This window comes from Trachypithecus francoisi, unplaced genomic scaffold (genome assembly GCF_009764315.1).
Source record: "Trachypithecus francoisi isolate TF-2019V2 unplaced genomic scaffold, Tfra_2.0 Lachesis_group0, whole genome shotgun sequence".
Classification (NCBI taxonomy): Eukaryota; Metazoa; Chordata; class Mammalia; order Primates; family Cercopithecidae; genus Trachypithecus; species Trachypithecus francoisi.
In genome coordinates, this window is record NW_022681453.1 from 148,161,639 (window position 1) to 148,233,727 (window position 72,089).

General features: G+C 36.7%; 1 long non-coding RNA gene across 1 annotated transcript; it reads right to left on the reverse strand.

The window, feature by feature from the left end:
* Positions 1 to 33,646: 33,646 nt before the first annotated feature.
* LOC117077520 lies at positions 33,647 to 50,065 on the reverse strand. The gene is made up of 4 exons (XR_004434792.1): positions 50,055 to 50,065; positions 44,404 to 44,409; positions 42,820 to 42,825; positions 33,647 to 33,746 (listed from the first exon to the last, which is right to left on the reverse strand). It is a non-coding gene; the product is annotated as an uncharacterized LOC117077520 (long non-coding RNA).
* Between the last annotated feature and the right edge of the window lie 22,024 nt (positions 50,066 to 72,089).

Sequence of the window (72,089 nt, forward strand, 5' to 3'; positions counted from 1 at the left end):
TCGAGAAATCCTTGACATCCATTAGATGTTGAAAAAACTGCTGTATAGAATGGAGGCTCCTTTTGAGGTATTTACAATTATGCTTTATATCTTTCTAGTCATGTTTCCATTTGTTAGAAATTTGTTAACTTTCATGAAATTTCTCTTCTTCCTGGGTGAGGTTTCCTGCAGTATCTATTCAATTTACAACAAAGAAGTTAGAGGATCTTGGTTTGCACTGGGGCCACATTTGAAGCCCTTATTACCAACTTTGAAAATAAAATGTTTGCAAATTTTACTTAAAAACTAGGAAAACAGCTACAGAATAAATTTGAAAATAAGAGAAAAATTAATAAATATCAAAGGTGAAGTAAGAATGAAAAAGATAGAAGGAAATAAAATCAACACATATTTTTGTAAAGGTTCATGACATATATAATATTTTGGCAAATATGTGAAGAAAATGTGAGAAAAGAAAATCAAAATCACAAATATTAGCAATGAAAAAGAAGACACAGCCATGAATATGGAAATCAGTAAAATTATAAAGGCATGTTTTATGAACTACTATAAAATAAAAATCTGTAAGAAATCTGTAAGATAAATACAGATTTATCTGTAAGAGGTCAGGTAAATTTACTTTTTAAACTTTCTAGTAAAATATGAAAGACCCAGACTGAACTCTGTAAGAGTAAGACATTTGAATATCATACTATAAAAAAATAAGGAATATATACTTCCTGATGCTTTTTCAGTGTTTTTTTCTCCTGCAAGTCATATTATATTCATTTTTTTGATACTGATTCCTCCTAATAGGATAGCATCTTCCATCCTTTCTCTTAAGTAACCACAATATTTTTTAGCTGTAATTCTTGCTTCCTGTTCCTTCTTGAACCAATTCACTTACTGATGCTATCGAGGAAAATTTTGGAAGCTTTTCTATGAGTTATAAACCTAGAATGTCCTAAGTGCAAATATAGTTATCATCTTTAACTTATGCATAATTTAAAAATAAATTCTATGCTATCTGAAAAATACAGAATTCTCAGGCTATCGTATTAAGCTTTTATTTCTTATTTTCAGCTTACTTGACACAAATACTCTATATAATTTTCTAAAACAAAGTAGTAAATTCCATTTTAAAAGTATAAACTTTCATTTTGTAATGAGATAGTAGCAGTTTATGAATCTAATGTGCCTATTATATATTTCATCATCAAATAAATAATTGACATTTTAGTCTCTGATAAATGGAATATAAACAATTATGCCCCAATCTACTCTAAAAAATACCCTCCTTCATTTTGGTTTCTTTAATGCATATTTATTGTTTTTTGCTATTAAATTTATCTAACATTCAAATTTTACATATTGACTCATTCTTTCTAATGATTCCTTCATTGGAAAATAACTCTTGAATTCCACGCAAAATGTTTCAGTTCAATGACCATTCATTATTCTTTTCTTGTTCTAAACACATATCTAACAGTATAAAGAAAATGGAATCTCAGCAAGCTTTTAAAAATAGGAAATTTAAAATTTTTAATGTTTTTGAAAATATTGTGATAGTGCTTATTTTTTCAAAAACACGAGTTTTCAAAAACTTTGTGAATGCTTTCATGATATAGTAATTGTCCCACATTTCTATCTCAGTAATTGATATTTTATTTTACCTTAATTCAATTCAACTTACATTCTTCTTGTCCCTGATATGCCTTACCCCTCCTTCCTGGTTAACCATCCCTAACCATGTTCCCCTCAATACAACTCTGTTCTTTGAATTTTCATTCACAAAGCAGCTTTAGTGTAGGTCCCTGTTTATTTTGTCTCTCTCAGCCTCTATTTTTCTCTCTCCGTTTCTCTGTCTCTCTCCCCATCTCCCTCTTCATGCCCCCAATCTCTCTTTCTGTTTTATGTTTTTCATCTGCAACTGCTCATTTGTGTTTACCTGAAGTTTTGAGAGGTAAGTTTTGGACACATCTGGGATATATTGGTTGTTCTTAATTCTTGCCTTAATAACTCTATCCAGACTTTCTTTTATTAACTAACTCTGGTTAAATTTGAAAGTAACTGCAGTCAGAATTACAGACTGCCTCTTTATCAGGTACCAAGCCTAAGCTTTTCACCTTTTTGTCTGGCCCGTGTTCTTTCCTTATTTCTCATGAGTCTCCAGGTTGTCGATTGCTTGGCTTGACCCTATGACTATCTCCAAGGGACATTTTAAAATTTTCAGTAGTTAGAGGGGTACACATGGTTTTGATTACATGGATTTGTTCTTTAGTGGTGAATTTTGAGATTTCAGAGCACCTGTCCCCCAAGCAGTGTTCACTGTCCCCAATATGGAGTCTTCTATCTCTCACCACTATCCCAACCTGCCCTGCGCCGGGTCCCCACAGTCTATTATATTGCTGTGTATGTTCTTGTTTCCATATAGCTTAGCTCCCACTTATAAGTGAGAACATACAGCATTCAATTTTCCATTCCAAAATTATTTCACTTAGAATAATGGCCTCCAGCTACATGCAAGTTGCTGCAAAATACATTACTTCATTCCTACTTTTGGCTGAGTAGTATTCCATGCTGTATATAGACCAACTTTTCTTTATCCACTCGTTGGTCTATGGGCACTTACATTGGTTCCAATTGGGAATTGTGCTGTTACAAACATGTGTGTGTATGTGTATGTGTCTTTTTCATATAATGACTTATTTTCCTTTGAGTAGATATCCAGTAGTGGGGTTGCTGGATTGAACGGCGGAGCTACTTTCAGTTCTTTAAGGAATCTCCATACTCTAACCTGCTTTCCATAGAGGTTGTACTAATTTACATTCCCACCAACCATGTAAAAGTGTTTCCTTTTCACCACAATCTTTGGACTTTTAAATTTATTCAAAGATTTTTGAAGAAAAAAATTGTTTTCATTATTTTAGACTTTAGCTCATCTTTAATATTAGCCTCCTTAATTCCTGCTTGCTTATCTGTTTTCTGACCCTTTATATGCCTCATTTAGTACTTTCAGTACTAAAAAATACACAAACTATTGATCTAACAACTCTGTGTTCCAGCTCAGGCTCTGTCCCACTGATTTTAAGAATTATTCACTTAGCTTTCTGAGCCACACTTGTCATCAGTAAATGGGGATAATTACATCCGTGTCACACACATTTGGGGAAACTTACTTGGAAAGCATATGTGAATCACTTCGCATAATGACTGGTTAACAAAAAGTATTCAATAATTGTTACAGCCTTTTCTCCCTTATATGCAGTCTTCTCAATTTTCGTCTTTTTAACGGTACATTTCTACCTATTGCAGTCAGTCTGTGACTTTGTATTACACAATTGGGAATATATTGTTTGATGTATATTGGGTATAGGAGAAATGAATTATGGCATCAAACATTCCTTGACCTTTCTACCTGTAGTAACCAGTGAACTCTGACAGATGCTAATGGAATTTGCCTGCCTTGGAAAATTTAATAAAGGCTCAAAGTTATTTCATGTTGATGTGATCAGTCATGCCAAAAGAAATGCTATTTTGGTAAATTCTCCTAATGGCCAAAGGAAGTTTGCATACTATTAGATTAAATATATCTTGCCTAGCCATATTTCAAGGACATATTTAAGATAGGGAAGTTTTTCCTCTTTTGGAAAACTCTTTCAATTTATTATTGTCTATTAATAATAATGTAGTGACACAAGAAATGCAAAAACATATAAGGGAAAAATTAAATGTAAATGAAAGATTGCTTGTATTTGAAATACAGCTTGGAAATTGGACACATTTTGACTCCTATATGGTAAATAAGCTAATTTTTTCATAAAATATTCATGCATTATCATCATCCTCTTACAGTATATAACAAACATGACTTCATACATATGAGAGCTCCCTCTCACCTAGCTATCAAGTATAGTCAGAATGTTCTCAGAGAACAAAAATCCCTAGGTCCAAGAATACCTGTTAATGCTGAAACTTTCCACTGATTAGCTTAGGTCCCTGTCCTTTAGAAGCCTGGTCTTCTGACACTCTCCTACACCTTGTTATCTAGAGTTAGGATGCTCATTTTAGACAAGCTGCACCTCAACCTCACTAACTGTCAGAGCCCCTTAGCTCCAAGGCCTTTTATTGCAGCAGCAGGAAGGAGCACCTAGCCTACAGCAAGTCATCACCTGCATCTCCAGATTGAAGATGGATGGCACCGTGGGAAACACACTGCTGCGAGGAAACCAGGCAACTGCTTCTGATGAGGAATCAGCTGGGCGGTCACAGAGCCCTCGGCAAGCTGGCTGTGTACGTGCTTAGAAAAAGTTGCTGTTGATGTTTTTCTTGTCTTGACTACAATTTATTTCTTCTGATTCTTTTGGAGAATGGTTTATTAAGTCACCAATGTTTAGAAGGCACGTGGCCCATGAAATAATTCAAACTTAATTTTATAAGTTATTTATTTATTTCTAAAAGAAAATAAGGCACAAAATATCATCCTATGGAAATGCTTTTTTTTTTTTTTTTTTTTTTTTTTTTTTTTTGGTCAAAAGGAGGGCAAAAACTGCATGAAAAGAATTGTTGCAATCTGCAAACAATCCTCCAGGCTGATGTTTCCTGCAAGTAAGGTAACAGTCTCAGTTTTATAATGAGTGTACTTTACCATTCAGGCATGTATTTTATCTAGTTCTTGCTCCACAAGATGTAATTTTCAAATTTTATAAACTTAGGTTAACTACATTTGTAGAAATGAATACAATATGGAACCTGCATATATTGCCATTATTTTAAATTTATATTGAGTTACAATGACTACATATTTAGGTACAAATAGAAAGTGATCAAATGGCACAGTATTTATTTCTATAATCTCAAAAAGTTTAACTTTTTTCCTGAATATATGCAGAGTTAAACACAGTGAAACTCCTGTAAAATAATGTTTCCCTATGCCACGGGTTCACTTACATTAGGAATCAATAGTGTGATGTACTGCAAATAGCAAAGGCTTTCAGAATTAAACACCTTGTAGTGTGGAACTGAAGTATAAATATACAGGTTATGTACTCCTGTGGAAGTTACTTGTCCTCTTTGAACCTTAATTTTCTTATCTCTCAAAAGTAAGAAACAGAATGAACTCTATGATCCAATATTACTTATGCAAATTAAAAACACATGAATACAATACAGTACTATATATTAACAAAAGCAATACATATCTAAGGTGATGGATGAAACATATTAAAATAAATGCTATGTAGAGAGAAAAGGGAATATGGATCAAACATGAAGTAAAATGAAATTGGATGCTTTTCTCATACCAGTTATGAGAGTGCGCTTTAAAAACAAGTATATCATTATCTCACCTGGCTGCACCAGTGCTAAAAAAAATTAACATTTCCACAGTTGTTGGGATGATTAGAAATCACGTGTGAAATCCACTGAGCATGGTATTTGCCATACAGTGTAAATTAAACAAATATTATATTTCTCACTGCTGAATATTCTTAAAGTTATTGTATTTTACAATACAACTTTGAGTTTTGTGATGTACTAAAAGCTATTTATTTTTGGAAAAGTCTTTTATACAATTTATTTGAAATTAAAATCAAACTATTGATTTATTGAAAAGCATCAGGCCACCTCAAATATATAAATGTTGGCAAAATATGACTAAAACATTTATCCTTATTTATCTATTGTTAAAGTTGATGTATACCTTCAAATTGGTAATTGGTATCAATTTTAATTAACATTTTTGGAAAAATTCAGCTAGTGCAATTTTGTGTGTAACTGACACCAGTCTAACTGAAAATAAAGTCTTTTTACCCAACTTTCAAATTTCTAGAAAAAAAATGGGCAAAAGGATACATAAATAGAGAAAAGCTTCAATACTGCAGATTCATGGAAAGTACCATTATGTATAAAAGTGCACTAATTTTTCCAACTTGCAATTGTGTTGTGCAGTGGGAGAATAAAACTTTCTATTGCATTGAAATCTTTTGTTCTCCACCATCCTCTTCTTTCCTGGCTGATAGATATCTGAACTGATAGTGCAAATTTATATTAAGTATAAAATATTCAGGTCTTTCTTCCTGAACTAAATGAAATAATTGGGCAGAAATCCAATTTCCTAATAGAACTTCTGATTGTAAGCCAAAATTCAGAAAACAGCTGCTATCCTCTAAGAATGAGAAAATAAGAAGATAAACAAACAACTTCTATCACTAGATTTTTTAAAAAGGTACTATAATTTTAAAAGAAGAGGTATCAGATTAACTATTTCCCTTGAAAAAATTAACTGAAGAAACATACAGAAAAATTATTTTAAAATGGATAGAAAAAATATTTTAGAAAATTTGTAAATTATTTTACCAAATTAGACAATGTGCATTTATGAACCTAGGATAAGCTAAGATTGGTAAATAATATTTGAAAACAAATAAGGACAAAGAGAGAAAAATGGTAGTTGTTAAATTAATAACTAATAGAGGCAGTACATGCCAATTGGATATTTCAGAAACCTGGTTAAATTATATGCAGATAGACCAGAAAAATGTTCCAGACTTCAGATAAAAGTGATGAGGAATAAATGAGACACAGAAAACACGATAATTCTCACCAATGTTGTTAAAGGAATTACAGAGAGATGGAACAGAAGAGATACATTTGAACAAAAGAACCATAGAATGTTTCTCTTAAAAAACAACAAATATCTTATTTTGAAAGTTCAGAATGTATCTTTTGTCTAAAGGTACCTTCCTGAAAAAAACTCTATTAGACAGAAATTTTACATTTTTGTGAAATTGGAAGCAGTTTGAGTGAAAAAATGGGTAACCACAGAGCTCAAATGTAAGGTTTTCCTCAGACCTGTTTGCAAAACTATACAGGTATTAAAAAAACGCTATCTTCAGAGATCTAATTTTAAAATTTTGTGATCCCCCCAGAATGTTCTCAAAAAGTTATCATTAATGTAAAAATAAAAACACACACTCTCTTTTTCTATACATCTGTCATTTCTTAAGAAGTTATACCTATGAACAAAAATTATATGCTCACTTGGAAATAGTTTATAAAGTAAGAAATAAGATATTGTTTTGTAGCTTCTCCCTAACAGTACAAATTTGAACTTATTATCATTATTGTTATTTTATGTGTATGTGGTAAGAACACTTAATGTGAGAACTTACCAGTTTGATGTACACAATACAGAACTGTCAGCTAAAGGCACTACGCTGCACAGCAGATCTCCAGGATGAATTTATCTTACACTACTGAAATTTTGTACCATTTGACTGTCACCTCATCATTCCGCCTCCTGCTAGCTCCTGAAAATCACCTTTCTACTCTGCTTCCATGAGTTTGACTATTTTAGATTCTACACATCAGTCGTATCATGCAGTATTTATTTGTTTTTCTCTGTCTTATTTCACTTAGCATAATGACATTTATTTTGAGCTTATCTGTATGAGAATGTAGTCCTTTGAGTTCCAGGATGTATTTGAGTGCAGGAGGTAGGTAATGCCTCTTATATTTTAATCTTGAGCAGATCTGGGCAATTGCTTTATTGTCTCTTGTTTTTCGCGAAATCTATAAAAATCACATATCAGTTCCCACAATTTAGCAAATGTCCCTAGGGCAATAGTCCTCCAGTGTTATGATTAAGTTTTTGGATTTCTACTTTCATGAAGATTTTACTTGATATTTATCTACCATTTGTTGGCTTCATGAGGCTTTTATATGAAGTTTTTATCTTCAAATGTATTTTATGCAATACATTTAAGAAATAATTTTTAGTGGGAAGTTTTTCATAGATACTTGGCTCTCAATATTACTGATTATATGTAAATACATATGTGTGTATGTATATGTATACATGATAATTTACATATTATATAAATATTATATATTAAATGATAATATGAGATGATAAGATCATCTGGGTCCTATCAATATCATAATCTGAATACTATTATAAATGGTAAGTTTAACAATGCAACGAAACTCAGGGTGGGCTGCTCACTGCTGAAAAGCCAGACTGGGTAGAAAAAGGTTGGTGAGAGGAAAAGCATGTTAAGCGCTGACAACCCTAGAGGATGGCAGACTAATGTCACGAAGACCATCTCAAGTTTCTCAGCCTGGCAGAGGGTATTTAAAAGTGCAGGAGGCTTGAGAATCTATGTGTAGGAGTTAGATACACACAGTTCAGCATGTCTTGTTCCAATGATTATCTTGAGTAATAGGCCATCTAGTGTCTGGCTGGTGTCATCTAAACTGTATAGGATTGAAGATTAACTGCTCAGCATTTTTTCCAAGGGGGACTTTTCACAACTTTGGTTTTATCTTGAGGTAAGTTCCTGGAATTCCTAAGCAAGCACACAGTTAGGCATTGTAAAAGACAGAATGGCTATTTGGTTCCAAAATGAAGTGACTGTTTTGGTTACAAATTCCCCACTATTAATTTTTTATTCTGTTTCTTTGGAAAAAGCGATGTCAACTATACTCTGGCTACTTCCTGCTGGTATTGATTGAGGATTTTGGAATGAAAAAGCTTGGCATAATGGAGCATATAACTTTTAGTCCCCCTTTTGAGGAGTGGAGGGATTAAGGACAATTGTTGGTTTTTGAAATTTGTTTATGTTTTCTGAATACAGATCATGACTAGTTTGAACCAGTGGTAGATTTCAAGGCTAAGTAGTATAGTTAACCCCAATTTTATTATTCCTGTTAGTAGAAATTTGATTCCAGAAGGTACCCAGGACTAGAAAATCATTCCTCTGCTTCCTGAAGTAGAGGGCATAATGATATAAGATTTACTGAAACTTTGTGGCTTGTTATCTAATCTGGTCAATGGTGGTTTCTACTTGTGAGGAAACGTTGATATAAGAACACAACTAGGAATTAATTGCTACACAAATGCCTCCTTGCTCAGCTAAAGTAGAATACAAAGCTATTATATTATCTAGAATCACTCTTGCTAAAGTGATATTTGCTCTTCTGGAAGCAAGCTGGTATTCTCATTAGCTATTACAATAAGGGCTTTTGAAAGGTTTCTTAATACATGTAGGTACTCCCTACCATGTAAGTAAAGAGAATCTAAAGAAATATTCATCCTTGTCTGTGGTTCTTCCAGATAAATCATGAACAACTCCAGTGAAAAGCTATAATGAGCTAGTCCAGAGTTTTGTATCATTTGCAGGTTGTAAGGTTAATGGAATTACGAGGGAACCTAACAAGCATTGACCTACTCGGATGTCATTCCATAAACAATGAAATGCCTAAGACTAGCCTTTTTTGCCTGCAAACAAATACATACTCCTCAGGGGCCCATTCCATTTTATGGGAAAATCTTCTACTAATTAGTAAAGCAGTTTTTCTTAGCCATGTTAGGTTAGCATTACCTTCTTTTCGTACGCTGTCTGATTACATACAGGCAAAACTGCATTCACAGAAGCTGTCAGGTAGTTATAATTAGGAAAGTGTGACACCATAATAGGATGTATGGGGATGGCCAAACACGGGGCCTGCCAGTTCTCAGAGGGCCAGCTAATTCTCATAAGCCAAATTTATAATCCTCACTCAGTATACAACTTGAGAAGCTTGATTTGAATCCCTCAATTGACAGGGAGGGAACTTGTTAAAGTCATACACTGTAAGTACAAAAGGGTCTCCGTGATCTTGTGTGGATTGGTGCCAGACCCAGCCTTCTGTCTTACTGATTGATGCAGCTGTAGCTTGGGTAATTCATGGCAAAACATTATTTTGCCATGCAGTTATGGGTGGGATATTGAATAATAGTAGAAAAAGTGTAAATGGTGCTACTTATCTGCTCTTATAACTAAACGTTTTAGGTCTTCTAAAGGTTCACAATTCCAGGTGCCCCCTGGAGCTGGGTCCTCTGCAGTATTTGTTTCTTTTCCTGGCAAGGGCTGTTTTTACAAGGGTGTGATGAATCCACAGCTTGACACCAGCAAATTTTAGAGAATTACGAGTGATTAATAATTTGTCATAAGGCCCCAGTTCTTTCTAGGTGCCAATCTGGTCCTTGGTTGTTGCAGGTTTTTAGTAGCACTTTTTCACTCACATGGAAGGGATGTAGAGGGACATCAGCAGGATACGTTTGCCTGGAAAGAGCGAGGTGATGTATAATTGTTAATACTTGTTCTAAATGTTGTGTGTATTGTTTATTTTTTTACTCATTTCTTTAATCTAAGGGTGGGATTCCTGGTGGGGAAGTTTGGAAAGATCTCCCATATACAACTTCAAAAGGGCTCAACCTAATCCCATTTCAGGGTGCTACTCTGATCTGAGGTATCCCACTTTAAATGTGTTTCTTGGCAGAGTTTTTCCAAGGTCGTTTTAAGCATGTGATTCATCTTTTCTGTATTCCCTGCTGATTGTGGTCTTCATAATGAGTGTTAGCTTCCGATCAATCTGTAATGTTTCACTTCCATTTATACAATCTCAGAAACAAAAGAAGATTCTTTATCGCTCTGTATAGAGCAGAGGGCCCAAAACAAGGGATTATTTTCTTTAGCAGAGCTTTGGCGACTTCAGTGGCTTTTTTTGGATCTAGTTGGATAAGCTTCAACCCATCTGGAAAAGTTAGCTACAAATACTAATAGGAATTTATAATTTCTAGCTTTTCTAGGCATCTGAGTGAAGTCAACTTTCCAGTCCTCAAACGGTCACATTCTCTTTCTTGGGAGGATGTCAACTGGTCTTTGGGTTATTTTTGTTACAGATCTAACAGCTTTGAGTAATATTTTCAATGGTTTTCTGTAGGTGGGGCCCTTTAAGATAGGCCCTTTATCAAATGTTTAAGGACTGGACACACTTTTTAAACCTCAAGGAGTAATATCCTTCTGTGAGCATTACTTTTTCATAGAACATCAGAATCAGTATTAGTGAAACCCTGTTCTTGTGCTTTTTTTGTCTTGCTTAGTATAATGGAGTTTAAACTCAGATAAGTCAAATAAGATATTAGAACCCCCATAATCTTGGCCCCCTTAGCAGCTTGTTTGGCTACCTTATTGGTGAGCTGATTCTTTTTAGTTATTTGGGAGTTGTTCTCCTGAAGTTCGGGGCAATGCATAACAACACCCTCATTTGGAAGTGCTACTACCTATAACAGATTGAGAATTTCTTTCAAGTATTTGGTGTTTTTATTATTGGAAGTAAATAGCTCTCTCTCTCTCTTTCTCTCTCTCTCTCCAAATAGCTCTGTGTGCACAAACTATCATAAAGGCATATTTGGAATCTGCATAGATGTTAGTTTTCTTGTCTTTTTAGAGTTCTAATGCCTGTGTGAGGAAGATCAGCACAGCCTTCTGGGCTGAGGTGAGATAGGAAGGACATGGGCTTCTATTACTTCATTTACAGTCACTACAGCGTACTGAGTTCAATGCTGTCCATTTCCCATAAAACTGCTGCAATCCTTAAGTATTTTCCAGTCCAGTTGTAATAAGAGTTGGTCTATCAGGCCAAGTCTGCTTGAATAAACGGAGTCAAGGATCTCTACATAATTATGTTCAATCCCTGTATCACTCTCCGATGTTGGGAGTAGAGTGCCCAGTTTAAGTATTACAGTGGTTTGTAACTTGACATTAGGATTATATAATAATATGCCTTGGTACTTGCCCATGTGCCCCCCTGTGAGCCAATAGTCTCCGTTTTGTTTGAACAAAGTCAGTACTTGATGTTGCATGAAAATAGTTATGGATTGTCCCACAGTGAGTTTTTCAGCTTTTAAAATGTCACAGGTGGCTGCCACTTGTTGGAGGCATGGAGAATCATTCTTTTGTAGTGTGTTCTAGTTGCTTGTTGAAATAGGCTGTGGCCTAGGGGATACTTCTGAGCATCTGAACAAGCATTGCCAGCCCTATGCCCTGTTCTCCACGTACATACAGTTTTAAAGGTTTCTAAGAGTTCAGGAGGACCAAAACCAGATCCATCATCAAATTTCTTTGATTGTGTCAAAAGTGTGTTCACATTTAGTTGTCCAAAGGAGGAGTTCAATATTGGACCTCTTCAAAGTCTCATAGAGCAATTTTCCATTAGTTGAAATTTGGAATCCAAATTCAACAATAGCTTGCCATCACTAGGAAATGCTGTAGCAGTCTCCTGTTTCCTGGTCTCTTCAAGAACATAATAATATTTTTCACATCAGCCATTAGTCTTTGAGTTCCTTGTTTTAATTGGAAGCCAAGGTAAGTCACTTGTTCTTTGCAAATTTGAGCCTTTTGTAGGGACACTTCATATCCACAGTGTGCTAAATAATTTAATACTTAGATGGTGTTTGTCAGATACTTATCATAACTTGTACTAGCTATTAACAGTTCATGAAGCATTGTAATAAAATTTTGTTAACCAATTGCAAATGTCTTAAATCTTTGGATAGGATTTCACTGAAAATGGTCAGAGAATTTTTAAATCCTTGTGACAAAAACAGTCCAACAATATTGAAGGGTGATTTTTGTCTCTGGATCCCGCCATTCAAAGGCAAATAATAGTTGAGTTTTCTCTTCTATTAGAATACAAACGAAAGTGTCTTTCAAATCCTGAACTGAAGTCAATTGTAATCACTCAGTTTAGCCATCAAAAGAATGTATGGGTTCGGCACTGTTGGGTGAATACCCTGAATGATGTCATTAGCTGCCCTCAAATCTTGCACAAAGTAGTATTCCTTTGAATGTGGTTTCTTAATTGGTAGGATGAGCAGCCATAAGAGGATCTACAAGGCCAAATTAATCCAAAGTCCAAAAACCTGTGCAGTACAGGATGTATTTCTTCTAATCCTTCCTTTTTTAAGGAATATTGTTTCTTTCTTTCTCTCTTCCTTCCCTCCTTCCTTCCTCCCTTCCTTCCTCCCTCCCTCCCTCTCTCTTTCTTTCTTTCTTTCTTTCCTTCCTTCCTTCCTTCTTTTATCCTTTTTCTCTCTCTCTCCTTTCTTTCTTTCTTTCTTTCTTTCTTTCTTTCTTTCTTTCTTTCTTTCTTTCTTTCTTTCTTTCCTTCCTTCCTTCCTTCCTTCCTTCTTTCCTTCCTTCTTTTCTTTCTTTTCTTTCTTTCTTTTCTTTCTTCCTTCTTTCCTTTCTTCTTTCACTGTCTCACTATGATACCTAAGCCCAATCTGTGTTCACTGCAACCTCTACCTCCCAAGTTCAAGTGATTTTCCTGTCTCAGTCTCCTGAGTAGCTGGTATTAGAGATGTGTGCTACCATGCCCTGCTAATTTTTTTTTGTTTTTGTATTTTTAGTAGAGACAGGGTTTTACCATCTTGGCCAGGCTGGTCTCAAACTCCTGACCTCAAGCAATTCACCCATCTCAGCCTCCCAAAGTGTTCAGATTGCAGGCATGAGCCACTGTGCCCGGCTGGGGTATTATTTATTATGAGGTATTTCTGCCCCTTTCTTTACTTCTATAACCAGTGGTTGTATATTCTGAGCTTACCTGGTCTTCTCTTCCCCCGAGATCATTTAAATCACGCTTTTCGATAGATCTCTGGAGGAAATAATTATTTTAATTGTGATGGATGGACAAGCAACAACCAACCTCTCTAGTGACAGTGCCTGTTCTGGTGGCTCTTAAACATAAATCTGCTGCTTATGGGTAAAGGTCACTTGAGCATTTAGTGTGCAGAGCAGATCCCATCTTAACAATGGAATTGAACTTCCTGGCATATAAAGAAAATTATGCTGCAGTTTTTTATCTTCCAATTGACCTTCCGATAACTGAAGAAAAGGTTTTTGTGTTGGACTTTCTATAACTCCTGTAAGGGGCATTGTTTTCTTTTTAATTTTTTACTCCGCTGTTTAAAAACAAATAAGTTGCACCAGTATCTATTAGAAAGTCAACTAATTTGTTCACTATCAATTGTACCTGGGACTCCTGTGGGGAAATTACAATTAGCTCTGTACAGTTGTGGGGAACTCCTAGGCCTCTTCTTTTATTGTCTGTATCACAGTCTTATTCTGTTATCTATTTGTGTATATTCTCTTTTTTTTAATATTCTTTTTCTTGGATTCTGTTTTTACTTTTTAATTTTGTGCACTCAGATTTCCAATGACCTTCCTCCTTGCTGTAAGCACGTTGATTGTTACAGAGAGATCCCTTTTTGTTATTTCCCTGTGTCTATTTTTTTCTTCTTGGATGTACACTGTCTTCCATTGTTTCTATACATAGAGTGGCTTGTTTTAATTTTCTGGCCTCTCTATCATTATATACTCTGAAGGCTATATCCACAAATTGGGAGAGATTCATGGCAAATGCCCCATTTAGGTTTTGTAAATTTTTTAAGATCTCAGAAGGAAATTGTTGAATAAAAGTTATATTTACCATTCTCATGTTCTCAAGGGCTTCTGTATCAGCATATGTATATTTATAGTAAGCCTGATAAATGCACTCCAGAAATTCAGAGGGGTCCTCATTTGTCTTTTGGAGAATTTCTTGGACCTTATTTAGGCTTTTCTGCTTGGGCATCCTTTTTTTTTTTTTTTTTGCCCTGAGAAGACATTTATTTTAATGGTCTAATCAGGCCATCCCTCCATTACTGGGGTCCCAGTTAGGGTCCACAAATGGAGCAGCCCTGGTAAGATTGAGGGTTCCATTTGGTTCTTCTTGATGGAAGTCCCATGCCTCCTCATTGGCTTTATCCAATACTAGCCTTCTCTCATCTGCAGTCAGGAGAATATTTAGGAGGGCTTGTATATCTATGCATGTAGGTTGATGAGTTGCAAGAATAGAAGTTAAAAGATTGTCCATTTTTGGTGGGTCATTTAGATAAGGGGGATTGGTGCTTTTTCAGTTTAATAGATTGGATGTAAAACAGGTGGGAAGTTTAGTAATATCTGTCTAGTTGTCCCTAATATTTAATCCTCTGACAGGATATTGTCTTAAAAGAAATTGCCTTTCCTCAGGCATGGTAGTCCTCTGGCCAAATTGTGTACCCTGGTGGGTCTTAGATGGGGAGACCATTCATATAATGTAATTATGTTGAGGTATAGATGATGTTCCAACACCCTCTGAGTCCTGGGCTGTGTTTTGTGGCTCTTGGGGAGCCATCGCTCCCAGTGCCACAGGGAGAAGGGGATTTAAAACATTTATGAAATGTATATTGTCATTATCCTTTTTTCTTATGTTTTACTAGCTAGGAAGGGATTTTTATTTTGGCTTCGCTGCATCATTGACTTAGGCCCCATCATGAACCAAGTCTCTGTCATGTAATATAAAGGTTCAAACATATTGTATTTTATCCCATTTTTCCAGACCCTTGGAAAAAATATAAATTGTAACATTATATAGTATAGTAATGTAAAGACTCATTCACTGCCATCATTGTTCAGATTATAACACATACATAAGCCAGACAGTGTTGCAATAAAACTCATTTTCTTTTTTTTTTTTTCTCATGGGTTCATAGCTATAAGCTTTCCAACAAGCTAAAATACAACCCAAAGACCTCTTAGATGGTATAGAAACTGAGCCACCCATTTTCAGGAGAGGAAACAAAGTAACACAAACACACACAAATCCAAAGCAAACAACACACTCCAGAACCAATTCCTATAGAGGAGGAAAGACTGGAGAGTTGTCTTTAGGAATTTATCTCAAATAAGTTGGTACTGCAGACAACCTGTAATGGGTCCAAATAGCATAAAAGCCTAGACGGTAGAGATAGAGTATTCCCAGTTGCACACCAGTTTTACTTACCAAGCCTTGGAGTCTGTTGACTTCCCCCAAATACTGTATTCATTGCATCAACTAAGTGTTACAGGCAGCTGGTGCTGTGAAGTGGAAAGAAGGGAGAATCCCCAAGACAAAAGAATTCTAAACAGGTGCTGGGACTTTCCTGGAATCCCAACCATAGGGCCAGCAATCCATGAAGAGCTGGCACTCATAAGTGGTTGTTTCCTTATCTGGTAACATGAATGGGTAAGCCCTAGCATGCTTCCATAGTTAATTGCTCCATCCATTGGAAAACAGTCAGGCTAGAGCACCCAAGGTGCACAGTCCCAACATCGGGTGTCATATTTGTAAACAAACTCATGGTCGACTGCTTGTAACTTGAAAGCCAAAGTTGGAAGACAAGGGTTGCTGGAAGGAAAAGCAGTTTTATTCAAGAGCCAGTTGCCTAAGCAGATGGTGGACTAGTTGCAAAGACCATCTCAAGTTTCTCAGGCTGGCTGATGGTGTTTTAAAGGGAAAAAGGATTTGGGAATCTTTGTGCAGTACTTAGTTACACATAGTTCTACATGTCTTATTCTGATGATTATCTTGAGTAATAGACCATTTAGTGGTCTGGCTGACATCATCTAAACTGTAACACAATTGAAGATTAACTGCTCGCTCTATTTTCTAGGGTATTGGTTTTATCTTGCAGTTAGTTCCTGTAATTGTCAAGCAATCACATAAACCTTGTAGAAGAAAAGTGATTATTTGCTTTCAAAATGAAGTGACTGCTTTGGTTACAAAAATGATACAACATAAGATTATCAATATTTTTTTCATGAATTTTTAGACAAAATGTGCTGCACATTCCATAGTAAGGGTTGCTAGTTTTTCCAGTGTCATCAAGATATGAGATAACATTTGAGTTGTTCCTTGAAGAACAAGGGATATTTGAACGGCCAGAGAAAAAGAAAGACGGATTGTTCAATCTTATGGAATGTACTGTGATCTTAGCTGATGTGGCTACTCACTAGCAATGTGAGTAGCAATAAGGTAGCAATGTGAGTAGCAGTAAGGGTAATGTGATACGTCTTGGATTTGTGTACCTATTCAACTCTCATGTCAAATCAGAAGAGGGGCCTAGTGGGAGGTGACTGGATCATAAGGGCAGATTTCCCCTTGATATTCTTGTGGTAGTGAGTGAGTTCTTATGAGATCTGATGGTTTAAAAGTGTGTGGCACTTCTTTTTTCACTCTCTGTCTTTCCTGCTTTTCCATGGTAAGATGTGCCTGCTTTCCTTTCACCTTCCGCTATGATTGCAAAGTTCCTGAGACCTTCCAGTCATGTTTCCTGTTAAGCCTGCAGAACTGTGAGTCAATTAAACCTCTTTTCTTCTTAATTACTAGTCTCAGGTAGTTCTTCATAGCAGTGGGAATGAAAGCAGAATAATACAGAAAATTGGTACCAGGACAGTGGGGCACTGCTATAAAAATGCCTGAAAATGTGGAAGTCACTTTGGAACTGGGTAACAGGCAGATGTTGAAACAGTTTAGAGGGCTCAGAAGACAGGAAGATGGACATAAGTTTGGAACTTCCTAGAGAATCATTGAATGGATTTGACCAAAATGCTGATAGTAATATGGACAGTGAAGTCCAGGCTGAGGTGGTCTCAGATAAAGATGAGGAACCTCTTGGGAACTGGAGCAAAGGTCACTCTTGCTATGCTTTAATAAAGGGACTGGCAGCATTGTGCTCCTGCTCTAAGGATCTGTGGAACTTTGAGAGAGATGATTCAAGATAACTGGCAGAAGAAATTTCTAAGCAGCAGTTTTCAAGATGTAACCAGGCTGCTCCTGACAGCACACAGTCATATGTGTTCACTAAAAGATGGTCTGTAATTGGAACTCATATTTAAAAATGTAGCAGAGCATAAACGTTTGGAAAATTTGCAGCCTGATCATGCAAATTGTCTGGGGAAAGCCTCAAGCCCACTGCAGAAAATTGTATAAGTAAAGAGGAGCTGAATGTTAATAGCCAAGTCTATTTTCCCTGAGGAAAATGTCTCCAGGGAATTCAGAGATCTTCATGGTAGCCCCATCCCATTAGAAGGTCCAGAGGTCTAGGAGGGAAAAAATGGTTTCCTGGGATTGACCCAGGACCTGACTGCTCTGTGCAGCCTTGGGATATGGCACCCTGCATCCAAGCTGCTCCAGCTATGGATAACAGGTCCAAGGTATGGCTCAGACCATTGCTTCAGAAGGTGAAAGTACTAAGCCTGGGCAGCTTCTATGTGGTGTTGGGCAGGTGGATGCACAGAAGGCAAGTCTTGAGGTTTGGGAACCTCTGCCTAGATTTCAGAGGATGTTTGGAAATGACTGGATATCCAGGCAGAAGTCTCCTGCCCTAGTGGAGCCCTCACTGAGAACCTCTACTAGGGCAGTGTAGAGGGGAAATATAGGGTCAGAGCCCCCACAGAGAGTCCCCACTGGGACACTGCCTAGTGGAGGTGTGAGAAGAGGTCCACTATCTTCCAAACTTCAGAAAGGTAGATTCACTGACAGCTTGCACTCTGCTTCTGGAAAAGCTGCAAGCACTCAATGCCAGCCTATGAAAGCAGCCACCGGGCTGTACCCTACAGAGATACAGGGGCAGAGCTCTTCAAAACTTTGGGAGCCCACCCCTTGTATCATCATGCCCTAGATGTGAGACATTGAGTCAGAGGAAGTTATTTTGCAGCTTTAAGATTTAATGACCACCCCGCTGATTTTTAAACTTGCATGGGTCCTCTAGCCCCTTTGTTTTGTCCAATTTCTCCCATTTGGAATGGGGACATTTACCCAATTGCTGTACCCCCATTGTATCTTAGAAGTAACTAGCTAGTTTTGATTTTACAGGATTGCAGGTGGAAGGGACTTAAGTTGTCTCAGATAAGATTGGACTGTGGACTTCTGAGTTAATGCTGAAATGAGTTAACACTTGGGGACTGTTGAGATGGAATAATTGTATTTTGCAATGTGAGAAGCACATGAAATTTGGGAGGGGCCAGGAGTGGAACGATATGGTTTGGATTTGTGTCCCCATCCAAATCTCATGTGAAATTAGAGGAAAGGCCTGATGGGAGGTGATTGTATCATGGGGATTTCTCCTTCACTCTCTCTCCTGTACTGCCATGGTAAGACAGGCTTGCTTTCCTTTCTCCTTCCACCATGATTACAAGTTTCCTGAGGCCCCCCTGTCATGCTTCCTTTTATGCCTGCAGAATTGTCAGTAAATTAAACCTCTTTTCTTCATAAATTACCCAGTCTCAGGTAGTTCTTCATAGCAGTGTGAAAATGGACTAATACAGCATGGGTCAGAGCTCTTGAGATTTGGTGTTGATATTTAATGATGCAGAGCACAGCCCTGCATTTGGCCCAGATTGTATTATCTCAGTGCTTCTTAGGAGAACCTGTAGTAGTAGTGGCTGGGATTCCCTGGGAACTGGCTTCTACGGAGGCCAATGATTTCATTTGTTGGACTACAGATAGATAGGACTTTTAGTTGCATGCAGCCTGTATAGATTCTTGTGTAGATATGCCCTCCCCACTTTTACCATGGGGGCATCAAATTAATGATCAAAAGTACAACTTTCCAGTCAGTAACCTATAAACTTATACCTAGTTTGGAAGCAGCCCATAAACTTGACCCTGCCAGTTTCTCTTTCTGTGGAAACTAGGGTAATAAGAAAGATATTCCTATGCTCTTCTCCAAAATTGTGGGTGTTTCTGGAAACACGGGAAAACTTAAGATCCTAAGCCGGATGATAAGTATAGGAATTAATAGGAGACTGTCCCCACCCTCATCACTTTATATCAGTGCTGTTTTAAAAGGAGTCATGGCTGCTTGATCAAAAAGATACATTTCTAACCATGAATTTTGTGGGTATTTATATATCTGGTAGATCAAATTTGCTAATGTGTATTAAAATCTCTCTTTTTTCAATTTTTTATTTCATTTGCTTCATTGATTATTGAGAAACATGTGTTTTGGTTTTCCCCAAATGATGTGATATTAGAACATACTTACATTGCTGTAAAGAAATACCTGAGACTGGGTAGTGTAAAAAGAAAAGAAGTTTAATTGGCTCATTATTCCTCAGGCTGTAGGGGATGTGCAGTGCAAGCATCTCATTCTGGTGAAGTGAAGCTTACAATTGTGGCAGAAGGCAAAAGAGGAGTCAGCATGTCATATGGTGAGTGTGGAAGCCATGGGGTAGGGGAGAGGCATGCCACACACTTTAAAGCAACTAGATCTCCTGTGAACTAACTGAGCAACAGTAACTCACTTGTCATCAAGGAGATGCTACTAAATCACTTATGAGGGATCAGCCCCCATGATCCAGTCACCTCCCACTAGGCCCCACCTCCAACCTTGGGAAACACATTTCACCATAAGGTTTGGAGGGGACAAGTATCTACATTCTTTTAGATGGCAATTTTAAATTTTTTCTTCTACTTTTGTCAGTTTTTACTTTATAAATAGTGACACAATTATTAGAAAAATACATATATTATTGTTACATGTTCTTGGTTAATAATTGCATTTGTATTATATTATCTTCAAGCCTAAATAATGTCTTTAGCAAAATGTCTACCTTATCTCACTGATACGGCTTTTGTCATTATTACTGTTATACTTGGTGTGAAGTTTTCTGTCACTTGGCTTCAATAATTTTCTCCCTTATGTTTTATACATATATGTTATAAAAGACATATGACCCAATTTTGCATTTTAGCCAATCTTTAAATCCACCATAAATGGCAAATTTTATCTATCTACGTTTCTTGCTTCACTAATATATTCAAGTTCATTTCAGACATTTGATTTTGTAGTATCTATTTGTTCTCTCTTTTCAGTTCTATTATTTATTCAAACATATCTATTTGTTTCTGCCTTTCTTATACTTCATTATCCGATGTGGATAAGCCTTATTATTATTTGTTTGCCTTGAGGAAATATTTTATTCTAATCTTTATTTACTTAAATAGTGTAACCCTTCAAGCATCCCAGAACAAGGTCAAGTCATTTTCTCCTTTTCTTACAACTAAAGGCCCTAGATCAGTGATCTCCAAACTTTTTACATACTGCATTCTTTTCTATTAAAAAATCTTAGATGTACCACAAACTATGCAATATTTAATTCTGAATTATAATCATATGCTGCTATATTCATGTATTGAAATCTACACAATTAAAAAATTAAAAAGTGATATTTACAATGAATGAAAATAGGTAGTTTAATGTTTTAACTTCCTGATTGCCTTATGCAGCAGTTTTTTGGGATGTATGTACACGTCTTGCTGGGAAATTGATACATTTGGTCCACAAATATCAAAAAGAGAAGCCATAGAAATGTTATTTCTTACTGTCATTCTCCTCCTTTCTAGTTCTTTCTTCATCTTTGCCCCCTGGGGATTTTCTTTCCTCATGTTTCAAACTTTGTGATATATTTATAAATCTATATATACAGATATATGATATAGACCTATATCTATATATGTACATATCTATATAATATGTGTGTGTGTGTATATATCTATATGATATTTCCAAATCTTTTTCTCCTGAAGTTTCCTGGAAACCAAAACACCTACTAAACTCTCCATATTTGTTTACTTCCTAATTCTACTACACATAAAACTGAATCTATTCAATTAATAGCCAAAGTATACCCTAAAAATACAAAACAATAGCAAGAATCCTTACCTACTTTATTATTGATCCTCTTGTTTTAATAATTCATGTTTAACTGATTACATACCATTTGTTTAATTGGTAAGTGTTTTTTGGCAGGAGAGGTAGAAATGTCAACATGATATTCCTATAGAAATTACTTTCATCATTGTTGTTGCTATTGAATGTACAGTGTCTTAATATAATTGCAAAAAGTAAAATAATTCTTAAGAGGAATACCTAAAATAAATTCCCTGGAAACAGGTTTTTAAGTGAATGCAGGATTCCCAAAATCTAATCATGCATACTGGTAACATTTTGTCAAATGATATGAATAATTAGGAATAATTGATCTACTGTAGTAATCCTGTGGTTTCCAGACATCAGGGGGAAAAAAGCATTAAAAAAACCAGGGTATGACTATCAGAAAGTTGACATCAGGAGCTCAGAAAATTTGTTCCCTAACAGAGCATATATTAAGGTGGTCAAAATTAGCAAAGACAATTCCTCAATCTTTGGATATTGGCCTACTAGCTTATAACACATTGAAAATTTATTCATCAAAATCAATTTTGGGGATCTCAGATAAACAGTGGTAGGCCATGGAACAGAAGATAGAACTTCACCTGTATCCCCATAGAGCTGTCTATAAGATTTTCTGTAACAACTGACTCAGCAGCTGAATGATTGTTATCATCTACTACAGCTTCCTAGGGTTGAACATGTATTCAGAGTTGTTTCTGCAGCCTGAAATATCTCATTTTTCAAAACATACATGTCACGGTAGGCCTAATTTGAGTGGATGGTGGCAACCGGGTGATTGTTTCTCTTTCCCATCCCTAACTCCTGCTACATATGAAGCATTTCAGTGGAGTAGCTGGTAAAGTGTACAGCCCATCTTCCAGGCAGAATTCTGAATTTCAGAAGAGTTGCTTCAGTGGGTTCAGCCAAGTGACAGCCCCCAGTTATCCAAAATCAGTAGAAGACCTATTTGAGGTTAATTTGGCAACCAATGAATATTAGATAATCCTATCCTCCTTGACACACTGGGCTATAGAAAGCTTATACTAGGCAGTAGCAGTCAGACAGTGGCACAAATTCCCACTCTCATGCGCTTTCCACCCTCATGAAGGATCCTTATGAGGATCCTCACGCTCCTCCCCTCTCATGGCAGTTCCTACTCCATAGGAAGGTTCCAGGTGGGAAGCCAGTGAAGAGCAATTTTTCATCTTTTGTCATTAGTTCTGCTCCATTGTGCAGAGGTTTTGCCCAGGGCAAGGTAACCCTGGAGGAATTTATGTTCCAGGGAGTTGTTAAAAACAATAAAGGCTAACAGCTATGTTTGATACTAATAAAAGGAGACCAGTCAGAACCTAAAGAAGAGATCAAGAAAAGAGAAACAATTAGCACAGTTAACACCACAATCATCTCTGATGGTCCGAAAGACTGTGTGCATGCCCAAGGCTGTGACATTTGATAAGTGATGTCAGAGGCTGCGTACTGCGAGGAGAGTAGATTCACTGAGTAGTTCAGCCAGGTCACTAAGCAAGTTAATAAGCAAACAGCAATTATAGCAAGATCAGGGGTGGGAGATATTAGTACACAAATTGTTACAATATATTAATTAAAATGTCAAGTTTTTCACAAAATATGGTGGGAAATGAAAAGAAACAGGAACGTGTGAGCCATAAATGATAAAAAGTAATAAAATTGCCTTTGGAGGGTGCAGATGCTGGTCTTAGCAGACAGAGACTTCAAAGCACCTATTAGAAATATGATCTTTTATCCAAAGGAAATAAAATCTAGGGAAGTAATGGCAGATCTGATAAGAGAAGCTCCTCAAATATAGAGTATCAATAAAGATATACCTATTGTAAAAAAATACCAAAAGGAAATTCTGAAGTGCAAAAGTACAATAACTGAAATGAAACATTTACTTAATAGGTTTTACAGTAGGTTTGAACTGGCAGAAGAATCAGTTAACTTGAAGATAAGTCAATAGAGATTATAAAATCTGAGTAACAGAGAGGTAAAAGATGAAGATAAATGAACAGAGCATCAGAGACGGGGGAGGCCATTGAGTGCATCAACATATCCCCCAGGGTACTAAAAGTAGAGGGGAAAGAGAAAGAAGCAGAAAAAAGCTTCAAAGAAATGACAGAAAACTTCCAAAATTTGATGAAAGATAATAATCTACACATCCAAAAAGCATAATGAACTCCAAGTGAGATAGCTGTACATTGACCTACGTCCAGCTGTATCATAAACAAAATGTTGAGGGCCATAGACAAAGAGAAAATCTTAGATGTATCCGTTTTGAAAATCAATTAACTATAAATGTAAGGACCTATTTCTGGACTCTAAACTATATTCCATTATCTAAATATTTATCTTTATGCCAATACAACGCTATTTGATTAGTGTACCTTTTTAGTAAGTAAATAGGGAAGTAGATGATTGGTGAAGTTGGTAGAGTGATTTGGTAATTATTATCATCTTAAAATATTAAGAGTTATAATCCATAAACACAGAATGCCTTTTCACTTATTTAGGTTTTTCTTAATTTATTTCAATAGCATATTATAAATTTCAGTGTAAAAACAGTGTTAATAAACATAAAATAGAAGATAAATTGGTATGTCTCACCTTAATCACAGGAATATTCATTGCCTAAATTTCCCATGTTCATAGTACTCATTGCCTTAAAATATTCCATAGTGAGCATGGGCACTCTGATCCAGTGAATGATAAATTAATAGACATTTAAGACTGGCCATGGCTTTTGGTCTCACCAAATGGAAATCTATAGTTTTGCCTCAACTCATCACAATTTTTAATACAGCCCAATACAGGTCACAAATCCATTATACAAGACCTATTTAGTGAAGGGATGATTATTGTTTGGATGAACGGAGGCAAGATGGTGCACTTCCGGGTTCTTCATCCCCCCCCCAACTTTTCCCCGCGCGCGCGAAAATGCAGCCCGCGACCCGGGAAGGTGCAGACCAACTAGGCATGCGCCAGGTGATGTCAATCCGAAGAGACCAAGATTTACCTGGTCGCACCTGTGGAACGCCCCCCGACACGCCCGTGCCCCGCCTATTGCCCTCCCACTCCTAGAAAAGCCGCTCCGGAGGGACACCACCGGCGGCCTTCCTCAGTCCTTCACTCCTGTTGGGATGTCAGGACTCCAGGAACCGTCCGAGAGCCCCACGGGGGGACTCTGTCTGCCTTCTTTGCTGGAGGCCGACAGACCTCTTCCCCACACCTTAGGTGACCAAAATAAACTTGCAGTTTTGCTCCTACACTTGCCTAGTCGCTGGTTCTTTTGTGCCCGCTCTGGTGGTCTTAGAAAAACAAGTCAGTTGGTGCCGAACCCGGGAGGAGACCCCTCCTCAGGGCCCCCAGCGTCTGGGGAGCCTCCTCCTCCTCCTCGTTCCACACCGCAGAGGGACCAGGACCTGAGACCCGCTTCCCTCACTCTCACGGCCTCTCTGGGTAAGTGCCCTTGTCTCCTCTTTACCTCCCTCGGCCAGAAATCCTGTGCAGGTCCGAGGTCCATTTGGAGCCACCAAGTGGCTCAGGAGACCCATTCAGGACGGAGACGTCCACCTGAAGGTAATCTCCACTTTGGCTCCATGAGCCTCCAGTCTGTCTCTGCTGGTTCCAAAGGACGCTTTGAAGCCAAGCAGGGATCCATTTCCATTTCCATTGTGTCCATTGTGTAAGTAAAGAGGAAACAAACGGGAAACCCCCCAGTCCAAATTTCCAAAGAGCACCCCCTTAGGGTGCCTCCTAGCCAATTTAAAAAACCTTACAGCTCGAACAAGACCTTAGGAGGAAGCGGTTAATTTTCCTTTCCACTGTGGCGTGATCGAACTCAGCAATTTCTGCCAGTGGCTAGGCAAGTGGTCTGAAATTAATTACATACAAGGCTTTTGGGCCTTATGCTCTCCTCCCGATCTGCCCTATACTCCTCTTTCTCTCCCCGCTCTCTCCAACCCCTCCCTTCCTGCCCAGACTCCTCCTTCCTCCTCCTTATCTACTAGTAATCCACTCGGTCCTGTGCCTCCTTCCGGGCCCCCAACTGTCTGTCTTGAGTCCCCTATCTCTGCCCACACCCTCCTACAATGTTAGCACCTTTGCGAGAGGTGGCTGGGGCGGAGGGGGTAGTCAGAGTACATGTCCCTTTTTCATTGGCCGATCTTTGCAAAATTGAGAAGTGTTTAGGTGATTTCTCAGCTAATCCTACCATCTACATAAAGGAATTTAGATACCTTTGTCAGGCCTATGACTTAACTTGGCATAACCTCCAGGTTATCCTAACCTCTACCCTAAACTGACTGAGGTTCTAACCCAATATACCCGGTTAGATCCGGCTTCCCCCACAGGGGCCATCATTTTGGCGTCTTATTTCATTTCTCAATCAGCTCCTGACATTCGTAAGAAACTTCAAAAGGTAGAGGATGGTCCACAGGCACCAATACAAGACCTGGTTAAATTAGCCTTTAAGATCTATAACTCCAGAGAGGAGACGGCAAGCTCGCCTTGAACAGAAGTTACAGCTCCTAGCAGTGGCTTTACAGCCCAGTCGTAACCCCAGGCCAGAGAGTACACACTCCGCAGACTCCAAGGCTACGAAAGGAGCCTGCTATAAGTGCGGCAAGGCAGGACACTATGCCAACAGGTGTCCGCAAGGTCCCCGAGCCCCAACGCAGCCTTGCTATAAGTGCAAGGCATCAGGACATTGGGCCAGTGAATGTCCTAACCCTCGTCCACCAGCAGCCCCCTGCCCTGCTTGCCAGCAGGGAGGACACTGGAAGTCTGATTGCCCCACCCTGAGAACAGGTGCTGCGTCTCCACGTGACTCCCTTTCCCAGGATCCTGGGAGCTCCTTCCAGCTCCTACATCTGGACGACAACTACAACTGAAGGTGCCGAGACTTGGGGACCCCCATCACCCTCGCCAAGCCACGGGTAACTCTCCTGGTAGCGGGTAAGACAATTTTTTAATCAACAGCGAGGCTACCTATTCTGTTTTGCCGTCCTTCTCTGGACCTAGCCTTCCACCCAATATCTCTGTAGTAGGAGTAAGCGGAAAGCCATCCACTCCACAAAAACTCCACTCCTTAATTGCTGCCTGGCCAACAACTACTCTGCACACTCGTTCCTCATTCCCAGCTAAAAAGGGCCCCTACCGAAAGCAATCAGTGGAAATCAGTTTGGCTTTCCCCCACTCGCCTCAAACTTACTAAATTTTCTTAACTATCTCATACTCCTCAACCTTGCTGGGACCTTCCTTCTGGGTTTTTCCCCTATTCCAACAAATGCTTCCATTCCTCGTTCCTATACTAATACTGTGCCTTATTTTATTTTTCATCCGTGCATCCAAATGCCAACCATGGGCCCCGACCTTAAGGATGCCCCTTAACAGCAGGAAGTAGCCAGACAGACCACAGCGCCCCTTATCACTATTACCAATAAAAGATTGGAATGTTTGGATGAACGGAGGCAAGATGGTGCACTTCCGGGTTCTTCATTCCCCCCCCCCCCCAACTTTTCCCTGCGCGCGCGAAAATGCAGCCAGCGACCCGGGAAGGTGCAGACCAACTAGGCATGCGCCAGGTGATGTCAATCCGAAGAGACCAAGATTTACCTGGTCGCACCTGTGGAACGCCCCCCGACACGCCCGTGCCCCGCCTATTGCCCTCCCACTCCTAGAAAAGCCGCTCCGGAGGGACGCCACGCACGGCCTCCCTCAGTCCTTCACTCCTGTCGGGATGTCAGGACTCCAGGAACGCCGTCCGAGAGCCCCACGGGGGGACTCTGTCAGCCTTCTTTGCCGGAGGCCGACAGACCTCTTCCCCACACCTTAGGTGACCAAAATAAACTTGCAGTTTTGCTCCTACACTTGCCTAGTCGCTGGTTCTTTTGTGCCCGCTCTGGTGGTCTTAGAAAAACAAGTCAATTATCCCCACTACTTCTCCGTTTAACAACCTGTTACATAATTTGAAAGAACAATTAATTTGACCTGTTCTCAAACTTGGAATGAATGATATCTTGTAGTGAATTATTGCAACCTAGATACCTCTTAGGGCTACCATACTTAATATTAAATAAATTACTGACTCCAATAAACATCCAATAAATATTTTGCTGTTATGATTTTTCTAATATGTTCTGTTCAGTTCCTATTTCAACAGTCTCTCAGCCACGGTTTACTTTAACCTCTGCGAAACCAAATACCTTCATGTGGATAATCATGGAATACCTTAACAGCTTTGCCATCCTCAGAACTCTTTGTAGACAGAATCTAAATTGTTTCTCACTTTATCTGGGAACATGGTATGACATTGTGTTGATGACATCCTCCTCCAAGTACATGGATTTGACACACTCATTCAGGACTTATAAAGGAGCTCATGAAAAAGATGGATCATTGCCATACAGTGCAAAGCCCTCCACTTCATTTAAAATCTTGAATATTATTTAATAGTCCAAGGGTTGTTTCACTTATGACATTGTTAGAAAAGAGCTATTAATCCTCTCAGCATTCATGGTGTTAAAACAAGTCCCAAACCTCCTAGGCCTTGACTGGTTTCTGGAACCAACATATTACTAATTAATAAATTTTACTTAAAATAATTTATGCTACTATTTGCAAATTGACCCACTTTGAGTGAGACCTTTTTCAACAAAAGACTCCAGAATCTTTCCAGATACCCATAGAACAAATGCCCTTATTAGTGTTCTGAAGGACTCCTTTACTATATAGGTATTAGCCACTTTCTCTTTCTTAAGTCCCTAGACCATCCATGATTCCTGTAGGTTGCTTATGGGTTCCTAAAAAGAAAATCACTTCTTTAGCCTTATCATTAGAGCAGCAATTATTGTTCAATATTGGGACATCTTGTAAATGGAATCTTTCATGGACCTTGAGCCCTCGTCCTTTTGTGTATGCCTGCTCCTTATGCTTTGGGTTATGAAAGCAGAACCCCCCACATGTTTAGCATGGCTATAAAGACCTTTTTGCTACAGGATAAAGCCAAACTTGAGCCCTTTGGTATGTCTCACTTCCAGAAATGTATAGTTTCTCTTGACCTCACTCCTTTGCTTGATACCTGTCTTAGTCCTTTTGTATTGCTATAAAGGATTACCTGAGGCTGAATAATGTAAAGAAAAGAGGTTTATTTGGTTGATAGCTCTGGGCTTTACAGGAAGCATAGCCCCAGCATCTGCTTCTGGTTAGGTCTTCAGGCTGCTTCCACTCATGGCAAAAGGCAAAGTGGAGCCGGCAGATGCAGAAATTATATGGTGAGAGTGGAAGCAAGAGAGAGAGAAAGGATGTGCCGTGTTCTTTTCACCAGTCAACTCTCATGGGAACTAATAGAGTGAAAACTCACTCGCTTATTACTGTGAGGACAACACCGAGCCATTTATGAGGGAATCACCTCCATGACCCAGTCACATCCCATTAGACCCAACCTCCAACATTGTGGATCAGATTTCAATGTGAGGTTTGGAAAGGTAAAATATGCAAACCACAGTAATGCTATAGTGCTGGAGGAGGGAAACTGTTTCCCAGACCACTTGACAACCTGAGGAACTCCTGGAGCTCCACTGACTGAGTAGTAATGAAAGTCGATATCCGTTTGATATGTTATTGCTACCATTACATGTGATGGAGCTCAATGGAATGTGGCTGCCTTTCATCCTGTAACCAGAATGTGTCTAATAAAGAATGGGGCTCAAGAATCAGCACAAGTGACAAGTCATCTTAGTACTGGATTCTCTGCCCTCAACTGGACATTTCTTAGATGCTTAACCCATTGGCAATGGTCTTTCTCTCTGACCTGGCCAATAGTAGCAGTCATTCTTTCTCCAAGATTGCTCTTTGGGATAATCTGGGAATATCTTGCCTTATAGATAAAAAATATGCAAATCAATTTCATACATATCTCTGCACCTACTGAAGCCATAATACAAGGTCTTAACAAGACACTCCTTCCCTTCAGAGTTTCAGATATCATTGAGAGTTATGGTGTGTTTCATTACAAATATTATAACACACTTCAACACCATGCAATTCTAAGTAAATGTAACATTGTAAACACAGTAATTATAACTCTTTTGTCTTTTTTATCTTTGCCATTGTTTTCACTGAATGTTGTTCGTTTATAGCACTGTTGCTGGGTTCCATATTGTAATATAATTTCCTTATGACAATATATATTCAAAAGTATTTATGATTCATAATTTGATCAGAAGTGAGATATCTTTGTGAAAAAAATTGGACTCCGGAGAAATGGAATTTGAATTACAGTTTGTTCACTAAATAATAGTTTGATCTTAGAAAAGTCAATACTTTGAGACATATTTCTCATCTATCAAATGGGCACAACAGCATTTATATTATTCCATTGCTATAAATAATAAATAAAAGAAAAAAATGTAAATGAATACCACACTGACTAGTTCAAAGTGAGTACTCCATAAAGGACAGGTATTATTTCTTTTCTATGAGAACTATTTTTTAAATATGGTATTAGAGCATTCTTACATTGTTATAAAGAGATACTTGAGACTGAGTAATTTATAAAGAAAAAAGATTTAATTGGCACATGGTTCTGCAGGCTGTCCAGGAAATATAGCAGCCTCTGCTTCTGGGGAAGCCTCAGGAAACTTCCAGTCACTGGGGAATGCAAAAAGGGAGGCAGCATTTCACATGGCCGGAGAAGGAAGCAGTGAGGTGAGTGGGGAAGTGCCACACATTTTTAAACAAGCGAATCTCAGGAGAGCTTATTATCATAAAGACAGCACCAAGGAAGATGGTGTTAGACCATGAGAAACTACCCCCATGATCCAATCACCTGCCACCAGGCCCCACTTCTAACACTGAGAATTACAGTTGTAGATGAGATTTGGGTGAGCAAAGATCCAAACCATATCAGGTATATATAAATGTTTTGTGGTGAAACAGTATTAAAAATCAAAGTAGACAGAAATAGAAGAGCAAGGTAAATACCATTTGAAATACTCTAATGTAATATATAAGAGAGGTATAGTTTTCTGAAAAATATGTTATATGCTAGAGATTGTGTTTTAAATACTTTAGCATTCACAATTACTCTGATGAAAGTATTATTATGCTCTTTCAACATAAAGGAAATCATTTCAGACATCATAAGAAACTTAAGGCCTCACCTGGCCAAATTCTCCACAGTTAATAAAGTAAGGTTCTGAAATAAAAGGTCTATCTGCTTGCAACACTCACATGATTTTCACTAAACTTGTTTTCACTAATCAAATGAAGAGGATTCTATTGAAAATATCTGACAGCCAAGCAGTTCACAGATGCATAATTCCTTCCTCAAAATTGTGAAAATTATAGTGTGTGTATAATGTGTGTTTTCTAGAAATATTATTATTATTAATGATAGTCTTCCTACCCAAAAGAAAAAACCTTTTCCAAACAGCTGGGGTAAACTATTACTTTCAATTTCCATATATTTTTTTAAATTAAAAACAATGTAGGAGGCAACAATAAGTCCATTTATGAAGTTTTTATTTTCAGATTTAACAAAGATTCCATTTATTGACTCTAAAATGATCATTCCTGAAAAATTATGGAAAGGATTTTGGGTGAAAAGAAATGGGTTTAGAAAATGTATTTTTTTTTTTTTTTTTTTTTTTTTTTGAGACGGAGTCTCTCTCTGTTGCCCAAGCTGGAGTGCAGTGGCCGGATCTCAGCTCACTGCAAGCTCCGCCTCCCGGGTTCACGCCATTCTCCTGCCTCAGCCTCCCGAGTAGCTGAGACTACAGGCGCCCGCCACCTCACCCGACTAGTTTTTTGTACTTTTTAGTAGAGACGGGGTTTCACCGTGTTAGCCAGGATGGTCTCGATCTCCTGACCTTGTGATCCTCCCGCCTCGGCCTCCCGAAGTAGAAAATGGATTTTTAAAATGATTTTAGAGATATGTCTCCCAGCATACTCTTTTCATTTATTGTTTTTCTCTTTTGGCACTAAGATAAATTTGTTGCATATGTTAATTCTCAGTGTTTCTCCAAAGTGCCATTCAGGTTACTTCAAATCTATCAATGGCTTAAAAATCCATGAACATGGCAGGGCGCTGTGGCTCATGCCTGTAATCCCAGCACTTTGGGAGGCTGAGGCGAGTGGATCACCTGAGGTTGGGAGTTCAAGACCAACCTGACAAACATTGAGAAACCCCATCTCTACTAATAGTACAAAAATTAGCTGGACAGGGGGTGCATGCCTATAATCCCAGCTGCTTGAGAGGCTGAGGCACGAGAATTGCTTAAACCCAGAAGGTGGCGGTTGCGGTGAGCTGAGATCGCGCCATTGCACTCCTGCCTGGAACAAGAGCAAAACTCCATCTCAACAACAACAACAACAACAACAAAAAAAGTCCAGGAACATATTTTCTGTCCTAGAAAAATGTTTTATGAAGAACTTATAAAAGTATTTTATGAATCAAAACCAATATGTAAACAATTGATACATATTTTATTATGATTGTCTAATTTTAGAAGTTGGGAGTTTTATTTTTTCTGAAATTAAAATCAGAAAAATAAATGTGTTCAGAAATTGCTATGATATTTAATAATGTCTTGGATCGTTGAGTTAGCATTCATATTCTTTCAGAAATTTAGCACTATTTTTTACGTTGTGAGTCAGTAATAATTGCCAAATATTTGTCCCACCAATTTTAAAAGCAAATGACATTATAGGGCAATTTTTATACCTCACTTTGGAACTCTAACAGGCAGGACTTTGAGTTCCAGCTATGCCAGCAACTATGATCTTGTCAAATGTATTTAAGCTTTATAAGGTTCAGATTTACCATTTGTGTCATAAAGATGCTGAAACCACTTACATCCATGTAATCTAATAACGAATGATTAAATGAGCTAAATCGTGCCATGCGCTTAACACTGAGCACAGCAAATTCTTAATAAATGCTAGTTTTGATTGTTTTTATTACTATCACAAAATATAATCATAAAAACAAAATTATTGCTAAAATGATTTGACTCTGTGTAAGGTTAAAATCCTGAAAATTTCCTACCTCCCCACAGTTTCCCTAACTCCCACTCCCTCATCTTGATTTTTGTGGAGATGCGTCTAATGGTGACCCTGGGAAACTATTCTAAGTTGCCTGGACAATTAACCATTTGGGAACCAAGGCTATTTCTCCCAGAAGGAGATATGGCACCCAAGTTCCGAAAATTACAGGACCCAAGATCCTCATGAGACATCTGGTTTTCTCAGGCAATTCTTGTAAGCAAATAGCAGGAACCTAAATCCACGCTCACCAATAAACCTATTCTTTTCCAATAGAAGATTATTCTTTTTAATGCTTGCATATTTGTTACTCTATTTTTTTTGTAAGGTAAAGCCCCTTTCCTTGAAAATAAACCACACTCTTGGTCTCTGTGGCCCTTGAGAGAATATTAGACATTAGGGCACTGCACCTTTCCTTGCTAACCCTTGGCCCACAAAATGCCACAAAAAGCCTCATTCTTAACCAATACTGGGTGTTGCTGCATTTGCTCTAAGCATTGCTAGACACCATGAAGGATACTACTTTCTATGACTCTGCCTTTGAATTTGTTATTTTATTTTTAGCATCTGAGGCATTTTGAAATATAATGTCTCAATATTAACAATGATTTTATACTTTTGAAATCATAGTATTTATGTCAACATAATCATAAGATTTTAAAATATAAAAGATGCTCTTTCCTTTAAAATTTATAACTCAAACTACTTTTTCTAGCTTTTTGCACATTCTTATTAGTGAAAACACCTTTCCAAAAATTATAACTGCGGAAATTATGGCAGTAAAAAAGATCAGACCTAACAGATGCCATCTTGCTTCTAACCTGTAAGCTCTCCTTGTTTATTCCTGGCATAGGCCAAACTAACCTTGGGAAGGAATTTAGTTTATAGTTTAACTTTTAAAAAAATTGGTAATAGCCCTTTCCCAGAAAAACAAAACAAAACAAAACAAAAAAACCTTCTTGCCTGGAGACCAGCCTGTCTTTGTAGTACTAATGAATTAGCGACAAGATTAGAAATTACAGTTTAGGTGCCATGTAGCCTCGGTCTGCAAGATTGTGAACCTCCCAATTGTTCCTGGAAATAACATCACTGTTGTAAAATTTAAGAGTAGTGCTCGAGACATTTTGCAGACCCTGTGTTTTAACACACCATCTAACACTGCCCAGACCAGTAATCTGGCTCACCCAGTTTTGCGATCTTTCCCTCAAATGGAAGACAGCAAGAAGAACACACTTCGACCCCCTGTGATTCCATCTACAACCTGACCAATCAACACTCCCCACTTCCCTTGCCCCTACCTGCCAAATTAACCTTAAAAACTCTAATCCCTGAGTTTTCAGGGAGACTGATTTGAGTAATAATAAAACTCCAATCTCCCACACAGCTGGCTTTACATGAATTACTACTCTTTCTCTATTGCAATTCCCTTGCCTTGGTAACTTTGTCTAGGCAGGGGCAAGGTGAACCCATTGGGCCACTACATTACTTACTAACCAAATTGTTCCTTTGGATTCTAGAGATGCACAAAACTGCACTTAAGTTGTTTTTGTGTTTATATCAAATATGTTATAACAGAGAAATCCGTATGTAGCTGTAGTTGCCAGTTTCTGCTGGATAAGGCTGCATTAACAAATCCTCCAAATCTCATTACGCCTACAAAAGAGTAGTTTATTTCTCATGTTAGCAACTGGTTGCTATGAATATGTTGTGACTCTATTCCTCATGTCTTAGTATAGAATCCAGGCTGAGAAAGCTGTCACCATCTAGAACATGCTTGCTTTCATGGCAAGAAATAACAGCAAAGGAACAGGTGGAAATGCACAGTGGTTATTAAGATTCTCTTAAGGTGTGGCATATGTAACTTTCTCTACAATGCTATGAACTGAAGCAGTGGGGTGAGGACTTGTAACTTCAGAGGGGACCCTAGATGTCATGTGGCAATTGGTGGGGTTATATAATCCTCTTACTGGGAGGGAGAGCAAATATTTAAAAATAATAATAAAATTGATGATTGACTCTATTATTTCCACATTTGCTATTAAACCATTAAACCATTAAACAGTAATACTTAAAATATAGCATGTCATTTACTAAAAATAGAAAAAATGGTACATATTTAGCATAGAAGTGTAGGAGAGGCAAATCTTGACCTCTACTCTCTCAGAGTCTCCAGTTTGGTTAAATTGACAGATTAACAGGAGAAAAGCATGCCAATATTTTACATAAATATGTGAATCTCCACAGTAAAATGAAGATCCAAAGAAGTGGAAAAACCTTATGTGTTGAGTTGAACAAAGAGAATCAATTGTGATAAAGTAGCTAAAATACATGAAGAGACCAAAGAAAGATGAGTTATTTTAGTGTTCTGATTGTGCAGAATTCTCTCAGCCTTGACTTCCTATCTTTGGTGATAAGAATGTTTCTTTCGGCCGGGCGCGGTGGCTCAAGCCTGTAATCCCAGCACTTTGGGAGGCCGAGGCGGGCGGATCACGAGGTCAGGAGATCGAGACCATCCTGGCTAACACGGTGAAACCCCGTCTCTGCTAAAAATACAAAAAAAAAAAAAAAAAAACTAGCCGGGCGAGGTGGCGGGCGCCTGTAGTCCCAGCTACTCGGAGGCTGAGGCGGGAGAATGGCGGGAACCCGGGAGGCGGAGCTTGCAGTGAGCCGAGATCGCGCCACTGCACTCCAGCCTGGGCGACACAGCGAGACTCCGTCTCAAAAAAAAAAAAAAAAAAAAAAAAAAAAGAATGTTTCTTTCATCCCGGTACAGGGATGGCATCTTTCAGTTGGGAGATTTATCTACTACTTTCAGGAAAAAAAGGAGAGGTCAGAGTACTCCTCCTGAACCTGATATTTTTCCAATGCCTTGAGCTCAAAATAATTTTTATGCCAAAGAGGCATATTTTGGAGCAGCATACACTGCTATTCTTTACAGGGAAGGAAAAGGCATTTTTAAATTAGTAATCAGTGGTGACATTTAGCTGTAGGAAGGGAGAAACGGTTTTATTTTCTCTTTAAAAAATTTACCTATAAATTGCCATAATCATATTGTAGGTTCAATGAATGGGATAATTAATATTATTTGTAAATTGCCAGTGAGCTTTCAGTAGGTGGATCTCATTTAAAAAGAGTTGAACCTGGAGGACGATGTTGAGAATTCAAAATACCTTGAAACCAAAATAACCCCAAATAGTTTTACTTGAAAACTAATTTTAATGTGGCCCTGAGATGAACAAAATATCTGTTTCTTAGACATCACTACACTTGCGCAGAGATATTTTCCATATAAAAATACATTGATTAGTACTAGAGAGACTATTTTAACATATGGTATAATAATCTTAATTTGTAAGCTTCTATTAAACTGTAATGTCACAGTTGTAGAGAACTAAGTAGTTTATAATGTGCTTTAGCTTACAGTTCAGTTTTATAATCACTTTTTAAATTAAATATCTTACTTCATTTAATCCATAATTTCCATACATTTCAAAGAAAATAAATATTGTATGTAGGTATTTTGCTATTGACACAGTAATGTTTGAGACTGTAAACCAAAAATAAAATTTTAAGTCACCCATCTGACTGAATGGATGCCTCCTGTCAGCTAAGGGAATTCCAAAGTAAACTTGAAAGCCTAGTTCAGACCATGATAGAAAGGAGGATTGGACATGCTTTATTATACTTTCCTCCCTTTGGAATTCAGGCACAAATTTCCAGTATTAATGTTAAAACAGGGATCTTAAGAATGACAAAACGGACTTTTTGTAGCCATAAGATACCACATTCCAACCTGACGCTAGTAAAGCATCACGTGACAAATAGCAGGCCCTGTATGAAATCAAAGTACTTTACCCCAAAATATATCTTTCTGATATATTTTGAAATGATCCTGCAAAGCTCTCTTGCAAAAACAAACAAACAAAAAACAAACAACCAAACAAAAAAACCCTGCATTCTGTAGAAATTCTCTTTCTCTTTTCAAGTCTTTTCCTGATCCAGGAGAGATTTAATTAAGAGTCTGGGCCGGGCGCGGTGGCTCAAGCCTGTAATCCCAGCACTTTGGGAGGCCGAGACGGGCGGATCACGAGGTCAGGAGATCGAGACCATCCTGGCTAACACGGTGAAACCCCGTCTCTACTAAAAATACAAAAAAACTAGCCGGGCGAGATGGCGGGCGCCTGTAGTCCCAGCTACTGGGGAGGCTGAGGCAGAAGAATGGCGTAAACCCGGGAGGCGGAGCTTGCAGTGAGCTGAGATCCGGCCACTGCACTCCGCCTCAAAAAAAAAAAAAAAAAGAGTCTGGCAGCCTCTAAAGTCTGATAAGAGACATTTACCATCTATTCTTTCTGAATCCTGCTATCTGGGAGCTTCGTCTACATAACAAGAATGTTAGTTTCCATAAGCCCCTTTATCTTAACCCCAAGTATTTATTTCTGCTGACTTTAGTCAAAACTTAACTCTTCCAAGGGACTGCCAATCAGGAAATCTTGTAATTCACCTCTGATCTGTAAGCGCCCTGCCTCAAGATGTCCCACCTTTCTGGACTGAACCAATGTTATCCTTACGTTTACTGATTGTTGTCTTTGCCTGTTACTTCTGTCTCCCTAAGATGTATAAAAGCTGTAACCCAATCACCTGGGGCACACATTCTCAGGACCTCCTGGGGTTATCATGGATGGTGGTCTTTATATTTGGCACAGAATAAATCTCTTTAAGTATTTTTACAAAGTTTGACTTTTTTTGTTGTTGTTGTTAACAAATCTTAATATAGATATTTCCCTTCAAATCATGTCTTTGATATAAAAGAGGATGGGGGACAATTCATGGGTCTTATCCTTATGTTCTGCGTATTTGCCCTCTTCTTCCATAAATATGTTTTATAAGGATAGAGATATTTGCAAACTTTCCATATAATCAAAACTTTAATATAATGTAAAATGACACTTTCTTCTAATAAGAGTAAAAATCAACTTACCAAAAAATTTATTGTTTTTTTGATTTATGTGTAAACCATGTTTTTTTTTTTTTTTTCATTTAACAATCAAATAAAGTGTAATTTTCCAGTAAGAAAGAAAATATGCTAAAACTCCTAGGAAATTATTTTTTGACAGTTTAATTTATATCAACATCATTTAACAAGTTTTTTAAATAAAATCAGGCAACTGAAATAATATATTTGCATAGGATAGATTTTCTAATCAAAATCAAATTATATTGAGCTAACCCAGCAAGCACAGAATAAGTACTGAAATGCATCCTGTTCAGAATTAAGGGCTATTATGTGCAAGTCGACTTTTTCTGCCTCAGATATTAGCATAGAATTTACCATATTCTGGATAATCTTTGAATAAACATTATTGTTTTTATTTTCAAAGATGTTGTTTCAAAATTGTGTCTAGTTGCAGCACTTTGGGAGGCCAAGGCATATGGATCACTTGAGGTCAGGAGTTTGAGATCAGCCTGGCAAACATGGTGAAAACCCATTCCTAATAAAATACAAAAATTAGCTCGGCATGACGGTGGATGCCTTTAATCCCAGCTACTCAGGAGGCTAAGGCAGGAGAATCGCTTGAACTGGGAGATGGAGGTTGCAATGAGCCAAGATTGGACCACTGTAATCCAGCCTAGGTGACAGTGCAGGATCCAGTCTAAAAAAAAAAATAAAGGAAATTAAAATTAAAATAAGAAAATTAAATTACATATAAATGTAAATAAATCTTTATTAGATCAGAACAAATAAAGCAGTGATTTTGACTACCCAGTAATTTTCTAAAAATATTGGCTTAATTTATGGTTTCTGGAGGGTACAGTAAATATGTAACCATATATGTATTTAAAACCACTAAATTTATATCAATCACAGAACACCATTCTATGTTTATCTAACATGGTGCTCTTGAAATTTTGAATTATATAATGATCATTTTTGCTATAGCAGCATTGTTTTTCATTCACTAAATCTCTCCCCATCTATTTTGTATTGTTACTTTAATTGTATCTTAAATTTAATGAAATTATTATTTAGCTTAAATTGTAAACAACTGTTGTTCTAGACTTAACTTTACAAAATGGGTACGCATTTATTTCTAGAAGTTGTGGAATTCCTGTTAGGAAGATATGGAAAACCTTTCATCAAAACATTACTATCACTGCTGATTATAGCAAAGAAGTGATAGTAATGGTAAGTAATGGTTACCAAACCACATGACTGAAAAACTTATGGCCAAATAGAGACAGATTGTAATACTGATCAAAGAGCTGTGACCTAGATGGCAGGACACGTGAAACAAAACTCAGTCATACTATCAGAAAATAGAGCTGAGTTCTTTAGGTTTTAGATGATTCTTGTTTAAAAATGGGAAAATTGAACAATTTAATCAGTGACATCTTCCAAAATGATAAATCTGGAATTTACATAATTTTTGTAAATTATCTCATGTGATGAAGAAAATTCACCTTGACAATCCTTTTTAGATTTTGAAAGGTAAAATGTATGAATCTTATAATTATATTAGCAATTGACAAGTGTGTATGTATCCTAAAATAAGACAAAAAACACACAAAATTCTACTTTTAACTGTGCTGCCTAAGTCTCTAGTTATTCTCCAATATTCTTATTTCTATAACATTTTAATGTCATAACCTCCATATGAACCTACTCCTTTACAATTCAGAATAATGCAATTTTAATGTATGTATTATATAAAAATTGTTTGTATCTATGATGTAGATGCAAAATACTCATTACATTGATATTCTAACCTTTCTAAGGATCTCACAGAGATATATCCATTTATGAAACAGAGAAAAACCAGATACATTCAAATAAATAATCCTGTTTTCCACAGTGTCAAACAGAAAATCAGATGTAAAGTATAAAAGCAAAATTCCAGTTAGAAAAACATTTATTGTTATATAACCAAATACATTCAATGGAAGAATCCAGTACTATTGTTTAACAAATTTCATCTTCTTGAATATGTTTTCAATTATTTGTAGCATTTAAACAAGCTTCTATTCAGTCATCAGCTTTTCATTCTTTCTGTTTAATATTGCTCACTTCTTTCCTATTCTCATCAAATACAGTATTCAAATACATGGAAAGGTGATTAACCAAAGCTGAGTGAAAGTTGGCTAAGTATAGAATTATCACCAAGTTAGATATCATTAGAATGGAAAATTAGTAACTTATAAAAAGCAGCATTGTAGATTTGCATGCAGATGTGAACGATTCAAGTCATCTAATTCTATAACTCTTTAAACATTTTCATCATAATCCAATGCACAGATTTTACTTGTACGAAATAGTTTAACAAATTATTTTCTTGGTGCTGTTTTACAAAGATAATGCAAGAACTTTGTTTTAAGGCAGAATTCTGAAGCTGTGTTCACATTACAAATAAATTTTCTTACATATATATATATTCTTGTTTCTTTAAATGTGTGCATCTTTGATAGTTTTAAATTGTTGTAAATCATATCATACATACAAAAATATAAATAGTATATGTGTATGTTTTAAATTAATAAAAAATTCTCATGCTAACCACCCAGTTTATAAAAGTGCATTATATATATATAGATCTGTATCTTTATTTATTTATTTATTTATTATTATTATTATACTTTAAGTTCTAGGGTACATGTACAGGTTTGTTACATATGTATACTTGTGCCATGTTGGTGTACTGCACCCATCAACTCATCAGCACCCATCAACTCGTCATTTACATCAGGTATAACTCCCAATGCAATCCCTCTCCCCTCCCCCCTCCCCATGATAGGCCCCGGTGTGTGATGTTCCCCTTCCCGAGTCCAAGTGATCTCATTGTTCAGTTCCCACCTATGAGTGAGAACATATGGTGTTTGGTTTCCTGTTCTTGCGATAGGTTGCTGAGAATGATGGCTTCCAGCTGCATCCATGTTCCTACAAAGGACACAAACTCATCCTTTTTTATGGCTGCATAGTATTTCATGGTGTATATGTGCCACATTTTCTTAATCCAGTCTGTCACAGATGGATATTTGGGTTGATTCCAAGTCTTTGCTATTGTGAATAGTGCCACAAGAAACAGACGTGTGCATGTGTCTTTATAGCAGCATGATTTATAATCCTTTGGGTATATACCCAGTAATGGGATGGCTGGGTCATATGGTACTTCTAGTTCTAGATCCTTGAGGAATCGCCATACTGTTTTCCATAATGGTTGAACTAGTTTACAATCCCACCAACAGTGTAAAAGTGTTTCTATTTCTCCACATCCTCTCCAGCACCTGTTGTTTCCTGACTTTTGAATGATTGCCATTCTAACTGGTGTGAGATGGTATCTCATTGTGGTTTTGATTTGCATTTCTCTGATGGCCAGTGATGATGAGCATTTTTTCATATGTCTGTTGGCTGTATGAATGTCTTCTTTTGAGAAATGTCTGTTCATATCCTTTCCCCACTTTTTGATGGGGTTGTTTATTTTTTTCTTGTAAATCTGTTTGAGTTCTTTGTAGGTTCTGGATATTAGCCCTTTGTCAGATGAGTAGGTTGCAAAAATTTTCTCCCATTCTGTAGGTTGCCTGTTCACTCTGATGGTAGTTTCTTTTGCTGTGCAGAAGCTCTTTAGTTTAATTAGATCCCATTTGTCAATTTTGGCTTTTGCTGCCGTTGCTTTTGGTGTTTTAGACATGAAGTCCTTGCCCATGCCTATGTCCTGAATGGTACTACCTAGGTTTTCTTCTAGGGTTTTTATGGTATTAGGTCTAACATTTAAGTCTCTAATCCATCTTGAATTAATCTTCGTATAAGGAGTAAGGAAAGGATCCAGTTTCAGCTTTCTACTTATGGCTAGCCAATTTTCCCAGCACCATTTATGAAATAGGGAATCCTTTCCCCATTTCTTGTTTTTCTCAGGTTTGTCAAAGATCAGATGGCTGTAGATGTGTGGTATTATTTCTGAGGACTTTGTTCTGTTCCATTGGTCTATATCTCTGTTTTGATACCAGTACCATGCTGTTTTGGTTACTGTAGCCTTGTAGTATAGTTTGAAGTCAAGTAGCATGATGCCTCCAGCTTTATTCTTTTGCCTTAGGATTGTCTTGGCAATGCGGGCTCTTTTTTGGTTCCATATGAACTTTGAAACAGTTTTTTCCAATTCTGTGAAGAAACTCATTGGTAGCTTAATGGGGATGGCATTGAATCTATAAATTACCTTGGGCAGTATGGCCATTTTCACGATATTGATTCTTCCTATCCATGAGCATGGTATGTTCTTCCATTTGTTTGTGTCCTCTTTTATTTCACTGAGCAGTGGTTTGTAGTTCTCCTTGAAGAGGTCCTTTACATCCCTGTAAGTTGGATTCTTAGGTATTTTATTCTCTTTGAAGCAATTGTGAATAGAAGTTCATTCATGATTTGGCTCTCTGTTTGTCTGTTCCTGGTGTATAAGAATGCTTGTGATTTTTGCACATATATATGTATCTTTAAAGCTTTCTGTTTGCCTCTCTCCAATTTTGTCTGCATTTCTGATTCCTGCAGTTTCTGAATTTTGTGTTTATCATTCTCTTGCTTATCTTTATAGTATTATTGTGTATCAATGCATCCTTAACACTACACTGCTAATTTGCATACTTCATGCGCTTTACAGAAGTAGAATTGTATCCTGTGTATTATTCTGTGATGTTTCTTTTATTTAATATTGTGTTTTCTATTGTTACTGATGGATGAGCTGTTTAAGTTGTATTGCTGTATGCTATCCCATTATGAATGCTACCACATTTTATGTATCTATTCTCTTGTCAAAGGAGAATTGGATTATTTCAAAGTCTTGCCCTTCGAAATGGTGCTGCCATGAATACTCTTGCGCTTTTCTTCACAGCAAACAACTAAGAATGGAATTGCTGGGCCACATTATATTCACATCTGTAGATTTACTAAATAATGCAAGGTTGTTTCTCGTGATGGTTATATAACTTCATCCACTAACAATTTATGTGTTGCAGTTATGCCACATTCACACTAATAATTTTTCCATGACATTTTAATTCTTGGTATCTGAGTGTAGAACTTTTAGCTTATAATTTTATTTTCTCCCACTTACTAACCACTTTTCATATTTGTGTTTTCTCTTCTATGAACTATTTCTCCTGTTTAAGAAATTCTTAGACTTGTTTACTTTCTCTCTGTATCTGTTTACTTTTCTCCCATGCATGTTTTGGAAGCATTTTACTTTGTAGCTCACCCAACTGCAGTTGCTCCTTGAGAACTACTTTACCTGGGAGTCACTAACCAAGCCTGGTCTAGGATATTAGGCCTGGTCTTCCGTGTGCCCTTTTGTGTGGTGGATTTGAGTCAAAGCCTTGAGACACCATGTATTACTGGAGGTTCCAGCTTCAGCTCCTACTTAGTTCTCCATAGTAATATATTTTCATTGGCTTTAAAAGATTAAACATAATGATAATCAGCATTTTTAACTGGATTATACCTGGAGGTTGTTTCAAGTCTACCACTTTTCTAGAAGAAGTTATTTGATTTATCTTATTCAGAAATAATTCATTTGGTACAATATCCGTAGATGAAGAAGGTTGTGATATCTGTGTATCCAAGTTTTGTTTGTGTTTATGTTCTCACAACATCATATTACCTTGTAACTCAGTTAAAATGTCTTTGTTTGTCATATCCAAATAATTCCTTATTTGGTGGTATGCTTGCTCTGTACTTTGCAATACTATAGCCCCTCTCTACCACAGTTGCTAAAATTGGTAGTATCTGACTCAAGAATAGCTAGCATCTCAGCTGATCTTTCCATTAGAATGTGGCCCAGTATAAAATCGCCACAGAAAGAAACACAGGCCTTATGAAGACCAGTTAGAGATTCTATTTTATATTTGTTCTGGGCAATATAGTCTCCGTCAATTGTTAGGAATGTGTTTGGTAAAAGTGAACTGAATGAAGCCAAAGCTAAAATAAAGAAAAGTTACATTGAGAAGACAGTGAGTTTGCTAATTACATCAGGATGGCAGAGCAGACACTGACAAATTACAAGAGAGAATAAATATTTCTTAACTTCTACTCTTGAAGGTTTATTAAAGATAACAAGTTTCCTGGAGCTTCCTTGTAAAGGTGAAAATGCACCCATGTCCAGTGCTTGAAAGAACAATTGTATTAGAATGTGGGGGAGTGCTATATGCAGGAAAGGACCAGACCTTTTTATTTCCAGCTTATTATTGATCAATAATTTAGTAAATCATAATTAAAATGAAATACTTGAAAAATGAGATAGAAAACAGATAAGCAAAAGGCAAGGTCATATTTTTAAAATTAAATTCATCAAACAAAAGACTCCTCTTTCAGGTTCCTATAAAAGTCTAAATGGTTACCTCCATATTCCTGAACTCATTTAACTGATTAGTCACATTGGCAGAACATGCACTGGCTGTGGACCACACTTTAAAAAGTACTGGTTTAGAGAAACTCACCTGTACTTTCCCTGTGCTTCTACTTCGGCACAAATAGGGAGGAGGGGGGCCATTTTTACCTCCTTCCCCAAGTTTTAGCATCTCCCCCATGGGGCTGTCACTCTGTTTACCGTTCTGTCAACTTCATCAGTTGGATTCAAGAAAAGAGGAAAGCCTACTCAAGACACAGTCTAGCATGATCATAAGCTTACACTTTCCTATTGTCTTGGATGGTGTTTTTTTAGTTTTAGAAGCTAAGAGTGCCATACCTGTGTATGCTTGCCTGTTTACTTTCTTTCTGTTCTACCATCTTGTAACTGCAATGTTGCAATTAAATTAGTTCAGACTCAAGTATAAATAATCTGTCATTTTGCTTTATGGTGGAGGAAGAACTTACATTGTGGAACAAAATTCTACATGTGGAGATTGAATCTTTTTGTCTGTGTAACCAGCGTGAACGGATATAATTGGGAACAACTGTTGCAATCAAGAAAGTAAGCATATTTTGGCTTCAGGATCTCACACTCAACAAGCACCTCGTCTTAGTTGTGACTAAAAGTTTACTTCTAGAAAAAGGAGAACTTCTGAATGCTTTGAGTGCAATGGACAGTTTTGATTCTCCCTAAGTCCATATGTCAGGGTGAAGAAGGACAGCTCTTGTCTGATCCAGGGAAAGGTCACTTCAAAAGAGGTTTTCTCAGAATTTAAAAAATTAACTTCTTCAGTTTCTGTTTTCATGCCTGATGCTATGGTCTCTTTGGCTTCCTTAGGGCAAGTCAAATCTTGCTGTTTCAAGAAAGCAATTTGTGGGAAGAAATATGTGTAGTTTCAGGGGATTAATAAAGCTAAACCAAGACCCAAGGATTTAAATAGCTAGAGGAAGATAAGAAATGGATAAACCACATTGTGACAGTTATTCTCTCAGTGCGTTTTATTAGGGCACTGAGGGAATATGATCAGAGAGAGTCAAGAATGGAAGCACAGGAATAGGAAAGCCTTTGATTTTTTGCAACACTGTGGAAAATAGTAGGCAAAATTGGTGCCTTGGTAAGCAATTTCTTCTGGTTGAAATTAAGTTAATAACCAATGGAAAAGAAGATTGGCAACAAGATTGACATTTCAATCAAGACTAAAATGAATATGTATATAATTTTTATTTTTACTTTATCTGTCTAGGCTAAACCTTCTTTAGTCCAGCTCTTTTAAAATCCTTTCTATGTCCCATTAGTGGAAATAACCAAAATTCATTTTCTTAAAAAATGTTATTGCTCTGGCTGGGCATGTGGCTCAAACCTATAATCCTAGCACTTTGGGAGATTGAGGCAGGAGGATTGCTTGAGCTTAGGAGTTTGAGACCAACTGGGCAACATAGAGAGACTGTGTCTCTACAAACAGTGTTTCTTAAAAATAGCTAGGCAAGGAGGCATGCACCTGTAGTCTTACCTCAGGAGGCTGAGGCTGGAGAAATGCTTGAGCCCAGGAGTTAGAGGCTGCAATGAAATATGATCATGCCACTACTCTACAGCCTGGGGGACAGAGTGAGATCCTGTCTCAAAATAAATACCTAAGTAAATAAAAATGAAAAAAATATATATTTTGCTGCAGTGGTTATGTTTGCTTTTATATTTTATAGTGATTGAGGCTGGTGTTAAATTTACATATTCTGTTATCTATTTTGATGCATGGAATTGGTGGTCACTGTTACGGGCAGAATTGTGCTCCCTCAGAATCCATATTGAAGTTGTAACCCCAGGTACCTCAGAATGTAGCTGCATATGGAGATAGGACATTTCAAAAGGTAATTAAGGTAAAATGAGGTCATATGGTGCACCCCAACCCAATGTGACAGGTGCCCTTATGTCCGGAGGAGATCAAGACACACACACAGACAAAGGAAATACCATGTGAAAACACAGGGAGAAGACAACATTTGTAAACCAGAAAGAGAGGCCTCGGGAAGAAACAGACAAACAAACAAGCAACAACAACAAACTGCTGACACATTGAGCTCAGATTTCAGCCTCTGGAAATGCGAGAAAATAAGTTTCTGTCGCTAAGCTACCCAGGATGTGGTATTTGGTCACGGCAGCCCTAGCAAACTAATGCTAACATGTAGAGACATAGGAGGAGAGGTTTAACTTTGGAGAGGTGGAAGAAGTTCCTTTTACTTCAGTAGAGAATATGTCAGGTTTCACTGCTGAGTAAAGAACCACACTTCTACCCAGACATCAGAATATTGCTCATTTTGGCTTAAACTGAACAAAATATAAAATTTTAGAGGAAAAACATGCTGTATGGTAATTACTTTGTCATTAAATTCTGTAAAGGAATGTGACTTTACTTGTGGGTTTTAATGTCACTTGGGGAGTTTAATAATGAGAGACGGTTTTAATTTAAGTTTTGAGCATTTGTTATCTTATTAGTAGGTCTACTGTAAAATCTCCATGAATTATGCTGAACAATATAGGAGTTATTTACTTGATTGTTTATAGTTGGTTATTTGGTGGCTAAATATGTGAGAGGAATGAATATAAAAGGGATGATGTGCTGTACCTTAAAAGGTCAGCATCCACGCATGATGCCCACTTTTCCCATTTCTGGCTTCTATATTTTAAATAGTAGGACCTGCCTCCATGAGCTAGTCTGTGTGTGTGTGTGTGTGTGTGTGTGTGTGTGTGTGTGAGATGTGTATGTGTGTGTGAGTATATATATATACACACATATATATACATATATATATATATATCTGTGTAACAAATTATCCTCAAATACTAGCAGCTTAAAAATACATGTTTAGCATTTCACAGCTTCTGTGGGACAGGCATAGAGGTTGTCATAGCTCAGGGCCTCTCACAAGTCCTTAATCAAGGCATCAGCTGTTGGTACAGTCTACTCAGGATTTGCTTGAGGCAGGGTTTCTTTCCAAACTCATTCAGTGGTTGTTGGCAAGATTTAGTTCCTTATGGGCAATTGAACTGAGAGCCTCAGTACAGCACTGGCTGTTGGCTGAAGTCCACCCTTGGTTCCTTGCCGTGTGGATCTCTCCATAGCAGCTTATCACATGGCAGCTGGCTTTATCAAAGTGAACAAGAGAGACAGAGTGGCTTTCAACAAAAAGGAAGATACAGTTTCTTATAACTTAATCGAGGAAATGACATGACCACTTTTGCTGTATTCAATTTGTAACATATTTGTTGGAAGCTACTCACTAGATCCAGCCCATCCCAAGGACAAGTGATTGCACAGGGGATCATGTTAGAAGGCTGCCTAACTTTTAGCTTTATTGCTTCTATTTCTATAACTCTATGTGGATACTAGGTAGATAAAATTTATCCTTCAGCTTGTTTTTCAGATTGAAATACTGTAAATTCAGTGGGATTTACTTTGATTCTCACGTCTCAGTAATGTTTTCAAATACAATTTTTACAAGTAAGACCTGATTTTTTTTTTTGTCTATTAGTCGTGTGGTACTTTGTTTCCCATTGAGCTATTTTTCCTTATATACAATGGTTCCACATAAGGTTTTCAAGGGGAGTGTGGTCTCCAGAACATACATCAGAGGGTTTAGTAACACGAGAGCTACAAAATCTTATATTCAGCATCAAGGAGATAACAGTGATTTTCGTGACAGCATATTTGGTAGATGATTAGAAACAGAACATTGAAACACACTGAATACTGAAGATGACAGAGGTAGGGATATAGGATGTATTAACTCATATTATTCATTTATTCATATATATTCCTTCATAAATATTCCTTACTATAAGACATCATATAGAGGCACAAGGGATACTGTGGTAAACAACTAACTCAAAGTTTCTAAACATCATTTTAGTCAGATGAACGATTTTAAATAATGAATTTTGGATTTTTTTTGCAATTGTGATAAACACTATCAAGGAAATAGAGATCTATCCATGAGAATGCATAAAAGAGCAACCCTTAGTCAGAGATTATGAGAGGAGGCTACCTAAAGGAAATGACGAATGAGGTGATCTCTTAGTAAAAATTAGGAATTAATTATGTGTAGAGGAAGGAGAAAAGGATCCAAGAAAATAGAAAACTGTGTGCCAGGATTTTTAATTTGGAAGCATCATGGTTTCTTGGAATAATAATAATAATAATAAAAACAGGACACCAGTGGGCTATGGTATAAGTTGGGTGTCTTAGTCTACTTGTGTTACTATAATAAAATACATCACAGGAATTTATTTCCCACAGCCCTGGAGACTGAGAAGTCCATGGTCAAGGTGCAAGAAGGCTCAGTGTACAAGGAGGGTCTGGTCTCTTTTTCCAGGAAGACTCCTTGTTTCTATGTCCCCCAGACATGAGAAACGTTATGCACTCACATGATGAAAGAGATGGAAGAGGGAGACAATTGTGTAAAGCTGCTTTTACAAAGGAATTAATGCCTCACATTATCTAATCACCTCTCATGGGTGCCATCTTTTGATATCATCATCTTGGCAGTTAAGTTCCACATATGAATTTTGGAGGGGCACATACATTTCAACCACAGCATTCAAGATATTAAGTAGGGGCTGCATAAGCCATGTTAGAAATTTAGGACTTAAAATAGTGAGATGCAGAGAAAGAACACGACCACAAGGTCAGGATTTCTTTAAAAAGTCTGACTTTGTAGGGGGTTTAGGCAAATGTACCAAAGAAAGAATATCTGTGTATAGTAGGGAAAATTGTTATACCACAACTTATATGATGTAAAAATACTTTGCTCTTTAGTTTAATTAATTTTTATAATTTTCACGTAATTATCTACAATTTTACTCTTGAAACCCATACCACTTAATTTCAGGGTAAAATATTCTTAAACTTAAAAGTATCTGTCTCAACTTACCAATCTCTTTAAACTCTGCTGAGTTTGGTTTTCAAGCTTTTTCTTCACTCTTCCTTTTGCAAAGAGCGTCAGGTTGTAGTGTAAGGTTTCTGCCATTTCACGTGAATGAGGAATAGAGTGTTGACTGTGTTTGTGGATTTATGTGTTCTATGTGTCCTTGGTAGTTTTGACTGTAATAAAATAGTGAGATTTGAAAGCTGAGGCTTTTACACTGGACCGCGGATGATCAGTGCAGCTTGCCAGGTTCTTCATGACATCATGCTAAAACCTGAGCATCTTGGCAGGGTGCTCCTGGCTGTGAAGTCTTTAAAAACTGAGCTCTTTTTATCACGGTCACAGATCTTGATGGGTCTTCTGGTCCTCTCAGCACTTCTATGTGCAGTGCTTTCCCAGTTGCGATATGCTGGACATTTAGAATATACTGCAATTCTTATGTAACTTGGATAGATAGCTCCACTCAAAACATGCTGCATTATTGTTTTCCAACATGTTAGATGGCTGACTGGGGACCTTGAAGACTCCACTATGCTTTAAAAAGTATGTCATTATCCACAGTATTTTAGATTTCTCCAAATCATTGGTATAATTCTACCACATGTTCTCTTCAAGTAGTATTGTTTATGTGAACTCATGGCTTCCTTAAGTGTCATTTAAGGAATTTAAAACATTATTTCCTCTTTCTAATAATCCTTGACTTTCATCTTTTGTCTAGATATAAACTAAAAGTATTACTGTTGGAGGATTTAAAAGTCTGCATATTGTAGTACATTGAATTTCAGCTTTATTTGGAGACTTAGTTCTAGTTTCCCACATTATACCCTGTGTAGCTATTAAAACCCAAAGCTCTGGGTTATCAGGTGTATTAGTTTATTCTTGCATTGCTATAAAGAAATACCTGAGCCTCCATAAGTTATAAAGAAAATGGGTTCAATTGGCTCATGGTTCTACAGGTTGTACAGGAAGCATGGAGGCATCAGCTTCTGGGGGTGCTCAGGGAACTTACAATCATGGTGGAAGAGAAAGGGGAGTGAGGTTTCTCACATGGCTGGATCAGGAGGAATAGAGAGAGGGGGGAGGTGCTATATACTTTCAAAACAACCAGGTCTCCTGATAACTCATTCACTCACTATGAGGAGAACAGCACAAAGGGGATGGTGCTAAATCATTCATGAAAATTCCTCCCGCATGATCCAATCACTTCCCACTAGGCCCCTTCTCCAACACTGGTGATTATAATTCAAAATGAGATTTGGTGGGGACACAAATGCAAACTGTATCACCAGGCATGGCACAGACCCTGAAGGTTTATCATTGGCTTACTACCTAGAGTCATGACTGATCATGCTTATTTTTTATGATGTGTGAGTTTTAAATTTTCTGTTTTTCAAGTTCAGTTAATGCACTTAAACTATATTAGCTATTTGATAATAGCCATTCTAACAGGAGTAAGGTATTATCCCATTGTAGTTTTGATTTGCTCTTCCCTGATGGCTAGTGACATTGATATGGTTTGGCTGTTGTCCACCCATATCTCATCTTGAATTCCCATGTCTTGTGGGAGGGACCCAGTGGGAGGTAATTGAATCATGGGGGCAAGTCTTTCCTGTGTTCACTGTTTTGTGATAATGAATAAGTCTCACAAGGTCTTACAGATTTAAAAAGAGGAGTTCCCCCATATAAGCTTTCTCTCTTTGCCTGCTGCCATCCATGTGAGATATGACTTGCTCCTCCTTGCCTTCCACCATGATTGTGAGGCTTTCCCAGCCATGGGGAACTGTAAGTCCAATTAAACCTCTTTCTTTAGTAAATTGCCCAGCTTCAAGTATGTCATTATCAGCAGCATGAAAACAACTAATACGGATGTAGAGCACCTTTTCATATACTATTTTGAAGTTTGCATGTTTTCTTTTGAGAAATGTGTATTCAGGTCACTCACCCACTTTCAAATTCTAGTTATGTGTGTTTTTGCTATTGAGTTGTATGAGTTTCTTATATATTTTAGATATTAACCGCTTATCAGAGATATGATTTGCGAACATTCTCTTCCATTCTATAGGTTGCCTTTTCACTCTGCTTATTGTTTTTATTGCTGGGCAGAAGCTTTTCAGTTTGATGAAATCCAACTTCTCTATTTCTGTTTCTGTTGCCTATGCTTTTGGTTTTGCAACCGAAAAAATTATTGCCAAGACCAATGCCAAGAAGGTTTTTCCTTATTTCATTTTATTTTTTGGTAATTTTACAGTTTTAGGTCCTAGGTTTAAGTCTTTAATCTGTTATCCATTTTGAGTTCATTTTGTATATGGTGTGAGATAAGGGTCTATTTTTATTCTTCTGAATGTGAATATCCAGTTTACCTTAAACCATGTATTGAAGCAAAAAAGGATGAAAGGATAAAGAAAATGTTGCATATGTACAATGAAGTCTTGTTCAGTTTCAAAAAGGAAGGAAATTCTGCCATTTGTAACAACATAAATGTACCTAGAAGATGGTATGCTCTGTGAAATAAACCAGACACAAACACACACAGCATACTCTTACTTACATGTGAAATCTAAAATAGTCAAACTTACAGAAACAAAGAGTAGAATGGTTGCAATGATGGTTGCCAGGGGGAAGAGGGAAAGTGAGAAGAGAAGTTGGTCAAGGAAACAATGTGTCAGTTACATAAGATGAATGACTTCTGGAGATCTAACACACAGGCTGGTGGGTATAGTAACAATACTGTACTATGTACTTGAAATTTGCTAAGAAGATATGTCTTAAATATTCTCACCATACACACACAGACACACACACACACACACACACACAGAAAATAGTAATACTGTGAGGTTATGATTATGTTAATTAGCATGAATGTGGTGATCATTTCACCATGCATGCATTAAAACACTGTCATACCTCTTAAATATGTACATTTATCAATTATATCTTAATAAACCTGAAAAAATTAAAAATAAAATATCTCAGATATTATTTTAAAATGTTTTATTGTGAGAGGGTCTGTAGAATATTTATACAACAGGATTGCCCCCAAATTTGGCAGTGTCTATTCTTTTTTGCTCTAGCTGTATTCCGTATTTGTTTTTCTACTAATTAATTAGTATTGTTTCCTTGGCATTACTAAATCATTTCACTCTTTCTGTTGTTCTTCTATACCTTTTTGGAGCCCTTTTCTCTTTGAGATTTTCCTTTAGAGATAGTATATTTTCTTTAAGCTCTATAACATAATTGAGTAGTGGCATATTTTTAAATTTATTTGTGGTTTATATTTTTGTTATGTTTCTTCTTATAATTTACATACTTGCCTCTCTTTCTTTCTCCCATCTGAATATAGTCCTAATATTGGTTTCCTTTAGGTTCATATTCATAACATAACGATCCAACAAATGATTGAATGTGAGGAGACAGGCATGTGAGACAGAACCTGGTCAGCAGGGACTTGGGTTCTAGTCTGTGGCCCAGCCCATTCTCCCCCATACTCTGCTTTTGCATGTTTTCCCCCCAGGCTGATAGGAATTAAGGTCCAACTAGCAGGGAAGTTTCATGTTCATGTATCAGGTAGACTCTTAAGCCATCCTAAGTCAATTGCAGAGCTTGTTTGTTGTCCACATTTTCTCTTTTATCCTGCAAAAAGAAAGTCTTATTCTTTCACACTTGACATGTCTGGAAGTTTCCTGGTTCCACCTCATTCCCCTTGCACTCAGCAGCATGAGGCAGCATGCTTGTTTGAGTCTTCTGAACGTGCAACCTACCTGGGAACAAGGCCTTTACTTAGTGTCTGCGGCATCTGCTATGGACAACCTTATTTTACCTCACTTTATCTTTACTGTTATTGATAAACCATTTTTATGGATTATAGCATTGTTTTGGAACTCTATCTAGTTAAACTAAATGTTATTTTTCCTTCTTATTTTAATTCTTGTTGACCTTTTCTTGTTGTTGTTTGAGAGAAGAAATTGCATTGCAGTGTTAAAAAAATTCATGATACATTAAAATGGTAAGGCAGGTTTTATTTATACCATTTATTAAAACCGTAAGGCAGGGAACTATCATAATAGGTATAGGGACTACTGGAGTGGGATTTACAGTACAGGGGTAAGATTAGGCTCAACTCTGAATACAACAAGGAAAATAGGAATTTATAGCCAAGGAGCAGGGGTGGGTGAATGAAAAGCACTAAGAGAAAACATCAAGGATAAGGGGAGATGCTGGTTAAACCGTCCTAACAGAAGTCAGGCCGCAGTAATCAGACATCACTTGGGCTATGGTGGAGGATAAGAACCCTGAGCAGATATTGAAGGTGATCAAATATGAGGGTGGGATGTGTGTGTGTGTGTGTGTGTGTGTGTGTGTGTATATATATATATAAAACTTGGCAGGATTCTTGCTAAACTAGCTTAGCAGGATTCTTGCCAAAATTAGGTGATGCAAAGACGTGCCAAAAGTCTAAGGCCTAGTTGGAAAGAGGATTTAGAGGTACCTGACTAACATTTGGTCAGAAAAAGGTTCTGTGTCTGTAGCAAAAATTGAAAAAAAATACTTCTGAAATATTTAAAGACAAACAAGATAGTGCAATTTGAGCACTAACCTAAATGTGTGTGTAAACAAAGTCCAAATCGTCTTTCACTAATTCCTCCTTTTCTCTCCTTCATCTCTTCATTTATTCATTTATTTTCTAATAACAGACCCTAAAACTCCTCAAATACTCTTTATTGAATATAAGTGAAAACAAATAGGAAAAAGGCAAGAAAATAAGATCCTTTATGAGGTAAGTAATGTAAAAGAAAGTTTTCATATTAATATTAATTTTCAATATTAAAGATAGATCTGTCTCCCCCATTGCATTACCATGAATATGGTACATTATGAGAAAAGTAATAACTCATAATAATCGGTAGATTATTAAGGGGTACCTTAAAGGTGGAATTATGTTTCTATTAAGACAGCTCCGTTTCTCTTGCCATTCTTGTTACAATAGTGTTTCTTTTTCTTTTCTTTGCTTTGCTTTTTGTTCTGTCTTGAAAGACTGGGAAATGACCATAATAGCTGTTTTCTTTAAGCTGTAAGCAGTGAGTGAATGTTGAGCTCCCTGTGGACTAAGCATTTTGATGCAAATTTCCTCAGAAAAAGAAACAGTGCTGTTGATTGCTGCAGAACCATTGTACCTCAGTGTATGGGATGCGTCAGTGCTCTCTTATCCTGAGGCTGAGTATTAACTACACTATTGAACAGCAAGTGCTTATCATCCCTGCCACTCAGACCACATAAATCTCTGGAAAGAGACAATGTCCCTCCAGGGAACTTAGCTAGGCCACAAAAATGTCACACACACAAAGATCAAACTATATTTAGCCTATAGAACTGCAAAGGCAAAGGTAATTGTAGCTATTAGAAAAATATTTATATTACTACCATATATCAAAGCAATTGATTTTTAGGGAAGCTTTGTTTTTCAGGCAAAAAGTAATATTTTCTTTAAATAAAAGTATTTCAACCATACAAATGGGAACATTCTACTATTCTGTACTAATTTTGCTTACTGTTATTGTTTTATTGCTTTACCAAATTATTCTTGGATGTCTACTAGGTATACGGAAACAATGAGGTAGACTAAAAAACTGTAAGATTGGATTCTGCTCTCTAGGATTTTAGCTCTTCCCAACTCTTACAATATTTCCTAATGGTGGGAGTTGCAAGTCTTTCTACTTTCCCTGAGGAATCAGGGAAAAGGATTAAGACTTGCAGCTTTCAGTTCACATTGTGGAACAATGGAAACAAGATGGGTTTTAGAGTCATACAGAATTACTTGTATTATTATAAAATTAATCTATTACAGTACATTCATTGCAATTGACATTTTATGAAAAAAGAATAATGCATGCATACAGTAAAATAATCTAACAGCCCAATTTTATTAAATTAAAGATAACTTTCCCTTGTTCCCAGACCCCTACTATTATTCACAAAGGCAAAGATTATTATATTTCCATATGGCTAATATTTTTTAAGTAGTCCGCATATATCCAAGTAGAATATACACAAGAATATATACATACACAACAGTTGATATATGTGTACAGTTGATCCTTCAACAACATGGGTTTGAACTGGGCAAGTCCCCTTATATACAGATTGTTTTCTCTTTTTGCCATTTCCAGAGGCAGTGAGACCAACGCTCTACTTTCTTCTTAGCCTGGGTCAATATGAAAACCAAGAATGAAGACGTTTATGAAAATCCACTTCCACTTAATGAATAGTAAATGTATTTTTCTCATCCTTATGATTATCTTAATAGCATTTTCATTTTCTCTAGCTTAATATATTGTAAGACTATTGTATATAATATACACAATATATGAAATATGTGTAACTGACTATGTTATCAGTAAAGTTTGCAGTCTATAGTCAGTTATAAAGTTAAAAGTTATAGGTAGATTTTCTACTGTATGAGGAATTGTTTCAGTTAACTGTATACATACATGTATACACATGTGTCAATATATAAAAATATATGTAGGTGGTGAAGTTCAGGCATGGTACCTCAAAATATGACATCCTGATATTTGAGAAAACAGTAGAAGCAGTAAGGTCATCCTCAACTTGACCATGCTCTTCTCCCCTGAAGCAGGTCATAAAACCTAGGAAAGACTTTTTGACCTTTCCCTGAAGCAGTTTATAAGACTTTAATGTAAGAGGTTCCCTCTACCCACCAAAGAAAAGAACATGTTTATTTCTGAAGACACAGGGTCATAGAGAAGAATCTGAACTAACAGATCTGTATTTCCTCCATTTTATAACCATTAGATCATAGTTTTTTTTATCAAGCCATGCTTCTCCATGACTATCCACTTCTCATCACAACTATCACAAAAACACACAGATTTGCCCACTACTTTGGGTCTTTATATAATTATGAAGGCTACTCCTTCACCTTTTGCCATGACTGTGAGGCCTCCCCAGCCATGTGGAACTGTGAGTCCACTAAACCTCCTTTCCTTTGTAAATTATTCGGTCTTGGGTATGTTTTTATTAGCAGTGTGAGACAGACTAGGATGGTCCCTCACAGAGATTTATGAGCATGTCTTGCAAACTCTGTCTATTAGACAATGAGGCTTCTAAGAATCTTCATGCCATTGAGCCATGGAAAGTTAATGTAAATAACAAGGTAGAAAAGGACTTACCTAAGAGCATGGATGTAGGTTTTATCTAATAGAGTAGGTTACAAATCAATAAGCAAAAATCCCAAAAGTATTTGAAGAAATTGTACCAGCTTGGACTTATCAAAGAGACTTGGAAATATCAGAGAGACAGTACAAAATAAAACGTTGCTTTGGACACCCAAAAGACTGAACAGGAAGCAGACAGAGAAAATTTCAATCACAGATTGTTTCTTAAGGAAATAGACGGTGGCTCAGAGAAAAAAATAAAGAATCCAGAGGGTGGAGAAAAGAGCTACAGAGAACAATTCACAGGAAATAAACTCAAGTCTTAATCAAATAACTGGCAATATGTGTCTGTCTGTCTTTGTTTCATATTTTTAATATACTGGTAACTGTTGTGTTCTTCAAATTTCCTTCTTTTTGAATATAGTTCTCATAACAGTTTTCCTATCCTTATGGCCTATCCTGGCACTGTATATGTGTGGTGGAGTAAATAATTTATCTTTTTAACTCTCTGTTATTCAGGTTAAGATAAATGATGTTTAAAAAGCTGTATCTGGGTAGCAGTTCCACAAAAACTTGATCCCCATCTGGACTTGATTAAATGACACATTCTAGACTTCAGTCTGATGTTATAATGGGATAGATCTCATGGAAAAGGAGAATATATTTTACACTTGGGAGGGATCTAAATTTTTGTGGTCAGGGGATAAACTGTGACCCACTATTTTCTGAAAATGGCTGCCAAAACATCTCCCATCCCACATGATCTGAATACAGTGTAAGTGTGATACTTATTCATTTAAAATCTTGGTGCCATGTTCCTTTTCCTTGGATTTGGATGGGCTGTTATACTGTGACGAAAGTAGCACTTTGTGACTTCAGAGGCCAAACCATGAAACGTGATGTTGTTTCTGCCTGATTCTTTTGGGACACTTGTAGGAATATGACCACCATGCCCCAGGAAAGCACAGCAGCTCAAGGAGAGGTCCAAGTGGAGAAGAACTGAGGTTAGTGACCCCATCTGAACTTCCCTGCCAAGCAGCATCTACTCATCAGCTGTAAGTATTTCAACTTAAAAGTGGATCCTCTGGCCATTTTTTGAGTCACCCCCAGTGGACCCTGTATGGGAGCAGAGAAGAGTTGTCCCTGTCAAATCTTCCCAAATTTCAGACTTGTGATTAAAAGAAATGATTTTGCTATTGGAAACATTTTGTCATGTGGTTGAGCTATCAGGATTTTCTGAGATCTGAAAATTATTTGAAGATTCATTAACAATGGGAAAAAAACGGAGAAAATAGGCTCTAGGTGAAATTCTTATAGATGCGGGGTGTTTATATTGTTCTACCCTTTGGTAAAACAAATCCTCTTCCTAGGATTTGTCTGTGATGATTTATATTAAAGTTAAATTATCTCCACTTCTTCAGAGACCATGGGTATAATGTTTGTTTACTTTAGATGTAGTGCTTTCAATGCAGTCTCGAATGAAAGTAAAAAAGCTGAATCTCATTTTACAAAATTTACGTATCTTAATATTGTCAACATATGTCTCTTGATCTTGAGAAAAAAAGCCTAAACCCCTTCCTGAAAAGAGTGCTTCAACTATGAACTCTTTGGTATGAAACGACTAAGCCATAATGAACTGGACAATTACCTTGCTGGTATCTGGAATAAAGATAACATTATCCATCAGTTATCACCTACTGCCTGACAGGTACTGCATTCCAAATATATTGAAGAGCATTTCAATAAAATGACATGAAATGAAAGCATAAGCCAGTCCATGACTTAGAGTATTCCTGAACCTAGGAGCTATATTCTATTGTTCTAAGGTTTATTTTCTCTGAAAAAAGTATGAATGCCAATTTTCAGTGACATTTGGTATTGTGAGAATAACAAAACATAATAAACATTGGAACATATTTTCAAAATTACATTAATTCTGTAAGGAGACCAACTGATGTTATTGTGTGGCCCTATTTTCACTGAATATATTCAATTTCATTGAGTTAATTCAATTTCATTTCATTAGTGCCAGCTGCTAAACCTTTTCCAGTGTTGGTTTCTTTCCAAATGTAAAGAAAATTCTTGGCAAATCCACTGTTTCTTATTGAATTATGAAAGGTAGAAAATGAATCTTTATTGAAAATAGTATGTAAGAATCTGTTTACAAAATTGGGTGTAATTTCAAATTGTAACTGGAAAATCAGATTTACTGTGTTGGGGAAATAGCATTACATGGCAAAGCCCTCACTTGGGGACACAGGAATATAAAACATCTTCAGGATATATATTTCTTTCATACCCACATGATAATTTACGTGGAGAAAAGAACATACTAATAACGTTAATTAATGTTTCCTTGGAAAGGCTATTTCACTGATAAAGTCATGTAGTGGAACATTAGCTCCATTATGAAAAATACGCTTTTTGCTTAAAATGAAGTGTTTCATATGTCTTTCTATATGTTTAAGAATTAGGAAATGCCCACCTATAACTTCAATCATAAAGAATTTGAGGTTTGGTCTTCTAATACTTTTCTAAAAGCTTTAATTTAGTTTACATTGTCTTCACTTTTCCCCTTCACCTTTATTTTGATAATAGCTTCTTGACTTAGGTTGCTTATATTATCTTAATGTTTTCAAATGTTTTGCGATGTAATTTTTTAATCTGTGATTTTTAAAACACATATATGGCAAAATGCCTCACATAAGATTCTTTTAAGCAAAAAAAAAGAGTCATGAAGATTTTAATTTGTTTGACATAAATGAAATATATTGCTAGTTTAAAAAATTTTTTTATATAAACTCATTATACAACTGTAAAACATCATATTTAGATTAACATGGTAAAAAGATAAATGTTTCTGATTTTCATTTTATTTTTCATATTGACATCTTTCAACTACATCTGACCTCCTGACTAAGATATTAATATAATAACTAAATATATAGAACATTAAAAATGGATATAAAGATAAAGGTGGGAAGAAGGAGTATATGAGAATTATAATCGACTGTCTCTATATGAATTATCATGACACAATCTTTCGTATTTTAATAGGGACATAGACATTGAGAATTTAAGACTAACACCAAAACATAGCTTTGTTCTGTATGGATCTGGACCACAGACTGTCTGTAGGACATTTTGTGATTTTGTTTTAAAATTAAAAACAAAAAGAGTGAATTAAACATTGTTTAAAGTCTTTAAAAAATGGTGAATTAATAGGTTTAATTTGTATAATAGATACTTTAAAATTTAAGTTTTTGGGGTTTGTTTTTTTGGATTCTTTAAACAATTGTGATGGTTAGTAGATATTTCTAATACAAAGGTAAAACTGTTGAGAATTATTGAGTAACCCTCTAGTTAGTCAGTTTTGCATATAACAACGATTTGGTCACATAGCACAGCAATGTCAAGGACAAAACATACTGTAAAATTTTGTTTGGCTATTTTCTTAATGGGTAGTATTGAAGCCACATACCTAAAATCTCCTGATAACAATCAGTACTATTATTTTATCAGTATTCAAATTATCCATGAGTTGCTTGCAGAAACCTATCAATAAAAAATCTCTTATTGAACTTCTAAGTGACATGTTCATGCATTTTTAGGCCCAAGTATTGAACAGGATTTTTTCTTACAGAACTAAAAAGAGTGATGTGTTAGACTTTACAAAGTTGTCATGCTGGGCACTTGAAACAGATTATCTTTAATCCTCACAACAATCTTGTAAAGTAAATATTACCATCAAAATCATTTAACAATGCTGAAACTAAAGATTATAAATGTTAGAACATGTTCAAAGTCAGACTTTGTCACAGCCAGGATTCCAACTCATTTCAACTCTGATTCCAAAGTCTATGCTCATTCTTCTACATCCTCTTTCTTTAATACAATGATGATAACGATGATGATGTAAGAGGTACAATTTTTAAGTGCTTAGCATTAACTACCATGCTGAATGCTTAGTGTAATTTTTCTTATTTTCTTACATTATCTCTTTAAGTCCCTTTGCGATGATGAAATATTTAAGAGATTTTTTATTTAAATCCTCCATTATTTCAGAGGAAAATATTACAAATTACTTAACTCTTCTTACTGAAAGTTAGAACAGTTAAGTAATTTGTCCTAAATTGTGTGGCTCATAAGCAGACCTGCTAGGACGTAAACTATGACTCTTTGAAATCACAGCTAAGGCCTTTAACCTTCATTCAGAGTTGATTTCAATCTGAGGCTTTGAAAAGAATAAAAAGAAAGCTGAATGCATTTATATAAGACAGGATCATCCTTCCAAATAGCTCTCACTACTTCAAAAAGATTCACTAGTCACTGACAAAATTATGTGGTGGCTACAGTCAAAGTAGGAACATCAATATTTTTCTCTCTTTCATTTGTTTGTCTATTAAGAGAATTTGATCTCATTTTGAAGAAAAACATTCAAGAGTTCTCTTTAGTTTTATAAGAAGAAAGTGACAAAAAAGGAGTGTGTGTGTGTGTGTGTGTGTGTGTGTGTGTGTCAGAGAGAGAGAAGGAAGAGTGTTTGCGGTCTGTTAAGAGATAGTTCTAGAGGTAGTCATTGTCTTCAGTGTACAACCTATCAGAGCGACTTCAACCATACATTTTATAGGTATCTTTAATATTTGAAAAGTCTAAAGCAGACAACCAAAGAAGGACAATAAAGTAGAAGAAGCAGCTTTAGAGCAATACAAACTGTAGCCCTGCTGCTATGTTCCAGTTAAAGAAGAAAGTGTAAATATAATATTGCAGGTACTGGAGAATTCACACTCTGCATGTTTATGGTGAAGTTGTCTGTAATGAATGTGAAAGTATCATAGAAATAAAACTGAACACTACAAAAGTATAGAATGCTGCGTTTAAAACATTTGAAACATTTATAAGGTGGATTCTTTAATTATGTGTTTTTATAAGGCAATTATCCTAACAGAAAGTAAGTTGTTGTGTTAAGACAGATATAAATATATATAAATTCAGGTGCTATAATTTTTAAAATATGTATGATCTTGTGCATTTACTTAACTTTGATGTTCCTGTTTTTTCTTTTTTTTTTTTTAACTTTTGAGTAAGAGTAATGATATCTACTGCACAGTACTGGTGGAAAGACTGTATCTCAACGTAATGCCTGACACATGGAAGATGATTAATGAACAGTGCCTACTTCTATTTTTTTTTTGAGATGGAGTCTCTCTCTGTCTCCCAGGCTGGAGTGCAGTGGCCGGATCTCAGCTCACTGCAAGCTCCACCTCTCGGGTTTAAGCCATTCTCCTGCCTCAGCCTCCCGAGTAGCTGGGACTACAGGCGCCTGCCAACTCGCCCGGCTAGTTTTGTGTGTGTGTATGTGTGTGTGTGTGTGTTTGTTTGTTTTTTTCTGTATTTTTTAGTAGAGACAGGGTTTCACCGTGTTAGCCAGGATGGTCTTGATCTGTTTGATCAAGGCGTGATCCGCCCTCCTCGGCTTCCCAAAGTGCTGGGATTACAGGCTTGAGCCACCGCACCCAGCCGCCTACTTTTTAAAGCAACATAATCTCTGTCTTTAAGATGATGAGCATCTTCTCACTGTGTCTTCTCATGGCAGAAAGGGGAAGGGAGCTCTCTGGGGTCTCTTTCACAAGGACACTAATCCCTTTCATGGGGGTTCTACCCTCATGACTGAATTCCCAAAGGCTCCACATCCAAATATCATCACTTTGGGTACCAGGTTTCAACACATGAATTTGGGGGAGGAGGATGCAAACTTTCAGTCTATAGCAGAAGGGATGCTAGAATTTATTTAAAGATAGTCATCTGTATACTGTAAATCCCACCACCATCTCTCATGGGAAGGCTCTATTCTTCTTCTCCCTCACATCTTCTTCAGCAAGACCACTTGAGAGCTTGATATTTACCAGAGTCTAGACCAGCAATTGACTCACACTTGAAAATGTCGCTAACCAGAAATCTGTCTTTACCTCTCTGTGATGGCCAGGCAGGAGCAAGGTGCACTCCACGGGAGCAGATGCATTCCTATCATTCTGCCTGATCAGGCCACATGACTTTCCTTTGGGCTACATGAACATCCCAGAATGTGACCAGGCTGACACCATTTAGGAGAAACCCTGCCCCAATGGGAAGCCTGCTAAATCAAAGTAACCCAAAAGGAAGAGTCTCTGGGGTATAGACCATTTAGGATATTTCTAGGGCAGTAGGAGAGTAGGATATGATGGTTGATTGAGAGTTTGCTGTCTGAATCATAGACCTGTCAGTAAAAAGGGCTATTATAAAGTTTCAGTCAAACCAAACCAAACAAGATGGCACAAAACAAAACCCACAGGCATGCTTTCAAAAAGAGGAGTCAGCACTAAACATCAACAAAGCCCAGGAAATGTCAGTTTTAAAGGATCCGTAAGCTCAGAGAGATCCCCCACCAGATGATGACAGCACTAGTCAAGTAAAACCCTTCTTGCCTCTGTTTTTTTCAGTCCTTCTTCCCTAGAGGGGTCACACACCATGACTAACAGGAGGTAGTGAAGAAAAGTGCAAAGTAGGGAAGTAGGGAGGAAGACAAAACATCCCATTCCTTATTTTTGCTTTGTAGTCTTTCAGAGATGCTCACTAAGAGAGGAGAGCAGATGTAAATTTAGGTTTGAAACATTAATTACATTGTGTTTGTATTCATTGACTATTACAGTATAAGAAATCACCACAAACATTGTGGCTTAAAACAGTACAAATTAAGTAGACACAGTTTTCCATGTCAGAAGTTCAGCATTGCTTACCTGGGTTATCTCCTTAGAGTCTCATAAGGCCAAAATCTAGGTGCTGACCAGGGCTACATTCGCATTTGGAACTTGCAGTCCTCTTCCAAGCTTATGCCTGTTTTTGGCAGAGTACAGTTCCTTGTTGTTGTAGAATTTAACCCCCATTTCCTCACTGGCTGTGTGCCAGGGACCTCGCTCATCTCCTTAAGAGCAACCAACTTCTTCTCTTAGGCTCACTTCAAGTTTAAAGCCAGCAAGAGCACATTGAGTCCTTTTCTGACTTTCTCTTCTGCCTCAGCCTGGGAAAGTCTTTGATTTATGGGCTCATGTGATTAGTTCAGGAGTAACCAGATTATCTCCCTATCTTAAAGTCAACTCTGCCATATCACATAGCACAAATACAGAAGTGATATCATTTTCAAGTTTCTCCAAGATTTCTGTGGGAAATCTCTGGGGGTTCATTTTAGAAATTATGCTTAATACAAGATTGAGACTTTAATTATTAAAACAATGTCTTTTTTTCACTCAAAGTGACTAGACAGCTTTTCATTGTCTGAGAAGAACTAATAAAACAAAAGGCTTTGCAGAAGATTTGATTAAATGAGGAAAAAAGAATTACCTCCACAAATTGTGGCTAAGTGAACAGTAGTGGTAGTTGGTAAGAGAATGTTCCTCTTATGTTGCTTGTATCCTATGGAGGTTTTGATTTAAACCAAATTAACAGCCTTAAATAAATTATGATTTGTGGTAGAAGGATATAACTCACCTACAGAGCCCCCCCGACTCTCCCCAAGGTAGATATCTATTAGCAGATATTTTAAATGACTTCTTTGGTTTGCCTTCTCCCTCCTCCCACATTAGGTGGTGGTGTTGTTTTAGCCTGGGTTCCATAATAACAAGAAATAAGAAATAGAGGTGAGCCCAGTGGAGTTCAGCCTAAAAGCCTCCTGCAACATGAGTTAGAAAAAATACATATTTATTGTAAGCAACTGAGTTAGGAGATTGTTTGTTTCTAAAGCAAAAACTCGTACAGGAGGACTGATACAGCCAAACTTCTAATGTATTCTGATATTGGACATGTGTCTTAGTCCACTTGTGCTACTCGAACACAATACCACAGACTGGATAACTTATAAAGGAAAGAAATATATTTTATCGAAGTTCTGAAAGCTGGGAAATTCAAGATCAAGGTGCTGGCAGATTCGTTTTTCTGGTAAGGATCCAGTCTCTCTTTCAAGGTGGTGTCTTGAACACTGCATGCCCTCACATGGCAGAAGAACAGAAGAGAAAGAATGTGTTGTAGAAAGCCCTTTTTATAGCAACATTAATAATGAGGGCGTAGCCTGTATGACCTAAACACTTCCCCAAGAAACAAACTGCTTCACACTGTTACAATTTGGCAGACACAGTGAAACCATAGCAATAAAAGAAATATTTCTTCCCACAAGTCATTTCATAGCTATGATGTAAAAACTAAGAGTTTCGTTCTATTTTATTTTCTGTAGCCTGAGGACCAGTGTGGGAACGTTTAGCCTTTAGGAGGTCCTGGTTGCTGGTGCTACTTCTATTAAGTGCTCCAGGACTTATTCCATTAGGTTCGAGGACCGTACCTGCCCTTCTAAGGTAATATTCTGGAGCATTAGACCATTGCTCCAATTCTGCCTGGAAGTAAAAGCCTTGCTGAGTTGAAAGGCAAACTAGTTTATGCGTTTGTCACATCCACCTTTCTCTTTTGGGAATCAGCAGGGACTGGAAAAACTTGATGAATAATGCATGGGTTTTGATGTTAATCTATTCCATGGGAAAGCTAAAGTAGAGGAGACTTCAAGTGGGGCTTACATGGTCACTTTTCCCTGAGATTTCTGCTCCTTCAGAGGATCTGATGTATGAGTTTTTGTTCTTGTTTTTATTGTTGTTTTTGCTTTTTTTGTAAAACAAATAAAGTGAGTATTATTGCTGGGGAGTGATAGTTCTGATACTATGATTATTCTGCTTTCTTTTTTGGCTTTCTGCACAATTAAGATATTCAAGACATCTCAATGGTTCCAACTTGATTGATAATTAGTTATCTATTTATTTACTTACTTATTTTTTTTCGTTGAGATGGAATTTTGCCATGTTGCCCAGGCTGGTCTCAAACTCTTGGGCTCAAGCCATCCACTCGCCTTGGCCTCCCAAAGTGCTAGGATTACAGGCATGAGCCACTGTGCCCGGCCTTCACTGAGCATTTAATTGACAGCTAGAAGGCAGGGATTCCATGTTTGCATTTCTGCTCCTCTTCTCAGTAGGCTCCATTCCCGCCCACCACATTTTTCCTTTGTGCTACCTACTGTGTCCTTCATGTGGTTCTCTCTAAATATAGTGATCATTAGTGACATTTAAAATGTTTACTACTCATATTCTTCCATCTGTTTCCCTGTGGAGTAGGGATAGAGGGAAAATTAGAGGCTGCTTCATTCTCAAGTCTTCTCTTAGCTATCACTTTTCCTTGTTTGGATCCAGTTATATTTTTGACTATTTATTTCAATATTTTTAAATAAATTTTATCAGAAATCGAGAAAGGCATAGTCAGTGATCCAGTTTTATTATATTTATGGTTATATTTTGATTTGAAATTAATATAATAGAGGAATACATATATGTAATAAATAAAATTTGAACTTTGTCTGTTTAGTAACCAAGATATTTATCAAACTTCTAAACTTCTTTAAATAATTATGTACCAGGAATATTTTCTTTTTCTATTTGGAAACACTTTATTTTGAACTAGAAAATAAAAATAAGAGTTACCATTATAATGTAGAATATCAATATCAAATATGTAATTTAACTATTTCAACTAGATAAATTTTTCTTCCTTTCTTTTTTCTTCTTATTACTCTGCATTTTCCCTTACTTCTCCATTTCTCTCTATCTGCTTTTTTTCTATGTTTCCTCTCTCCTGTTTTCCCCATTTACCAATACTTGAGAAGCTGTTGTATCTCTCAGAATTACAAACACACAAGTGAAAATACATATATAAAAGAAATGATAACTTACGGGTCATGAGAACAAACCAATTTTACAACGGTAAGGACACTACAGAAGAATACACATAGCTTTTGTCAATTAATTCATTTATTTGTGAGTGTATTTGTTTATTCAAAAAGTTTATTGACAACCCAGAATATTCCATGTACCTTCCTATACTCTGAAGAGTATTAGTTCTATATATGGACATAAATTTTGAATAGAATGTTATTAGCAGTCCTCTTTGGTATATGAACAATTACAACATTAATAAGGCATTAATCAAGTGACAAGGCAAATAGATATTCTATTAAATTCAGACTATTAAAGAAAATTGTATGTATTTTGCAAATGATTTGAGGTGACATATTTAGAAAGTGTAGTTATTTTACTCTATTGTGTTTTTGTGTGCTAATCTTTGAATTCCTTTGCTGAGAATTGAAATTGTGCTGTATGATGTCAAAACTAATGGCAATTAATAATTGCTATTGTTAAGCTACATACAAGTAGAAATTTAGGTTGAAAAACTCTTTAGGAAAATGGCATCGTAACTGATCTTACATAACTTAAATAGCTGAAATATGAGTAGTATACACTTTTCAAAAGCATTCTTATTTCATGTTCTCTGAATATGAAGCTTCAGTTTAATTTGACAAGCTAGAATTCAGATTTGAATTTTTAAGTATTATGACTGAGATTTCTTCTTTTTACAAATTGAAATTGACAGCACTTAAATGTGTTTATAAACAAAACACATTAATGAGTGAATTAGCATGGAAAATTGCATTTAGAATTCTCCATAAAAATGTAAAATGTAATTGTAATCATTGTTTGGTAAAGTTGATTTTAGATGCAAAATGAATAGCCAAAATATTAATTTAAGCATGAGAATATAAATTCAAAATAAATCTCCTTTGCTTCATTTATATTGCCCTTCACATAAATTTATCTGGTCTTTGGTCTTCACTTGAACAAAAATTTTTAATTAATTTGATTCTTATTAAATACCTGCTTAAGTTCTTTTCCAGCGTAAAAGGATGCAAATGAAATGAAATGGATTAGGAAAGAACTGGAATTAGGATTAGGACTAAGTATAATTTCCATTTTAGTTTTTTAGTTGAAATTTTGCCTTAACAGTTAACAATCTAAGCCACTAAATTTCAAATTAAAAAATCAAGATACTTTAAGGAAACTTTGAAAAGTCATAAATAACAAACTAATTTTTTTTAAGATTTTTATTTTGTCCCTTCTCTCTCAAACTTTTATTAAGCAACATAATTACTACTCTTCAACATGTTCGCCAGTGTCATAAAGGCAGACACCTTCAATAAGATTAGCAATCCAGTCGGGAACACTTATTTCAAAGACATTGAGGCACAAAACAGTTAAATCATTTGCTTAAGTTATGAGGTGAGTAGCAGAGTTTTGTATGAAAACGAGGATTTTCTGACATTCAGTAAAATATGACTTGGTCAGTTTTATAATTTGATGTTCACAGAATTTAGCCATGTTCTGAATGGCTAGGTGGATTGGAGAGTCGGCTGAAAGACCCTAGGGGTGATGAATTTTGATAGCCTCAAAAGTGCTCTGCTTCAAACAGCCTGATTATGCACATTCTAATTCCCTACAATGCAGATCTAATGAGTGGCAACATCCCCACAGTACTTTACAGATAAATGCATATTGTGTTCAAAACAATTCTGTGAGAATTATAGTAAGTTTCTGAGCTTACATAGGAGAGCATGCCGTTATCTGTTTTGCAATCCTCATTTAGAAATGGAAATGTAATAAAGGAAAGGGAAAATAGGTATTGCACATAATCCAAGTTATTTAGCACAGTCTATTTCTTTCTACAATGGAAATCGGGTTTATAAACAAACTTTCTTTGAGGTTGATAACAGTGTAATGTTTAGATAAATGAGTGAAAAATCAGTTCTGCACCACTGCCTGTGCAGAATCTAGTCACTAACTTCAATGCATTCATTGTTCATTCGGTGCCTTCAGTACAGACAAACCAGATAAATGAAGATGTATCCTTTGGGTATAGCTTTGTTTCATCTTTTATCTTATCATATCTCTAGAGGTGGTGATTATATTTTACTCAAAGCAAACAAGATTCTCACACCTACAAGATGTCCACAGTTTTCCTATATGAAGTGACACTACAGGTTGTTCTGCTTATTATTCCTGCATCCCTGGTGCACCACTTGTCTGTTTTAATGATGTATGGTTGCCTCAGTGATTGTTAATCTAATGACGGAATCTGTCCCTAGAGGTTACAGGTACCATTTTCTGAGCCTCTTGCCTCCAGACTGAATTATAAGATGACTGATATTGTAATTTATCTTATTATTTACTAAAATATGTGTACATTTGCAATAATAGGAAGTTATAGCTATGATCCTAATAAGAATGCTTTCCAGGTAAGCATGCTGCAACTTCTGCAGAGATGGCCATTTTTTTCTACAATTCAAGGTCTTTTACTGACATAGAGCATTCTCAAAAGACAGGGAAGCCAGGAAAATAAAAATGTCAGCAACTTATGCATTCAGATTTCAGTGCAACTGAATTTCAATGTAAATATATTTAATATGCATTATGCAAATATATTTAAATATGTATCACAGATTCATATTTAAATGTAAATTGAGAAAATTTACATGTTAGATTCTGAATGTCAGTCATTAAGATACACTGATTTCCTGACCCAAGGTTACCAATCAGAATGATGTATGCATATGCTTCTTAATTAACCATTTACTGAGTACAGGAAAGGTGAAAATGCTGACCCAGGTGTATACAGTAATTTGCAGGTTGATTCGCTCCTTAAACTAGCTGACAATTGGAGCTTGTGAGGGTAGGAAGAGATAAAGGTAAATATAAGATAAATACAGAACTAAAGCATAGAAAAACAAAATTGAAGGGGAGAATGTAAATGTGCACTTAGTATTGCATTGAGTTTCTGTGAAAATCCATACCATGATGACTGTCAACATCTGGTTTTAGAGGAGTGGTCAAGTAGTTAGTTCATCTAGGTAAATAGGTAAATAGGAAACATAAAATATGTGTGTACAGCCCTCTAATAATAATAGAGCATGAGATTCTGCCACATAAGTGTTAAGGGTCTGTCAGGCGTGCTCCCTGGTATGCTTGTTCAGACTTTCAACAGTCGTTCCACATATTTTTCAGGTAGACTCCTTTCTTGTCTCTCCGTCTTCAGGTATGACATTCTGCTGTCTATTTCCCACTATCCATCTTTTTCTAAGTAATCTTGCTATACAAAAAAGTGATCACATTACATCCCCTTTTACGAGTCCAATAATTTCTTAATGGCTTCAGTTTATAATCCAAACTCCTTTAAATGTTTTTCTTTTTTTTTCCTTAATTCCGTTCTTTTGCACTTTTTGGTTCTCAGTTTCTGCCATGCCTTGAAACAGACTCTATAATTCTGCCACTCCAAATTAAATGGCACTAGCCATGTTTTTCTGGCCATATATACATATATATATTTATTTTCCTGAAATATTCCTTTCCTGTCAAAGGTGATTTCCTTGGAAGCTCATTATCTCCATTATCCCAAGGCACAAGCACACTGCCAGATTCTTCTCCCCTAGGTTTCCTAGAGGAGTGGGGCATCAAAAGAAGATAAAGTTGTAAGGCATTCAAAAGTGTGTGAATGTTGAAGTTTATCTGAGTCTGTGTTTCTAGACAGCAGCAGTGGTAGAGTAACTCCTCCACCCTTCTGTGTTTTCAAAGATAAGACATATCTTAATCCTCTCTCTTGAATCTTTAATTTTTAGAAAATCTCAAAATTTATCTGTTTTGAGACATTCCTCATTGAACATTCTCTCTTTTGTAGTAGTAGAAAACTATCACCTCCTTAGTTGTCCCGGACATTTTGTCTTTCACAGTGGGCAACTTGGAGCTCTGTCAGTGAGTTCTGCAGTGCTTACATTTTATTGTAACTGTTGGTTTTTTGTCTGTCATCTCCATTAGACTGTGAGTTCCTTGAGGGTCAAGGAAATGGCTTACTTATGTATTCCCATCTGTGCTTAGTACAGTGCCTGGCACATACTGGGTGATAAATAAATCTTTGATGATTATTAAGTCAGAGTTTGCTATATGTTTTCACTTTTTTTCTTTTACTAGAGGAAGAAAAAATTCCTGCTTCTTCTCCCTGTCAGTGTCATTTTAGCCCCTGACCCAGGCTCAGCCTACCCATCTGCACTTTCTTCTGAAATGATTGCAGAAAAGCTTACTTCTCCTGTATACTAAAAATGGCAAATGCAACTATTTACTAAAATCTCTGGGGTTTCCAGCTAATTGTTATACAGGAAATAACCCTCAGACATATCATTCATTATATGTCAGATTCACATATGTTGGCATATGCATAAAAAGGACACATGATAGGGGAGTAAGGCATCAAAAAAGGACAAATGCGCAATAGGTATGAGAAAGAGTGAAAGAAAGAGCTTTCCAGAAATCTAATTTCTGGAAAATTATACAAAGCAATGGGAGAGCAAACTTTAGGAAAGAGACATGATATATGCAAATATAACCTTAAAAGTAGGAACGAATGTAGAGTTAGAACAAAATGGTGATGCATTGCTTTCTCTATCCATGAAGAAAGTAAAGAGGACTGGAAAATGAAGACCAGTTGGCTGACACAGTGGAACATTCTATCAAGCTTGTTGAGTATCCTTTTCACTGTGACAATTTGAGACTCAGAGTTCCACTTGAAACTCTGGGATTTCAAGATTTGTAATAATTTATAACCTACGAAGGTATGCTAAAGATTAAATTGTGTGATAGTAGGCATCTGTCCAGGAAGTTCGCCTACCAGTGAGTGAAGCTAGCTTACCAAATAGCATTTCAACTGGGATGCCTCATGTCATCTCTCTATGGGCCTGCTTCCTAACTAAGAATACTATGAACTTGTTTGTCTATACCTCTGTGTGTCTATTACTGAAATATCATTCCAGAAATAGTGCCAAGTATTACTTACCTAGTACTGACATATTTCATGAGCGTACAAGCAGATTTCAAGATAAAAAGGCAAGGCAGGTTTTTATTTTTAGATGTAAAATTCTCATACTGTAAAATACACAGATGTCAAGTGTATAGTTCTATGAGTTTTGACAAATGTATAACCATGTAACCCCAAATCCCATGTATCATCTGAAAAGCAGATGTCAGTGGGATTAAATGTGCAAGAGATTTATTGAGGGAAACACCTGTGAAATACAAAGAGGAAGAGGGAAGAAGTAGGCAGGAACAGCCTGACATTGATGAAAGGAGAGAGCAAGAAAGAATTGAGTGACTGTTTCAGACCACAGCAGAGGTTTGAGAATGTTTCTAATGGAGAGTCCCTGAGCAAAGATTGCTCATTGGATTATTCTCATATTGAACAGAGATGGGAGCTGGGGCTGTCAGTTAACTCTGCTATCTACAGTTGGTCAGGGCAAGTATCTCTGAATGGTTTCTGAGAGGTGTATCTCCATTCCCATGATGCAGAATATTTATATCACTCCAGATACCCAATCCACCATAGTAGGCCCGTGTCCTAATGTGCATCACTATAGATTAACTTTGCTGGTTCTAGAATTTCACATAAATGGAATCATAGAGTAGACTCTCATTTCTTTTTTGCTGGCTTACTTTGTTCATCATAATGCTTTTGAGATTAACGTCTACTGTTGCACAGGTAACTAATGTATTCATTTTTATTTCCAAGTGGTATTACTTTATATTTTTTAAAAATAATATGCTTGTGTTTGTATTTTGTGCCCAGAGCAACTAGCTCTTCTTACCCAAAATTTGCTCTTAAAATTAGCTCATTTCTTCATGTTGCCTTCCCCTAAATTTATTAAGTGACTCTTCTGTTTGTTTTTTTTTAAAGCAGAGTTTCCAATTTGCTTACACTATACTCAGCCAAGCAAAATATAGGCAGCTTATTTATTAATAATTTAGGTGACCTTCTTCATGAGATTTCACTCTGCTAGCTAAAGGAGTACATTTTAAGATCTGCAGTTATGAACTTTCTGCTGAGGAAGATAGTCTTTTTGGTAAAGTGCTCATTCTTTCAGACCTATATTGTACCACTCCTACTTCTTTCACAAAGATATCATCAAGATATGTGAAGATAGAGAATTTGTGAATGTAGGAAAAAGAGACAAACCCCTGACCTTGTGTTGTTTTGGGCAGCACATTCATCAGGATCCACTGAGAAATGTATGCTTTACCTGATATATATATATATATATATAGTTTACTCAAGTCAGCTACTGACTATGATAGCTGATATTAATGTACTTGCTTGCTAGGGTTACCATAACATAGTACCACAGAGTGAGTGGCTTAAATAACAAACATTTATTTTCTCACAGTTCTGGAGGCGAAAAGTCTGAGATCAAGGTATTGGA